Raw genomic sequence first — 62,751 nt, 5'->3', positions numbered from 1 at the left:
ATGGAAAAACTTGGAAAACATTATATTAAGTGAAGTAAGCCAGGCCCAAACAAACATAGGTCCCAAGGTTTCCCTTATTTGTAATATCTAGTATATGTATGAGTCAAGCGGAAAAGGTCAGATAATGTGATGTCAGGAAAATGAACCCTTAGATGTGTATTTTAATGTTTTTTTCTTTCATGCATGTGTTTCTAATGCATTTATAAGATTATCCCTTTGTTGGTTTGTATGTACCTCCCCCACAATATAACCCCTACTTTCACTATATTTGATGTCAGTATAACTTGTGTAGGAGATGGGGGAAAACCAGTTGTTTAAGGATACAGGTGGACCTGTTGCAACAATGAGAAGTACAAGTTGTCATGTTCAAAACGAGTTTTACAACATTGGTGCAGGGAGGTGGGGGAAGGGGGGGGGAAGGAGAAGGATTGGGATTGGGGGGAGCGGTGAGGCTGGGAAGGGATGTGAAGGGTAAACAAAGGAGGAGGCTGCAATTCTTGGTAAGAAATGTATGCATTATCCTGCCCATGTAACTGTAACTCCTCTGTACAGTATGTTCACAAATAAAATAAAATAAAATTAAAAAAAAAAAGCTAAGCGCCCAGGCCTTGAGTTCAAGCCCTAGGACCAACACAAACACACACACACACACATACACACACACACACACACACACACACACACACACACACACACACACAGAGCTGTGCTGGCATGAGCTCTTCAGTCTTTCCTCCTTATGAGATTTTTTCATTAATATTTACACAATATTTTATTATTTTCATTCAGGTGAAATCTTTCCTTAATTCTCTGAGTGGAGAAGAATTAGAGGCTCTAATATTTGAATTAGAACAACTCAGAAGCATTTTCCCTAGCAGAATTTTGTGAGGAAGAAAAAGAAGAGAAAAAAGGTAATATGAAAATTCATAATCAGAGTGGGAAGATGCAATGTATTTATTATTACTAGAGTCTTTATTATTACTGCGGTATTTATTATTATTATTAATATTATTATTATTACTAGATTATTTATTATTACTAGAGTAATTTGTGTGTTTGTGTGTGTGCATGCACAATGCCTGTGCTGGTCCTGGGGCTTGAACTCAAGGTCTGCTTGCTGTCCCTGACCTTCTTTGCTTGAAGTTAGACCTTTAAGGACTTGAGCCACACCTCTACTTCCAGTTTTTTTTGTGATTAGAGATAGGAGTCTCATGGAGTTTTCTTCCTAGGCTGGCTTCCAACTATGATCCCCAGATCTCAGCTGCCTGAGTAGCAGTCTGACAAGGATAGCCACTGGTACCCTGCATCTCTCTCTTTTTTGCAGTGAGAATTTTCATGTAGAATTCTTTTTGCAACTTTCCCCCATCTAGGTGTTCAGACACATCAGCCTCTTGCTTATGTCTTCTTTTTTTTTTCCCCTGTCAGACTCCTCTTAGCATCCCTCATACTGATATTGTTCATACCAGTGAGTACAGTTAAAGATTGCTCTTTTCAGAGTTTGTCCTCAGTTTGGCTGATGTTTCTTTATATCTCTAGATACTTCATTTGTGCCTCATGACTTGTGGGATCCTTAATCCCATCTTGAATTGAGGCAGAAAAGGTGGTAGTACCTAAAACATGAGTGACACTCTTCCCCCTCCCTGCCTCCACAATTTAAAGCCTGTATCTCTTAGAAAATATGAATGTTGAAACTGCTCATTTTTTATAGTAATAAGGTAATGTGGCAGTTAGTATAAAATGTAATTTCTGGACAAATGAATCTTAAGGGTTGTTTTATTTTAACATTTAATTAGATATATTTCTAAGACATATTCTCTGCTAATTGGCTATTTTAAGAAAGTGGAATCCAATGAATTCAGTTTTAAGCTGGTCCTAGAATTTGAACTCAGGGCTTGGATGTTGCCCTAAGCTTTTTTTCTCATGGGTAGTGCTCTACCACTTGAACCACTGCACCACTTCTGGCTTCTTCTGAGTAGTTCATTGGAGATAAGAGTCTCACAGACTTTTCTGCCTGAGCTGGCTTTGAACCATGATCCTTAGATCTTAATTTCCTGAGTAGCTTGGATTACAAGCATGAGCCACCAGTGCCTAGCCCTTTTGTAGTGTTTAAATGAACTATTTACTTTGCCATGGAATGACATTTTCACTCTGAAGTATACAAGTGGTCATAGAGACTAGAATTTTATTTGGTGAACATTTCTTAAAAGTGAATGAAATGAGCCTTTACGACAAGAAAAGCAACGATGTATGAGTCATGATACACATTCAAACTAAGTTTCAATTTTATAGAATGTATTTATTGCTCTGTTGAGCTTTGTAGCTTCCCAGTGCTGTTTACAGACTATGCTGATGAAATCTGTGTTGATAATAACAGCTATATTCATTGATTTCAGGACAGTTGGTCAGCATTTGGAAGATTTGTGTGACTCAGTGTGAGTATTTTCCCATTATTTAATGTGTGATGTTAGCAAATCATGTACAGGCAAAAGAAAAGAAAAGACTAACTGATTTTAATTTAATACATCCAAGCAGAAAATCTTATGGTATAGCTTCAGGCTCATTGCTATGTATCTCATTACAACTAAATTTTAAGAGATGACCACTAGTTGAGTTTTAGTGTAATATTAAGGAGTATGCCAGCATTAGCTTTATTGATAATCTGAGAAGGCAACTAAAATACTTCTTCCTTTCCTAACTAAGTGACTTTGTAAGGTAGATTTTCTGCATATACTTGAAACAACATAACCCAACAGACAGTATAAAAGCAGATGAGAGAATACAGGTGTCTTTCATTAGGCTAAAGGATGAAGTGATTTATTAAAGATGTAAAACAATGGGTCTATTCTGCTGAAATTTTACCTTTTTTGGAAAATACAGTTTTTTTCAATAAGCGTATATTAATAAGTAGTGTTTCTTTTCTTTCTTTTTCTTTCTTTTTGGTGAGTTGTGGGGAGTGAACTCTGGGCTTGGGTGCTGACCCTCAGCTCTTTAGCTCAGTGCTAGTGTCCTACCACTTGAGCCACAGCGCCACTTACAACTTTTTCTGCTTATGTGGTGCTCAGTAATTGAACTCAAGGCCTCATGCATACAAGACAAACACTCTACCACTGAGCCACCTTCCCATCCCCAGTGTTTTTGTTCTTAAGTTTACAAAACTACCATAAGCACTTGAGTTCTAAATTTTCTTTTGTTTGGCTTGTGAAACTAGGACTCAATACCTGATGCTTTGCTCATTAGCTGAGTTCTACTTTTTAATATATCTGTCTGTTTCTCTCGTGTGTGTGCATGCACATGCGAATGCATGTGTATACCCTATTTTTTATTTAATTTATTTATTTTTGTGCCAGTCCTGGGGCTTGAATTCAGCACTTAGGCATTGATTCTGAGCTGCACTCTACCACTTGAGTTATAGTTGTACTTCTGGGTTTGTTTTGTTTTGATTTGTTTTGTTTTCTGAGTAGTTTATTGGAGATAAGAATCTCATTGACTTTCCTGCTCCAGCTACCTTTTAATAGCAATCTATAGATCTCAGTCTCCTGAGTGTGTAGCTAGGATTACTGGTGAGAGCCACCAGTTCCTGGCTCTACTTACATTTTTTTTTGTCAGTTCTGGGGCCTAAACTCTGGGTCTGGGCACTGTCCCTCAGCTCTTCAGCTCAAGGCTAGCGCTCTATCACTTGAGCCACAGTGCCACCTCTGGCTTTTTCTACTTATGTGGTGCCGAGGAATCGAACCCAGGACCTCATGCATGCAAGGCAAGCACTCTACCACTGAGCCACCTTACCTGTTTAATTAGCTCTTTGGGAGCTCTCAAAATTTAAGAGTATTAGGAGGTCCTGAGACTAGCAAGTTTGAGAGCTGCCAAATTAAAATTTTCCACATGTCAGTGCTTTTAAAGATGGCTCTCTGTTTTACTTCTTTGAACTGTCAGTGTGCTTGCCACTAATATCTCTAAACCTCATTTGATTTTTTTCTATTTCTCATCAACTGTAAAATAACTAGTCTTCAAGTTTTCTACAAAGCGAATATTTCTCAGTGAGAAACTTTTCTTACTCCTTTAGTATGGATTTTATGCAGACTGGGACATTTTCTTTTTTGTTTGTTGTCAGACTAGACAATTGTATAACATCTTACTAATAAATGATTCCTTAGTCTATGTAAAAGCTTGATTCCTTTTTATAAAATGTTTTCTGACCAGGTACTGGTGGCTCACACCTGTAAACCTAGATACTCAGGAAACTGAGACGCCGGATCTGGGTTTAAAGCCAGCTCACCAGCAAAGTCTGTGAGACTCTGATCCCCAGGTAACTATCAAAAGCCCAAAGTGGAGCTGTAGCTCAAGTGATAGAGTGTTAGATTTGAGCTGAAGAAGCTCAGGGACAGCACCCACGCCCTGAGTTCATGCCCTAGGACTTGCACAAAAAAAGGAAAAAAGATTTTTTGAACATAGTATTGAGATGGCAGTTAACTATGATGGGCTTTGGAGTTATCCACTGAGTCAAAATGAAGATCTGTCTTTTACTAAAGCCATGTGACCTGCGATCCTGAACTCTTTTCTCATCTGTAAGGTAACCCAATCTAATTCCTTACAGGTTGTTAAAATAAGTACTAAATTAAATACTTTATTCAGAGGCTGGGAAGGTGTCTCAGTGGTAGAGTGCTTGCCTTGCATGCATGAGGCCTTGGGTTCGATTCCTCAGTACCACATAAGCAGAAAAAGCCAGAAGTGGCACTGTGGCTCAAGTGGTAGAGCACTAGCCTTGAGCTGAAGAGCTGAAGAGCTGAGAGACAGTGCCCAGGCCCAGAGTTCAGACCCCAAGACTGGCAAAAACAAAACAAAACAAAACAAAAATGAAATAATGTATTCAATAAGTGGCATAATAGTCATAAGCAAGCGATGGTAATTATTTTAATGATTCCAAAGATATAAAAGATTAAAAAATCTGCTTTTTAGAAGTCTTAACTTAGGAAACACATAAAGCCATTGTGATGTGTTTAGATAGTTGCATTCTTTCTAATTACTCCTCAATATGACAGTTGTGTTATTTATAAAATTTTTTCTGCAATTAACTGCATTTGTTCATGTAATCAGCATCTGTTTGGTGTAGGAATGGGAATCTTGAACTTTAAATACCATTCAGAGGACTCTGAGGGATTTTCTAAACAGTTGGATTTTTGTCTAATATGTTCACCAGAAATGACTCTGAAAAGAGACTCCTGCCCAACTCCTCTCACTCTTTGCCAGCCCTCCTCAGTGATATTTGTTGAGAATTCAGCAGTGATGTTGGCATTTAATGATATCTCAATGAAGTACTGAAAAAATGGAAGTAGCTGACGGGGATAAAGGTAGGAACCTGCTGTTGTGGTAGTGTTGGTCATCTTTTTCTATCAGCATTCTTGGTCCTTGCCATCCCTTTGCCTAAGAATATGTCTTCCGATTTTGGGAGAGTCCTGCCTTTCTCCAAAGTCCCTCCAAAGCCCACACTTTATTCCTTTATTTATTTATTTTGTTATTGTTGTTTTTGGTGCCAGGACCACAGCTTGAACTCAGCTGATGTCTTACTAATCTGAACCACGACACCAGTCTGTCTTTTTCTTGCTAAGTCGAGATAGATCTAAACAGAATTTTCTGCCTGGCTGGCTTTAAACGTCCATCCTCCAGGTCTCAGCCTCCTGAGTAGCTGATTATTGTCGTGAGCCACCAGCACCATCCTACATACTTTTGATGCAACTTCTCCTCATCTCAATGCCAGTCACCAAGCCTCTGGCAAGTACTCTACCATGGAGTTATACCCCTACCTAATATTGGGCCACACTCCTGCCCAATATATACTTAATTCTGTGGAAAGTATTTGGTAGTGATCTTCCACCATTGTTTTCCTTTGTTATGATGGTACTGGGGTTTGAGCTCAGCTCACTCAAACTTAGTAAGCAGACACTCTACCACAGAGCCATGCCTTGGGCCCTGCTTTCCCTTGACTGTTTTCAGGGAGAGTATGGTTTCCTGCCTGGATACATGCCTGAACTACAATTACCGATTTCAGTCTTCCTTTCATTGTTAGAATCACAGACACTTGCCACTGTGTCCAGCCTCTCTGTTGAGATGGAATCTCCTAAAATTTTCTGCCCAGGCTGGGCTGGAACTGAAATCCTCTTAATTTTGGACTCTCACATTAGTGTTGGAGGATGAGCACATACTAATGTAACAGGCTATGGCTGAGAAGGGATCTCACAAACTGTGCTGCCAAGGCTGACCTCAAATTATAATCCTCCATTCTCAACTTCCCAAATAGCTAGGTTTACAGGCATGAGCCACAGCAGTGACCTGCCTCATTTTGTTCACAACACTTACCAAAAAATAAGTTTATTAACACTCAAACATAATACATTGTATATCTGAACATTGTAAATTAAATGTATATATTGGAATATTATTTACATTTTAAGTATACACTAAATAATTTTTTAGAACAGAATGAGATAAATATAAGTGAAAAAAATTCTGCATGCTATTGGATCATTTTGTCAATATTTTGTGATATAGGTATGTCATTATGTTTTCAGATTAATTTCTTGCACCCAGTAGGATTTAGTTGGATGACCCTACGAGTCAGGTTTTAGATTTTTATTCATATTAGGATATAGTTAAATGTTGCTTAAATGAGTTACATTGGTAAGGATGGTATTAATGAGATCACCTTCACAATCCATCTTATACTTGGGATTGCTAAGTCATTTTAATTCTTTCTCTTAAATGCCAAGTGAGAGGCACAAATGAGCTATGATACATTCTTCCCGCCAATCGCGGGAAATTTTGGGGACAATGGTCAGATAAAGCAGTAACAATTTGCCCTTGAAGCTATACACTGCTGATTAAGAAATATATAGATTCTAAAGGCTAAAACCTTAGGCTGGTCTCAAAGTGAGTTAATGGATAGGATTTAGGTGTGTAAAGAGAGAAGGAATATTTCCTGACAGTATGTTTGGCTGTCTTGATTACAGTTTGCTCTTGACTTACCCATATGTTTACATGTTTCTTCAGTGAGGTGTTCTGTTTTCCCATCATCAAGATAACATTTTCCTTAGCACCCTTCCAACATTAATCCTTTCTCCCGCTGATTTAAACATCACCTTGCTCACTTGAATCATGGATTATTCCCTCAATTTTACTTCCTTTTTTGTTCCTAGATTAGTGCTGATCAGTTCTCTACTCAGCCACTAAAATGATCTTCCTTTGATTTAAATTTGATCTTACTTGTCTCTGTTCTAAACATCATTCAGTGGTTCCTCATCTCTTTGTTAGAAACTTTGAAATCTTACCAGGGTGTAAAGGCCCAGTCTTTGCTGGATCCTACTTTGTTGCTTTTTTCCTTTGTTTACATTAAATGCTGTGATCATACTAAACTTCCTGCTATGCTTTCACCACCTAATCTTGGCACTCATTTTCTCTGCCTGAAACTCTTCCCATAACTTGAATTCCATTTTTTAAATTCTTTTTCTTTTCTTTTTTTCTCGTTCTGGGGCTTGAACTCAGGGCCTGGGTTCTGTCCCTGAGCCTCTTTGTGCTGAAGGCTAGTGCTCTACCATTTGTGCCACAGGGTCACTTCTGTCTCTTTCTGTTTGTGTGGTACTGAGGAATCAAACTCAGGGCTTCATGCATGCTAGGCAAACACTCTACTACTAAGCCACATTCCCAGCCCTGAATTCCATTTACTTTATACAATATCTGCTTCATACTCTCCATTCATTCTTCTGTAATGTGACGCAAAGAGCATTGAGAGTGGAGGCCAAGGTTTAACTCCTAACCTTTGCTAAGAAATCTTGTGGAAATTCTTGACCTCTTCCAGCCTTCATTATCTTTATTGCCAAAGTGTGATAATGCCCACCTCTCTTATAAGCCCATTAAGAACATCTATCGACATACTATGCACAAAAAAATTCTATAAGCATGTCACCCAAAGATGTTTGGGGTGGCAACGTGGGTGATGACAACAAGAATGATTCACCCAAGGAAACATTTAGCTTCACTGCTCAGGTGACCTTCCTGAAGCATCCAGGCCAAATCAGTGCTAAATATGCCTCTGTCCTGGATTGTCATTCAGCGTAAATTGCTTGCAAGTTTACTGACTGGAAAGAGAAACTTGAAAAGAGATCGTGTAAGAAGTTGGAAGCTAGTCCTAAATTCCTGAAGTCTAGTGATGCTGTCATGGTTCATATGGTTCCAGCAAGCCTTGTGTATGTGGAGAGCTTCTCTGACTATCCTCCTTTGGGTCATCTTGCTGTTTGTGATAGGAGACAGTTGCTGTGTGTGGCATCAAAGATGTGGACAAGAAGTCTGCAGGAGCTGGCAAGGCCACAAAGTCTGCCCAGAAATCTCAGAAGGCCGAGTGATTATTATTATCCCTAACGCCTGTAGCTTCAGCTTAACCAGTGGTGGAAGAAAAGTCTCAGAAATGTTTGTCTTAATTGGACATTTAAGTTTAATAGTGAAAGAATGGATAATGATAACAATGCATCATAAAAACTTGAGAAGGAAAGGAAAAAATTCTATAAGCACTCATATTCCATGCTCATTAAATTGTTATGCATACTTCTGCTGCCTTCACTCCTCTTCCTTCTCACCTTTCTTGTGATCCTCAGCAGTTTTTCTGGAATGTTTTTCATGTAAAACTTTGTTTTTTTCAGGGGATGAAGATTTTTCTGAAGAGATAACAGAGATGTTTTTCCCAACACATCTCCTGCAAACCAGACAAACTGGCCAGGGTAAGTTATTACTTCTTGGTGATTGTGATTCATTTATTTGTGACACTTCAGTGAATAAAAACTGAGATAGTAACCATTTACAATATGGAAGTAAGAGCAAAAGCCTTGCTCTTTGTTGGTGACTTGTGAACTATGTGCATATCCAAGGTCAGAGTGGGCAGGGAGGTTCTATATCCAAAGAAATATTTAATACAACATATATTCCATTGCCTGCTCATGCACAGGACTTGGGATGCTTTTTCCTTTTATGCCTGTCTTTCCCAGGCTCAGGAGACATTCTGTAAACCAGTAAGCCCCAGGCACACAATGCTCTCTGGACAGAGGGAACTGATATAATCAGGATGTCCTGTTTGCTCCTAAGTCCTAGGGTAAGGACCTTAATACTTGATCTTTTTGTTTGTTGTTGTTATTAGAAAATAAATTTTGTTATGGAATGTCTTGGGTAGAAGAAAGACATTCCTCAAGCAACAAAGTAGCAGAATTGCAAGTTCCAGGCTGGCCTGTGCTAGCAGGGTTTTACCTAAAAAAAAAAAAAAACAATAAATATATGAATGTAAGAAAGAAAGAGTACAGTTTCCTGTGAGTATATAATGTCAGAGAGTTTCCTGGAAACAGTAGCCTCTAAAATGGGATGATTGTTTTTCTTTATAGGGGAATAGTAATAAATTTATTATTATAACCACAATTCAGTGACTTTCATTACATTTCCAGTATTGTAGAACCATCACCTTTATCTTGTCCCAAACATATCCATCATCCTCAACAAAAATTTTGGGCCATTAAGCCATTCATGCCTCTTGCCTTCCCTCAACCCACAGTAGTCCTGAGTTATTTTCTGTCTGTGAACTTACTCTTGGTACTTTATTGTTATAGTCTGAATGTTTGGATTTCCATAATTTTTCATATGGTAACACTTGATCTTTTATTCTTATCCCCTAATATTTGCATTCTCCATGAAACCCTCATAGAACACTCGTCGGAAACTCATCTTCTGCAGTTCAAGTGCATCTCTTCACTATTCAATCTAGTATTGTTTAAAAATGGTCAAATTGAAGAAAAGTCATAAAAAGAATATAAACAGTATTTGTGTGCTTTTTATGAAAATTCACTATAGTTAACATTTTCCTTCATTCGCTTAATCACTTATTTGTGTGTATGTTCTCTTTGTGGACATACATTTGAGATTAACTTGTATATATCATAGTCCTCTATTCCTACATATTTTAATCTTGCTCTCCTCAGGATAAAAATGTCCCGTTATTACATAGCCACAGTAATTACCGGCTTCAGTAAATTAATCACAATGCCATACTTTTGCTTAATCTTTGTCTATATTTCAGTCTTGCCAATTGGCTCAATTCTGTCCCTGTCATTTTTTTTCTCCAGTACTAATACCAGTACATAATCATGAATTATATATAGTTGTGTATACTTGATCTCCTTTAGTCTATAATAATTTCTCGGCTTTTCCTTATCTTTGTAACATTACTTTTTTTTTTTTTTTTTTTGTCGGCCGTGGGGCTTGAACTCTGGGCCTGGGCGCTGTCCCTTAGCCCTTCAGCTCAAGGCGAGCGCTCTACCACTTGAGCTACAGCGCCACTTCCAACATTACTATTTTTGAACAACACAAGCACCTGCTTCCCTTTAGTAGCTAGGATGACAGGTATGAGTGACAGCTGACTGGCAAATGTAGAGTTCTTGAGGGTTAAATGTGTTATTTGTTTTTGTTTTTTACAAAGTATGAGGCTCATTGTAAAAAATGCTCAGTGTTGATGACCCCATATAAACCAACTTATTATCCCAAATATACATGTAGATGTTCAATAAGCAGATATGTCTCTATATTTTTATTCTAGTTAATTTGCTAGGTGCTAGGGAAGTAATGATGAGAAGGACATAGAAAAATCACAAGAATAAAAGAAATCATGTTAATAAATATTTTTGAGGTCAATAATTCTCAATGTGGTCCCTATGTGGCAATTCTCGGAAGGCAGTTTTCAAATAATTGAAATTTTTGGCATTGAGATACAGGATATAGCAGGGGCATTGGCCTGGTTGTCTGCACACTAAGGATGTAGGGAAAAGTGCACTGGAGCATGTGGTTCTGGGAATAATTTTTTAATATTTTTGTTTACATTTTTTACCTTTTTTCTCCAGGTTAGCAGGCTTCATACCTTGAACCACAGCTTAATTACTCACTTTCTTTTTTTCTTTGTTCCTTTTTGCCAGCCTTTGGGCTTAAACTCTTCTGCCTGGGCTCTGTCCCTGAGCTACTTTTGCTCACCACTTCAGCCACAGCACCACTTCCAGCTTTTTCTGAGTAGTTTATTATGTTTCTTGGACTTTCCTTCCTTGCATCAAACTGTGATCCGCAGAACTCAGTCTCCTGAGTATGAGTAGCTAGGATTACTGGTGTGACCCTTTGGCACCTGGCTAGGTTTTTCTTATGTTTTGGTTCTGGACCTAGGGCTTGAACACAGGGCCTGGTCAGTGTTGTTTAGTTTTTGTTTTTGATTTAAAGCTGATAGTCTATTTGAGCCAAAGCTCACTTTCTGCCTTTCTGTTGTTGTTTTTATTCTTTGTGTTAATCCCAGGGCTTCAAAGTGGCCTGGCCAGTCTCCAGTCTCCATGCTTTCTCCCACTCCGCACCCCACCCCCTCTAAGTTAGCAGGCACTACATCTTTAGCCAGTGCACTACTCTTCCTTTTTATTTTTGGTGGTTGTATTTATTTCTTTGTATTTGGCTTTTATTTATTTATTTATTTTGGCTGGTCATGGGGCTTGAACTCAGGGCCTGGGTGCTGTCCCTCAGCATTTCAGCTCCAGGTCCTCTACCATTTGAGGCACAACACCACTTCCAGCTTTTTTTTCTGCTTATGTGATGTTGAGAAATCGAACCAGGGCCTCATGCATCCAAGGCAAGCAAACACTCTACCACTGAGCCACTTTACCAGCCCTGGTTTTTATTTTTTTATGGTCATCCTAGGGCTTGACCTGCCAGTCTTCTTGAGGTGCTGGGCTTTTCCCCCCTTCTAGGATGGAAGTTTTACAATTTGAGCCATAGCACATTTTTTTGGGGGGGGGTGGTTAATATTGTAAGGTCCGCTCCTGGATGGCAAGCAGACTCCACCCTCCTCACAGCAAAGTCTCCACCCAGTACCTGCATTACCTAGGCAACTGGGACACCTGGAAGAGGTCACATCTGCATCCACTGAGGTCACATCTGAATTTGATGTGGCCACACCTTTCTCCACCCGTACCCTAGATAAGGCCTAGCCCAGGCCCAGACGCCCTCTCTCTGCTCTCTCTGCTCTCTCTCTCTGCTCTCTCTCTGCTCTGTCTCATCTCTCTGCTCTCTCTGCTCTTTTCTATCTCTTTCCTCTCTTTCCTCTCTTTCCCAGCTCTCTCTCATTCCAAGGCCTTTCCCAGCCATGAGGAATGCCAACCTTGCCTGGTCCCAGCAGGTCTACTGAATAAACCTACCCCTTACCTGAATACCACGTGCATGGTGCTGTTCTTACTCAGCTATCTCTTTTTTAAAACCTAACAAATATGAGATAAGTGTTCTATGGCTCTAACTACTCAACAGGCTGAGATCTGAGGACCTCAGTTGGAAGCCAGCCCAGACAGAAAAGTCCTTGTGAGACTCTTATGTCCAATTAACCACTCAAAACCCAGAAGTGGCGCTATGGCACAAATGGTAGAGCACAAGGCTCTCTGAGTACAAGAGGGTCAAGGACAGCACACAAGTCCTGAGTTCAAGCCCCACAACTGTCAAAAAATACAGAAAGGAAAAAAGTACTACAGGAAGCCAAGATGACTATACAGAGTCTTGAAAGTTGAGAGCCAAGGTTCAAAGCCATCCTAGGCATGAAAATCAATGAGGCGTTTTTCACCAATTAACCAGCAACAGGTAGGAAGTAGTAGAGCTCTACCCTTGAGTAAAACTCAAGTTTAAGCCCAGGAATAGCATAAATGAAAAGAATTCTCATTTACTTTCCTGCCCAGGCTGGATTCAAACCACAAATGCTCAGATTTCAGCCATTTGAGCAGGTAGGATTATAGGTGTGAACCATATTTTTGAAATATTGAATTGGCTCTAATATTTTTGCCCTTCTTTTCACTTAATTTATTATTCTTTTTCTCTTTTTTGTAAGTTCGGGTCATCTAGCTTATTATTAGGGCTGGCCACTGTTTCTGAGGTTTTTGTTTTGAAGTTTTTTTTGTGGATTTTTGTCCCAACCTGCAGGACGTCAACGAGGGCAATGAACCTAACAGAGAAGGAATGAAGGGACAAGAGACACGAAGAATGACAGCAAGACAGGGATCCTGGTCAAGCTGCAAATTTTTATTTTTCACACAGGGGTATTTATATGCTTGGAATAAGGAAGAATTTTCATTGGCCATAGCAGCTGCAGGATTTTTGCATAGGGCAGGGTGAAAGGGTGGTCATTAGCAGCTGCAGGATGTTTGCATAAGGCAGGATGAAAGGGTCGGATTTCTGAGAGTGGTTCTGTAAACTCAGCCACAAGATGTTCTGGTGAGATAGTCAAGCCTATCTTCATGTTGAGAGACTCCTTTTGGTTCCCGACAGATTTTTTTTTTTTTTTTGAGCTTGTTATAGTACTTGAACTCCAGGCCTGGTCATTATTCCTAATTTATTCTCAAGACTAGTAGGCTTCCCACCTCAAGACAGTCCAAATTGTGGCTCTATATGTATTTTTCTTTCTTTCTGCATTTATTTTAGGTGCTGCTCTTATGGCTTGTACTCAGGACTTGGGCATTTTTGCCAAGTTTTTGTTGTTGTTGTATTTTTATTTCTTCATTGCTGGTCCTAGGTCTTGAACATAGGGCCTTCACTTTTGCTAGCCATAAAATCAGGGCAGAACCACTGTGTCTGAGGTTTTTCCCTTTTCTTTCTCAAGACTAGCAATCTCCATGGCTTGAGCCACAGATAAAGTTCTGGCTTTATTTATTTATTTATTTTCATTTTTCTTGCTAGGGCTTCACTCATGACATGGCCACTCTCCTGAGGCTTGAAGTCAGGGCAGGGCCACTGTGAATGAAGCATTTTTTGTATTGTTTTTTCTCAAGGCTAGCATACTGTAACAGCTTGAGCAACAGCTTCATGAATGGCTTTGTTTATATAATGTCCTCTACACCCCCCACCAGGCAAATGTTGTAAAGTTCATTTTTTGAAATAATTTCTTGTACATCTCATTGTTGCAATAGGTCTAACTGTATCCCTATTTAAACAATTTGTTTTTTCCCTTCACCTTCACAAATTACGCCAACATCAAATACAGTGAAAATGGGGGAGTTATTTATTTATTTGGTTCTGATCCTAGGGCTGGAACACAGGGAGTGGTGACTGTTCCTAAACCTGAAATCAGGGCAAGGTCACTGTGCTGGAGTCTCTCCCATGTCCTGAGCAAGGCTGGCAGGCTCTAAAACTTAAGCCACATTTCAACATCTGGCTTTGTAAAACAAATTTGGTAATTCATAAGGGTTAAGTGTCTCATGGCGGAGCTGGGAAGTGGCTCAGTGGTAAAGTGCTTGCCTTGAGCTGAAGAGCTAAGGGACACCATCCAGAGCTGGAGTTCAGGCCCCACAACCCACAAAAAAGGAAAAAGAAAAGAAAAAAAAAACTGAGTGCCAGTGGCTTACACCTGTAATCCTAGCTACTCAGGAGGGGGAGATCTGAGGATTGCAGTTCAAAGCCAGACTGGGAAGAAAAGTCCATGAGACAATTATCTCCACTAAATCACCAGAAAACCAGAAGTGGCCCTGTGGCTCAAGTGGTAGAGCACTAGCCTTGAGCTGAAGAGCTTAGGGACAGTGTGCAGGCCGAGTTCAAGCCCCATGACCAACCAAAAAGAAAAAAAAAAGATTCTCATGGGAAAACAGGGACATTAGCCAGGCTCTAAAATCAGAGGATGGTGGTTCAAAGCCAGCCAGGGCAGGAAAGTTGTTCAGACTCTCATCTCCAATTAATCACCAAGAGCTGGGAAGTAGAATAGTTCTAGTCTTGTGCAAAACAGCACAAGTTCAGGCCCCAGGACTAGCACACATAAAACCAAGTGTCATGGAGATTCCTGCCCAGGTTGACTATGAACCACAATCCTAAAATTTCAGCTTCCACAGTAGCTGGGATTATAGGCATGAGCCACTACTTAAAAATATTTTATTGACTTTTCTCTTCTTCTTTTGCCTTCTTATACTATTGTTCATTTCGTGTGTGTGTGTGTGTGTGTGTGTGTGTGTGTGTGTGTGTGTGTGTGTGTGTGTGTGTATGTGTGTCCTGGTGCTGGTTGTAGACCTTGAACTCTGGAGCCTAGCCACAGTCTCTGAATTTGTTTTTCTTTTATTTTTTATGCTGTTTCTAGGCCTTGTATTCAGGGCCTAGTCCCTGTCCCTGAGTCATTCTTTTGCTGCTGGTGGTGGTGGTCCTAGGACTTGAACATAGGGCCTGGTCACTTCCTGGGTTTGAAACCAGGGTAGGGCCACTGTGTATGAGGGTTTTTGTTGTTTGTTTTCCCTCAAAGCAAGCAGTCTCTGTGGCTTGAGCCACACAGATCAACTTCTGGCTTCTTTTACTTTTGGCAGTTCATGGAAGATAAAAATCTCATAGAAGATAAGAGTACTGTATCAGCACCTGAAATCTGAGGATTGGGGTTGAAAGCCCAGGCAGGTAAGTCCGTAAAACTTATCTCCATTTCATCCCCCAAAGAAAGGAAGTGGTAGAATGCTACCTTTAAGAAAAAAAAAATTCTATTTCAAGCCCTGGGTTCAAGACCCACACCTGATACATACTCACAAATTCCTAAGGGACTTTTCTGCCTCAGTTGCCTTGGAACCCAGATCTTCAAGTTCTGTCTTTTGTGTAGCTTGAGCTCCAGGTGTAAACCACCAATTCTCTTGGTTTTGTGCTCATCTTCCACTCTGATTTTTATTTGTGTATTTGTATTTAATTAATTAATTAGTAGTAGTCCTGCCCTATGTATCTGGGCCTGGTCACTGTTATTTTGCTTTTTCATTCAAGGCTGTTACTTTACCACTTGAACCACAGCTCTACTTCTGGCATTTTTGCTGGTTAGTTGGAGATCAGAGCCTCATGGAAATTCCTGCCCCGGTGGGATTTTAACCACCATCCTGAGATTTCATGCTCCTAACTGGGATTACATGTCAGCCACCAAAAAGTGCCTGGCTCACTCAATTTTAATATTCTTTTTTTTTTTTTTTGGTTGCTCATGGGGCTTGAACTCTGGGCCTGGGCGCTATCTCTCAGCTCTTCAGCTCAAGGCTAGCGCTCTACCACTTGAGCCACAGCGCCACTTCCGGCTTTTTTCCTTTTTGCTATATGGTGCTGAGGAATCAAACCCAGGGCCTCATGCATGCAAGGCAAGAGCTCTACCACTGAGCCACCTTCCAAGCCCTCAATTTTAATATTCTTAATAGGCTCTTACAGTCTTTTTATTCACATGATGATGATGATGATGATGATGATGATGATGATGATGATGATGATGATGATGATGATGATGATGATGGTGTGCTGGTCATAGGTTTGAAATCAGGGCATGGGTGCTGTCCATTATCTTCCAGTTGAGCCTCAGCTCAAGTCCTGGACTTTTCTCTATTTCTTTTAGCTTCTTTCTTGGTGGTTAATTTGAGAGAATTGTCTCATGAAAAAGCTTGGCACTACTCAGGAGGTTGAAATCTGAGGATTGTGGTTTCAAGCCAGTCCTGACAAGAAAGTCCAAAACACCCTTTTCCTTTTCTTTTTGTTGTTGTTGTTGTAATGACAAAGGTGAGGTGCAGTGGAGTTGCAGTTTCATTAGCAGGTAAAGAGGATGTTTGTTTTTGAGCAATGGCCTCTCAAAGTACACTGTCTCTTGACTAGGGATGGTCCACTGATGGTTAGAATGACTTGTCTTCCTTCTATGACCCTATTACCCTGGTAACCGATTGTTTACAAAGATGTGATCCTGACTCCTTAGCAACATGAGAAGGGACAATATCATTCCTAGGTTGGGATGAAAACCAAGTGGATCCGCCCATTTGTTGTGCTGCCTCGCTCTGGGGGGCCAGGATGATAGTGCACCCTTCTGTGAAGAAGGAAAATGACTTGAACAATTCTGTACTCTTTGTTCATTTCTGACAGATGAGGGCTGTGGATATATTCATGGACTCATCCAGGGACAAGCAGGGAATTGTCTAGGATCTCCATTGTGTCTAGGAAGGAAGGGCCTCAGGTTTTGCTGCAGAGAGATGCATCCTACAGTGCGGTTGCAGCAGCCCTGGCTTGCTCCAATGCCAGTGATTTCCCAGATCAGCAATATACCTGGACCCAGGAAATGTCACCTTGTGCAGATGAAATAGCTCTCAGGACATCTATCCTGATGACCACGAAAGCCTATGCCAGTGCAAGCGATGGTGACACAATGCTGCTCATGTGGCTGGGAGTATGGAAGTGGCACAGGTGTGGATTAGAGGTGTTGGGTAGCACACGTGGTGGATGCCTTCTGCTCTGCCCACCACATGACTAAAGGCAATGCTGGATTCTGTCTGAATTTAACTGGGGTCTGGGGGACTATGGATTTTCTGGGATGCCATAGCTCCCAGGGGACACAGATTTAGCTGGACTAGGTGAAAGGGAGTGAAGGAAACCTCCAGAAAAAAGGAAGTCTTGATTCTCTTTAAAAGTTCCTTTAATGCTTAAATTTTAATCAAAATGGAAAATAAATGGAAAAAGTGATTCTAGATCTCAGTTTCCTGAATAGCTAGCATTACAGGTGTGACACTAGTACCCAACTCACTCTTTTGTATCTATTGAGTTTATTAGGTTCTAGACACTGTAGCAAGGAAAAAAAGAAAAACTTTGTTTTGAAGGTCTATGCCTTTGTGTGTGGAGTTGGGGGAGGGTAGAGAATGTATACACATAAATATGTTTAAATATATGATGGAAAAAATATATTGAGAGATGTGCTAGGGAGGAATGTTAGCAGTTTGCGGTGATGTATGAGTTCAGAAAACCCTCATGTGGTAAATGACTTAGAAGAGATCAAGGCAGCTCATCCAGGCCCCAGAATCAGGTAGAGTCATGAGCTCGAAGTATGAGCACCTACACGCGGGCCCCCTCCCATTTCTGGAGTTCCTTCCATACAACTGGCCCCTCCCTCTCTCTGCCCAGACCCACCTGGACTCCCATCTACCTCACTTCCTTTTCCCTCAGATCCTCCTGCTACCAGGATAGTGATGGAGGTCATGTGCTCCCTATTGGGGGAAATATGGCTCCTCTAATAAACCTTGTAATAATCTTTCTCCTTTGCCTTCCTGCTTCTGCATGGTCCCCTTGCATGGATTTTTGTCTGATCCTCTTACATTGGTCGCCCTGTGGGGATAGGCTCCCCAGTGGGTTTGATCCTCCCTCCACTTCGGAAGGAAGTTCAACCAGCTTCCCTGGGACCTATCCTGAGATCCTATCCGCCAGTCACCAGAGGACCACCAAGGTAACTTTCTCCTGACTGAGCGCTCTACCAGCCCATCCAACACTGCTAATTAAGTCCCACTCCAGGGTAAGTGACCTGTTTATCTGAGGTCTGCGTTTCTGATTCTGATATCTCAGTGGTAAGGCCACCTGGGCCTCTGTGACTAACCGAGCCCCCCTTTCCCCCATCAGAGTCAAACGTGGACCAAGTGCCAGGGGCCTACCTTGGCCCAAGGACCCCTCCCGCATGTCCCAAGGAATGCGCACGGACAAACATGAAGACATTCTCCACTGGCAGGGCCACCACCCCCTTTAGGAGCCAACCTGTACTGTGGAGAACACTCTAATATAGGCCCATGGCATCAGGTCCCTTACCATGGGAAGGACACTAAATTTCTTTACATTAAGGCCACCTGGGCCTTGGAGGGCTGCTGAGCCCCTTCAATCAAATTTTGCCCCAAATTTAAAACTCCACTTCTGTGAGTGCTTGGGCAGATAGCTCTGGCTCTCTCTCTCTCCCTCTCTCCCTCTCTCCCTCTTCCTCTTTCCCTCTCCCTCTTTCCCTCTCCCTTGCAACTGAAGATAAAAGTATGGATGAGTTTAAGTTTAAACTCCTCCTCTGTGTACTGCCTTTGCAGTTTCCCCTCCTCTGCAGTCTCCCCTGTGAGGCCCTCCCCTCTTTTGCGGCCTCCCCCACAAGACACCCTCACTTCTGTGGCCTTCCCCATGAGGCACCCGCAGTTCTGCGGCCTCCCAGTGAGGTACACCCCTTTTTGCAGCCTCTTCTGTGAGGCCTCATCCCCTGAAGGACTTCATCTGTGAGGTCCCCACTGCTCTGCGGGACCCCTCCTCTGCCTTTGTAGTGGGGGTGGAAACTGAAGCTCCAGTTTTGCCAGAAACAATGCATAAAGCATAAAGTGACTCCATTTAGGGTATCATCTCTCACTCTTTTCCATGGTTTTCCATGGACAGGACTGACTTTGTCCTGGCCATTGTCTCAACATCCATTCCTGGGATAGCTTGTCCCGGTTGGCATTTACAGTTTGGACTCAAGGCCTGGGCACTGTCCCTGAGTCCTTCTGTTCCAGGCTAATGCTCTACTACTTAGAGTCACAATGCCACTTTCAGCCTTTGGCTGGATAGTCCTCGTTCTGTGCTGATTAGTAGCGAGATGGAGTTTTAGAAGGATTTTTTTTTTTTGTGCCCAGGATGGCTTTGAACTTTCTTACAAAAGCTCTTTTTATTTCCAGTTAAAGCAACAAGGAGATCAATGAGATGGAGGTTACCTATAACTTGTTCACAATTGACTAACAATTACTTGTCAGAGATTTTTAAAAGAAAGCCCAGTAGATGCTTTTAACCTGAGACTGATTGGCACTCTATGACCCACTGCCTCTGGGTAGCCTGCTTAAAGTGGCTTATAGACAACATTTAACCTATAACAAATGTACAGGCCTTTTCTTGGGCTACAGCAGCATAGCCTGTTTAACACCCTGGTTTATAAAAGCATTTTCTGTCTGGCAGAGGAATGCCTACCTATGTAGGCCTTTAGACAGATCTCAATAGGAACATAATCTCAGCTCTACAAGCTTTTCAACAGATGAATTTAACCAGCTCAAAAGTTACTGCCAATTAGGACTTTGAGGAGATACAGGGGTTTTGGGATTTACATTCTACAATCTTAGCTTTTATTACCCACTATCACAGATCTCTGGAAAGTTTTGCCCAGTTAGACCAACATGGGTGATAGGCATGTTTACAAACTTATCTTTCTATGACCTTCTGGCTTGATCAATTTTTTGGAGGACCAAGCTCAAGTAACTCAGGACCTGATACCACTTTTGTCATCCAAACATTTGTTAGTAATTGCATCTGGATGTTTTAACATTGTCAGGGTCCCTGGAGTGCCTTTCTTATGTTGGGATAAATACATCTTTGGCACTTTCCTTGGTCAGTCACTGGACTTGAACTCAGGGTTTGAGTGCTGTCCCTCAGCTCTCCAGCTCAGGACTAGCACTTGGCCACTTTAAACTCCAAAACAACTCAGCTTTGAGCACTCTGTTGGCAGATTAGAGATGACAATCTCACAGGGACTTTAGTTTGCCTGTGCCTGGACTGGCTTCGAACTGCAGATCAATGAGTTTTTTTTTTTTTTTTTACAAACAGTCACTTTTACTCCAACTAAAAGCAACAAAGATGGTCATTGGAAGTAGTTTTATAAGCATGGTTTTACTTATTAAATTACATTTGACAAACTTGCCCTATCTTTTACTGTGGGCCTTCTGGCAACTGTTACAAAAAACTTTAAGGGCAAACTAGAATACTTTTACTTTGAAATAAACCTTTAGGAAAAATTTATCTTTTAAACTTGTCTGGGAGGCCAGCCACTCCCCACAACTTCTCAAATTTTTACAAGGGGGATGTCATTTTAAATCCTTTTTGTAAAGTTATTTTAATTTGCATTTAAATGCATCATTGAAACACTGGGCTGTATATTCTTTGCCTGTAGGCTGTCCTGTGGGCAGTGAATAGAAAGAGTGGCCATTTTTTTTCTGCAGTCTGAGTTACCTTTAGGAATTTACCTCCAATTGTAAAATAGTATAGAAATCAATTTCTATCCTTTGCTCATAGACCCCGTATGGTCTAACTTCTGGCGATGAACATTTACAGATCCAAATATCTAATGTGGCTTGTGTTTTACCCTTAATTAACAGGCTTTTGGTCATGTGAGATGAAGCAAGGCCAGAGTCTGAGAGAGACTGTGGCATCTCCCAGCATGTATGGACTGTTGCACCTCCTGTTGGTAACCTGCAATATTTCTACATATACTGGTTAGAGACCTGGTTTACACTGGCTTTTGCAGGCTGGTGCCACTGGTTTAGGCAGCTGTGCCTGGGCCTAGTCACTCTGGTCCCTTGATCTTAATTGAAGTTGATCGGCACACAGGGGAGAAAACTAGAGAATCAAACCCTTAGCTTTAGTTTACTAGCCATGGTCAGTGTACAATAGTTAACTCTTAGCATAGATGGACATAGGAATGACATAATTCACAGCCAACTTAGTTACCAATTTCATTTACTTTGTAAAGGACATTGTCTTTTTTAAGTCCTTTTCCAAGGTCTTTTAAAACTGCCTGTTTTTTCTTTGGCTTAGTCAGGTCACAAAGTTTTAAAGCAATTTAGATTAATTCACAGCTTCCATTGACAAAGATTTTTAGTAGGCAGAGTAACCTTGAAACCATAATCACTTACATATAGTCAAATAAGACACAGACAGAAATGTTTGTGCACAGATAATAGAGCGTGCTTAGATTTTAAAATAGACTTTTAAAGTTTTGAAATTTTAGTGGAACTACTTTTCTAATTATGATGGAACCATGTGGTCAGTTTAAAATACAAAACTTTGCCAACAAGAAACCTAGTGAACAGGAGGCAATAGGAACATACACTTGGCCTAGCATAATGGCGCCACAGGACAGGGGAGGGGGGAGGGGTAGTACCAAGCTGAAGTACCAAGATGCCAATTTGGCACATCCACCACTTGCTCAATGCTAGAGAGAAGAGTAATACATTTTTGGTAATATCCAAACTTGTTGGCCTTTATTTCGGGGAGTTTAGACTTAAACTCACCCATTTCCTATCTAATGAGTAGAAACAAGCAATTACTGGTTACATTCTTCCAGGGCTTAACCAAAGCGTTTAGCATATGAAATACTTGTGAAAGAGGTTACAAGCAGGTAATTTTGGCAAGAGGCAGAGTTTAAGGGGAGGGGGAGAGAGAGAGAGAGCTACTTGCTCAAGCATTCTCAGAAGTGGAGTTTTAAATGTGGGGCCAAATTTAACTGATGGGGACTGAACAGCCCTCCAAGGCCAGGTGGCCTTAATGTAAAGAAATTTAGTGTCCTTCCCATGGTAAGTGACCTGAAGCCATGTGCCTAGAGTAGAGTGTCCTCTGCAGTGCAGGTTGGCTCCTAAATAGGTGGTGGCCCCACCAGTGGAGACTGTCCTTATGTTGGTCCAAGGTGGGTCCTTGGGCCATGGTAGGCCTCTAGTGGCTAATTCCAGCACTTGGCCAAGTTTTTGGTCAGATGGTGAGGGTGGGGCTCAGTTAGCCCAGAAAGGCTCAGGTGGCCTTACCACTGATATTGGAATCAGAAACCCCAACCTCAGACAAACTTGTCACTTACCCTGGAGTGGGAATTAATTAGTGGGGCTGGATGGGCTGGTAGAGCACTCAGTCAGGAGAAAGTTACCTTGATGGTCCTCTGGTGACTGGAGTGAAGGATCTCAGAATAGGTCCCAGGGCAGCTGTTTGAACTCCCTTCTGAAGTGCAGGGGGAGCAAATGCACTGGAGAACCTATCCCAGTATGGAGCCACCAGTGAAAGAGGATCAGACACATCCATCCTATGGGACCATGCAGAGGCAGGCAGGCAAAGGAGAAAGATTATTACAAGGTTTATTAGAGGAGCCATATTTCCCCCAAGAGGGAGCACATGACCTCCATCATCATCCTGGTAGCAGAAGTATCTGAGAGAAAAGGAAGTGAGGTAGATGGGAGTTCAGGTGGATCTGGGTGGAGAGAGGGAGAGACCAGTTGTATGGAGGGAACTCCAGAAATGGGAGGGGGCCCAGATGAGGGTGGAGCTGAGGACCAAAGGTGAGCGATCTACAAACTGCAGTTCAAAGCCAGTCCAGGCAGAGAAAGATTATCATCTCTAACTAGCCAGCAGAGTGCCAAAAAAGCGGGCAGAGTTGCTTTGGAGACCGAAGTGGCAAAGTGCAATCCTTGCACTGGAGAGCTGAAAAACAGCACTCAGGCACTAAGTTCAAGTCCAGTGACCAAGGGAAATGTCAAGGTTGCGTTTACCCTAACAAAGAAAGAAGCACTCCTGGGACTTTGGCAATAATGTTTGGCTCTTCTAAAATTGATCAGAGCTGAGGTCATGGCAAGCTACTTTATAAGCATGCCTAACTGGGCAAGAACTTGTCAACCATTTGTAATAGTTGGCTGTAAAAGGCTGAGGTTGTGAAATGTGGGGAATAGCTTAAATCCAAACTGCTCTGTATATGCTTAAAACCATAATTGGCAGTAAATTCTGGGCTGACACTAACCAAATAAATTTGTTTAAGAATAAAATATGAAATTGTTAGGACCAGATCAAAAGTAAACAGATAGGGTATTAATTAGAACAAGGAAGGAGAAAATTCAAATTTAACTGAGACAAATAAGTCCCAAGTAAGGAGAGAAACATTGGTATAAACACCAAAATAAAACAAAATTGTGGTCTGATAATTACTAAAAAGATCATTTATATCAAGATTTAGACCAAATGTTAAATTTTCGAAGATAAGGGCTTAAGTAGAGAGTTAAGCACCAGGAGCCACACTAAACATCTGTATTCCAAAGGATGGCCTTTCCCTCCTAGGCTATTTGAGGAGCTAAACAATGCTTTGGCGTATTTGGGGAGGTAATGTTTTCCTAGGATTTCAAGGTAAGACTTGTCCCACCTCCAGGCCTTGAAACTGGGTGCAATGCCCCCATCTCCAGCCTAGATACCAGGATGTCTACAGGCAGTTGTGTGGACTTAACCACCCTATTTGCCTTGATGCAATTTGTAATCACTAACTGTTCGTTCTGCTTTTATAACTTGTTTGTCAATTACAAAACTGCCACTGAACACCTACAAGTGGAACTTCTTATGGATCTTACCTTTAAACATCCTAGACTATTTAAATCTTTTACAAACCAAAGTACTAAACAGGCTATGCTGCTATAGCCCCCCCCCCAAAAAGGGTCCATACAGTTATGAAAAGTTAAAAAATTATGCCTAAACTCTAGTTTGGAATAAAATGTAATTAGTAAAAAGTTGTCACCTTGACAAACTACCCCACACTATATTATAAAAGCCAGTGTACAATCAGAAAAATATTAGGAGAGTTTACTAAAGTTAGTCCCTAGGTAAAACTTCTTTAATCAACCTGTGTAGACTAATGCCAACTGTTTACACACCCATAAAACATTTAAGCTTCAATTATTAAAAAAACAAAAAAGGGGAATCCCTAAGGGAAACTTTTGCCTTAACCTTATTTACTCTAAATTTTTAAAATTTCACTCAAAGTGATCCTTTCACTAAAGCTGAAAAGCATTTTATCCCTCTAGCAGCATCTCACTATCTATTCCCATATGGTTTAAAAAATTTAATCAATGAAGACTAAGACTAATGCCCCATAAGGGAAAACAGTGTTTCTATCATTCCAGATGGATCCACTGGCAACATCTGGGTCCCTTTTTGACTCATCCGACCTCCAGAGAAGCAAAAACAACACAACACAACCCTGAGGAAGAAGATCTAGTAAGCAGCTTTGCATACCTAAGGTTGAAGTCCGGAGGAAGCCATCATCCTTATCTTAAGAAAACCAGCTTGACCCCAGCAACATGGGGTCAGAATAAGGTGTTGACACAAGACCGAAGCCACCCTGGTCAGTACAAAAACCCCTAGAATACCTGAATATCTGTTTTGGCCATGATTGCACTGCTTGTGAATACTTCTGCAGTGGGTAGTGAACATGCATATTGGGCCTATATCACTCACCCACCATTGTTAAAATTAGTGGATTAGCTAGACCAAGGTCCAGTGGCGTACACAAATGACAGCACGTATTTTCCTCCACCATGGGATCATGCAGACCCTAATCATCCAGGTGAGGAAGGAATACCTTATATTATTTCCTTAGGATTTGAGTCTTTACCACTGTGTTTAGGGACATCACCTTGCTTACCAACCAGAAGACAGGTATGGGCATACATCTTGCCTGATGATAAAATCAACAATCATATGGGGCGATTCAGCACAATTTCCTTAAATTTTATTGGTAAGGATCATTCTTATACAAATAAGACTGGGCAACCACCTAACCTAGTATGACAGGACATTAATTATTGAATTTTGTTTATGTTTCTATTCAGTGGTCTCAGTGTCAAAACCCTAGAGGAAAGATTATACAGCATAATGATAACATCTCATTTATAGATTGAGGTCCTCATGGATGTTTCATTGCCAATTATTCTGAAAAGCATGTTGGTGATTGGTATACTAATAATTCTTCTGATGGTGACGTCTATACAATGGAGTTATAAATCATGTAGAACCCATTGGCTTGCTCACCTGACATGATGGAGGCCTTGTGCCTCATAGGCCACATATAAATTTCAGGGGACACTTAGGGCCTGAGCAGTGGCATTTATAAAACTTGCCACGCAATTTTATACAACTCAGAATTGGGTTGGTCACTTTACTAGGGCCCATGAGGCAAATTATACATTTTACAGGAACCATTCTTTTACTGTACAGGGTTGTATTAAACTTTCCTATGTACTAGCCCACAGGGACAGTGTCAATCAATGAGAACCCACGCAGCCTGGACTCTTTACATGCTTAAATCATACTATTTCTTTTAAAATGCCTTCTCAGTCTCTCCTGATATTAAGATCTCGCTTAGGGGTCTGGGTGCCTGTTAATCTCACCCGACCTTGGCAGGAGAGCCCCACTGTTGGTTTGTTGACAGGAGTCTTCCAGCAACTGCTGAAGAGAACTAGGAGATTCCTGGGTCTGAGTGTAGCTGTGATCCTTGAAATGACTGCTATCACCATGACTGCTGCGACTGCCGGAGTGGCCCTGCATTCCTCCATCCAAACCAAGGACTTTGTAGAGAAGTGGCTGGACTGTCACCAGCTATAGACTCATCAGCACAATATTAAACAGGACATTGATTCCCGTCTGAACACCCTGCAACACACGGTGCAGTGGATGGGAGACCAGATAATTGATCTGCAGAAACAGCTAACCTTCAAGTGTGATTAGAGCTCAATAAACTGTGCATCACTCCTACTTGATTCAACACTTCTAACATTACTTGGCAGGGACTTCACTACCACCTGCCGGTCTTGCAAGGAAATTTGACTTGGGACATCCACTAGTTACAGCAGGAAGTCATTGAGACTTTCTTGGCACAACTCCCTGGCGTGGGATATGAAGGTCTGGCTGAGGGAATTGCATCTGTGCTAAACCAATTGGACCCTCATACCTGGTGGCACAGTTTTACCCATAGTGTTTCTACAGGATTGATTGCATTATGTCTTGTCAAGATATTGCTGTCTACATTCCAAAATAGTTTCTGCAAATCCCTTCTGCAAAGGATCTCTTGCTTACGGTTGTACTTAAAAAACAAAAAAGGGGGGAGATGTCAGAGGCATCAACCGGCATAACCCCATCTGTTGCTGTTTCCACAACGGGATCTGGGAACACGATGTGTGGTATAGGCAAGAAGGGACTACACCATGTGAGTATAGACAAAATTTATTGGAACATCACATGTTTATATACAGCACACAAGCAGGAGAAGTAAATCTTCAGTCAGGGGCAGAGAGTTAAACAGTTTTATGGGAGCACAGACAATGAGAGTTTAAACAGAAAAAGCTAATCCTTGTCAACAAAAGTGGAGCAGTTCCACTAATCAAGGTTGTAAAAGCAGGTAAAGCACAGTTGATTACACATAGGGGGGGTCTCCAGGTGCTGTTCTACATGATTAAGAAGATGAAGCACGAATGGTACTTTTTGCAAACCATTACCTGAGCCTTGCACCGGGGGCAGAACCTTTGGCCAGCATGGAGGAAAGGGTGACCCTTCCTCCCCGAGAAGAATTGGAAGTGGTCCTGTGGCTCAGGTGGTAGGGCACTTGCTTTCAGCTGAAGAGCTGAGGGACAGCGTCCAGGCCCAGAGTTCAAGCCCCACGACCAACAAAAATAAATAAATTGGAAGGAAGGAATGCATGCCTGCATGCACCCTCAGAGCACACAGGTGCTCAGATGGGGTTTTGCAGGCCTATGCCTCCAACACCCATATGAACCCCTCTCCTTTTGCTCCCGATCCAGCTCCCAGATCTTAGGCAGATTGGGTGGAAGGAGGCTGTGTCAGTCCTGGAGTTTTTCTCTGCCTCTGGCTGTGCCTGAGCAGCTGCAGGAGCCCTGGCCCATGCTGCAAGAGGCAGCAACAACTGCTGCAGTCGCTGCTGCAAGTTTGGCCATTTGGCTCCACTCCTGCCTGGTTGCCCTGACACTGGAGGAGTCTCGCTGGCTCCTTTGCTGTTTCACACTGCACCTCCAGCCTAGGGATGAGCCCAGGAAGCTCGGCGCTGGAGCCTTTGAGACCTGGGGGATTTGGAGGGGCTGCCCTGCCTGCAGGGTCTGGCCTGAGGAGCCTGTGCCCCAGCCATGGCTGCTTGCTGCTTCTCACTGCTGCTCAGAAGAAGCGGCGGCGGCGCTGGCCTGTAGCCGGCTTGTTTGCTCCCTCCGAGGCTCTTAGAGTTGTGTTACTGGCAGAACACTATCCCAACTGCTCTAGTACTATTTTATTGTATTTTAAAAATAAAAGACTTCATGGGCCCCATAAGTGCTTTATAAAATATGACTGGCAGCCGTTATTTAAATAAATGTGAGAATTCGGGAGTTTTTTTTTTTTTATCTTTCTAAGTGATTTTTTTTTGTCTGTCTTTGGACTTGAACTCTGGACCTGGGTGCTGCTGTCCCTTAGCTCTTCAGCTAAAGACTAGCACTCTACCACTTGAGCCACAGGACCACTTAGGTTTTCTGGTGGTTTATTGGAGATAAGAGTCTCATGGTCTTTCCTGCACTGGTTGGCTTTGAATCTCGATCCTCAGATCTCAGCTTCCTGAGTGGCTAGGATTACAGGCAGGAGCCACTTGCGCCCAGTTCTAAGTGATCATTTTAAAGGCTAAGCATGATAGTACCATCTACTTGGGAGGCATAGATTGAGAGGACGGCAATCCAAGACCAACCCATGCAAAAAGTGAGATCTGATCACAATCATCAAGCTGGGCTGATTCCAATAATCTCAGCTAGATGGGAGGCTGGTCCTGGGATGGGAAGAAAACAGGATGCCCTAACTTAAAAACTAAAGTACAAAAAGGCCGTGGTGTGGATTAAGAGTTAAACACCTGCCTAAGCATGAAATCCTTTGTATAAACTCTAGTACTGAGAAAAGGAGGGAGGGAGGAAAGCAGGAAGGGATATAGGGGAGGGAGAGAGATGCTATTTCATTAATTTTACATTTTTCCTAACACCATTCACTTTGAGTTTCTTTTGCTCAAGACTAGCACTCTACCACTCAAGCCTCAGTACAACTTCCAGCCTTTTCTCTTTATGTGGTACTGAGGAACCAAACCCAGGGCTTCATGTATGTGCTAGGCCAGCACTCTATTACTAAGCCACATTCCCAGTCCTTCTTTTATTTTGTAAGATGAGGTTTGGTTTTGTGTTCTTCTCTTGGCATGGAACTTAGGCTAGTCTCAACCTAACTTCTGACTCAGCCTCCTAAATTCAGAGATTGCAAACATAGACCACCATACTCAGCTCAGGATTCCTTTGAGAGAATCATCTTTTCAGAGACAGAGTTATTCTGTCTTCCTTGGATTGGATGGCCTTTTGCTTTTGGCATTGTGTTAATCCCATTTCTTGTCCTGATATATTTCTCCTTCTAGATCAATAGAAAATTTTCAGCTTCCCAACTTGAAGCCTATTGGTCTCATCCAATAATATAACAAAACTTGTGAATATCATTACCTGGCATCATGGGCATGCCAGCCAGCTAAAACTCAGCTATCAGGTGGGTTTGGGCTTCAACAATGCAGGCAATTCTCTGCATAACCTGAAAACTGTCATAGATAATGTTGGTTTATTCCATCCTGTTTTCAGCTGCTTGCCATTCTGAGCTTTGTATGTTTTTGCTTTCTTTTATTTATTTATTTATTTATTTTTGAGTCATAGGCCTTGATCTCTGGGCTTGGCTTGGGTGATGTCCCTGAGCTTTTCAACTCAAGGCTAGCACTCTACGACTTGAGCCACAGAGCCACTTCTGGTTTTCTGGTGGTTTATTGGAGATAGGAGTCTCACGGACTTTCCTCCCTGAGCTGGCTTTGAACCACGATCCGCAGATCTCAGACTTCTAAGTAGCTAGGATTACAGGTGTGAGCCACCTGTACCCGGCCCTGACTGAATCTTGAAAAGAGAAGACAGGAATAGGTCAAGAGACACACAGTATCAAAATGGGGATGGGAGGGATCGAGAGTTCTGACTGAGCAGTGGATCCATATAAAGTCTGATCAGACTTACTCCAAACATGAAGGAACATCTTCAGTCTGGATGTGGGATGCCTATAAACATTGTCAGGGACATGAAAGGAGCAGGGTTGGGATGAAGGTTTTAGGGAGCACTGTGGGATGAAGTGTCATTAAAAACTCTCAGCTCTGGGGCTGGGAAGTTGGCTCAGTGGTAGAGCGCTTGCCTTGCATGCCTGAGGCCCTGGGTTCGATTCTTCAGCACCATATAAGCAAAATGGAAAGCCAGAAGTGGCGCTCTGGCTCAAGTGGTAGAGCACTATCCTTGAGCTGAAGAGCTGAGGGACAGGGCACAGGCCCAGAGTTCAGGCCCCACAACCGGACCCTCCCCCCCAAAAAAAACCTCTCAGTTCTGACAGCACAGATCAAGTGTTTGTCTTGAGAGTCCCCTGTTGTGCTGTGGCAATGCTCTTCCTGTGTATGTCTGTCTAGAGGGGGAGGTGTTTGCTCCTCATTTGTCATTAATTCTAGAGGACAGAGGAGCCCCATGAGTCCAGTAAACAGATGCTTTCTGGCAGCTTCTCACAGTGTTTCCTCCAGGCAGCACCAGGCTCTTTACTTGCTCTGATGAGGCAGCTGCATATGGGTCTGCAGGAATTTCTTGTCAAGAAATTAGAGAGTCATTCATTCATTACTCTAGAACAAAGAGTGGCAATGCCTAACTATAGGTTGCTTTGTTATTCCAATGTGTGTGCTACTGGCACTGGCTTGTCTCTTCAGTCTGCACAGGCTCAGGACAATACTATAGTCAGCTCGGACACACCAGCTTACACCCAGTCACTACTCAGAATGTGATGTCAAAGCTACTCCTGGTAATAGATGACAAGGCTGTTTAAGTCAGAATAAGATCACAGCAGAATGCACTACGATATCTTTTTGCTCCTCTGATTTAACAGCTTCTAAGCTAGTGTTTCCTGGCTTCCTATCCTTGTGGCGTAGTATGAGAGCCATCTAGGTTGTTGCAATGCATCAGCCAGGAGAAGGGTGTCTATAGTCAGAGTATGACACAAAAAATAGCATCTGTGGTGAGGTTAGACTTGGTGTTGGATTATAATTAAGCTATTTCTGCAAAGCTGGGAAGCATGGAAATGGACTGCCATTGTGAAATGGACATGGGATAATTTAGGAGACAACAAGGATCTGAGTAGCTCTCACCTGTAATCCTAGCTACTCAGGATGCTGTGATCTGAGTACTGAGGTTCAGAGACAACCTAGGCACAAATATCAGATAGTTTCTTTCTTCCAATTAACTAGCAAAAACGAACTAGAGCTGTGGCTGAAGTACTAGCCATAAGAAAAAGAGCTAAGGGTCAGCACTGAGCACATGCTAGCATGAAAAAAATGAGAAAGACATAAGAAGGGAAATTACAAGAAACTTACTGTGAACAATTAGACCTCTAATTATCTTTCTTTTTATTAGCAAGTATTGGTTGTACAAGAAGGAGGTTGTGACGTTCCCATACATGGATACAATGTATCACAGTCATACCCACTCCATCACCTACCCAGTCTTATTTCCAGTTAACACTAAAAAGCCAGAAGCAGTGAGGTAGCTCAAGTGGAAGAGTCCCAGCCTTGAGCAAAAAACTGAAGTGACATTACCAGGTTCTGAGTTGAAGCCCTAGTACAAGGACCACCACACCCAACAAAAATAAAATATTCCATGGGAATGAATGTAGATCTTGTAACATACAACTACAGAAAATAGTAATGTCTGGCATTGAGCTCCCTTAAATTATAAATAACATGAGGAAACAAAGGTCCAAAGTCTTTTTGAATAGCATTTTATTTTCTGAGGATAACAGAATAACAAGACATTGTTATTGTCTGTTCTGTCACATGGTGTTAGATATAAGTATGAGATACTCTGCAGGAAGAACCTCTGTGCAACTTCTGAGGAAACAGAAGTTGGCTGTTCTTTTAAGGGTGAAGGAAATACTTTGTATCTTTTGATGGCGGTGAATCTATGGGAAATCATCAACCTATTAAAAACTAGATATAGTTATAGAATTATATCATCTTATATTAAGAAAGGTCATTAAAGGCACTTTAAAACTAAACAAAGAGGGGCTGGGAAGGTGTCTGAATGGTAGAGTGCTTGCCTCACATGCATGAGGCCCTGGGTTCAATTCCTCAGAACCACATAAGCAGAAAAGCAGAAAGTGGTACTGTGGCTCAAGTGGTAGAGCACTAGCCTTGAGCTGAAAAGCTGAGGGACAGCTCCCAGGCCCTTTGTTCAGACCCCATGGCCAACAAAATACATACATGCATACATACATACATACTTACATAAACTAAGAATAAGAACTTTAAAAGAGTATATTAATAGAAATTGAATATAACTTAAATAGCAATCTACAAATTTATACTGTTAAATTCATTGAGTACTTAAAAAATGGGGAAATTCAATTCTTTCCCATAATAGATTGTTAACTGAAAAATATAATTTGAGTGAGGGAATTTTGTGTACATGCCTATTACATATCATCTAATAGAAATGCCATGTAAGCCAGAACACAGAAGCCTCCCACAGAACATAGTGCTGTCTGAAAATGAACTCATGGAAAAATGGTACAAAACCTTGTTCAGAAGTCATACTAAAATTTTTCTGTGTATATGCTGATCCTGGGGTTAGAACTGAGGGCTTGGATGCTGTCTTTGAGCTAATTTTGCTCAAGACTAGTGCTGTGCCACTTGAGTCACAGCACCACTTCCAGGAGTGTTTTAGTAGTTTTTTGGAGATGAGTCTCATGGACTTTCTTTCATGGGCTGGCTTCAAACATTGGTCTTCAGATCTCCACCTCCTGAGCAGCTAAGGCTATAGGCATGATCCAGCAGTGCTGGGCTCCAAACTGACAATTTTCTCTCAAGAAATATCATTTCACACTGAAATAGTGAATCCAAATAGCTCATAATGGAACAAGGAATAATATTTCCACAGCAACCTATAGTGGATCTATTCGCATATACTGTGACAGATACCAAATGTTCCCAAATCAAATCTACCCTAACCATTTTTCTCTCATAGACCCTTCTTAAAGCAATTTCAGCAGGTTTTGTTAGTTTGTTTTGTGCTTATTCTAGGTCTTGAACTCGGGGCCTGAGTACCATATCTATGCTCCTTTTGCTTAATCTTAGCATGCTACCACATGAGCTACAACCCATTTCCTTTCTTTTGGTAGTTTTTTGGAGATGAAACTCACTGATTTTTCCTGCTGACAAGCTTCTGAATAGATGGGATTAAAGTTGTGAGCCACTTTCCCCCACCTTCATTGTTTACTTTTGTAGGAGCACATAAAGTACTTCCACCACATTTGTCCATTTGCCCTTCCCCTCACAATGCTACCCCCACCAAAAACCTTATAATAGCTTTCTTAATCCCTTGATTAAAGTAAACTAAGCAAAGAGACAATTAAAAATGATATGCTATGTCTTAGGTTGCCTTGATCTTAGCAGAGTATCACTTCAAGTTAAAAACTGATTAACAAAAATTAAAGAAAAATACCGAGGAGACTCAAAATTGAACAAAGTAAATCCTAATCTTCAAGTTTCAGGTCTCCAAGTAAAAGGAAAGCAGAAAATGTTGTTGCGAGTTCCAGGTAACCAGTGAGGCTTGATAGTCAAATGTGATGTGTGATCCTGAAGTCTGAGGGGAGGATGAGCAGTACTAATGTATAAGTGTTTAAAATCCCTCACTTCAATGGTTATGCTGGGGTGAAGTTGAGAATGTCCTTGTTCAAGGTTTTGGGTATCATCATATTTATGACTTCATGAAATCCCATAACATCATGATGCCTCTTCCTGAAAATTCATTGAGTAATCCTAGCTACTCAGAAGGCTGAGATCTGAGCATCATGGTTTAGTTATCTCCAATTAATCACCAAAAAGATGGAAGTGGAACTGCAGCTCAAGTGGAAAATCACTAACCTTGAGGGGGAAAAAAAGCAAACAAGAACAGATTCTAAGCCCTGAGTTCAAGCCCTAGGAGTGGGAGTGGGGGGAGTTTGATTGAGAAGGAAGACAAAAGACAGTCAAAGCCAAGAGTAAAGTAGGTCCTAAAAGTTCAGAGATTACAACCTAGAATGCCTTTAACCAAGGATGCTTGTCTTAGTTGGGTTTTTCTTATTGTGATTTTTATAGGCAAACAGCATTGAATTGGAGAAAAAAATAGCTTTCTCAACCTAAACCAAATGTCAAAATGAAGAAAAAGCCTATCTTGTGCAAGCCTATAAAGCAGGAGTTACTGGAGGGGAATGAAGAAAGCCTAAAGAAGAGCTCAGCATCCCAGAGAATGGTGTGTCAGACCAGGAAGGCAAAGAGGAGGACCAGGAGCCAGAATCATCATGTGACTTCAACTCTGTGGATATGTGCAGAGTCATGTGTTCACTCACTAACTCTTAGGATTTTGTCATGGCTAGGACACTAAACTCGCTCCTTACTCAAATTTTCCCTTTCATCTGCTTGATCTCAAAACTTCTTAACTTGGGTGGCATTTTTTGTGCTTTTGAAATTTTTATTATTTCTCAAAAACAGCCTTTGAAGTGTTAAAAAGACATCTGGGTGAATAAAGTGGAAATTTTCGAGTTTTGTAAAAAAAAAAATTAATGAACTGAGGCAGTTGGAAGACCATGGGAAGAGGTGTAATAAGAATAGTCTCTTCCGTGGGAAAAGTCTCAACAGTTTTACCTTCAGCTCCATCTATAAGAAACCATTAACATTCTCTATTAGTAGAGTTATTATTTGTATAATTAAATTTGGAATTGGCACTTGATGATCCAAATATTAAGTACCAAGTCCACTGAGCAAAGTTTAGGTTGTCTGATATAAAGTTGAAGAGCCTACAAGTTTAAATTTTTCTTTAATATAATAAGTAACAGACTATTTTTCAAAATCTACTTGGTATGGCGAACTTGAATTGCTAGGCCTGGTAATACTTTTCATTGTAGGAACAACTAGTTTTTCTACATAGCTCTTACCCTATACCCTGATGCCCTACTCTGTTTTGTTAGCCTTGTCCAATACTTTGGGATGTAATCCTTTGGTTTATTTTTATCATTCTAAAGCTAGTCTCTATCATCATAGATATATCAGAATTGGCATGTTGGTCTAAATATCTGGGAATAAATCTATTTCTTCCACTGTTCTCCCCACAGACATCTTTAGGTAGAAAAATGTTGTTTCCTGCTCTTTGCCTTAGCACCATCTTCCTAGAAAAAACAGCACCATGAGAGCCAAGTAGAGGAAGCGAATGCGCAGGCTGAAGGGCAAAAGAAGAAAGAGGAGGCAGAGGTCTAAGTAAACCAGTTTGTGCATCCATCGAGGCCAGAGGAGCAGGAGGAATAAGGAATGCCATAGGCTGGGATGCTGAGATGTTGGACTGCATGCCGCTGTGATTTCCCAGTGGATCCAGAACTTTCATTGCCAAGATCATCTCTGAAAGACACACCTTGCTCATAACCAAGCATCCCCTGATGGTCCTGTGCCCCGGACCTGTGACATTCTGGACTAGTTCTGTTCATAGTTGTGGCCAAGTGTGACACATGTACAATAAACCATCTCTTTTGCTGTTGCAAGAAAAAAAAAGGAAAGAAAAATGTTGTTTCCTTATTGAAAATTCACCCATTTCAAATATTTTGTGAAAGTTTCTTTTTTGTTTATTGTTTTTTGGATTTTGTTTTGTGTTTTGTCAGTCATGGGACTTTAATTCTGGGCCTAAGCACCGTCCCTCGTTCTTCAGCTCAAGGCTAGCACTCTACCACTTGAGCCACAGTGCCACTTCTGGTTTTCTGAGTAGTTTATTGAGATAAGAGTCTCAGGGACTTTCCTGCCTGGGCTGGCTTTGAACCATGATCCTCAGATCTCAACCTCTTGAGTAGCTAGGATTGCAGGCTTGAGCCACCGGTATCTGGCTGGAAGATTTTTATATGTGGATTTATGGAGGGTTGTATTTGTTTTCTACTTTTCAAACCCTTATTTAATGACCATTATTTTGGTTTTGAGCAATTTTATTATTTTAATTTGGGACATTGCTTTATTTTGTTTTGTTTTTGCCCATAATGGTATTTGAAATCAGGGTCTCATACTCACCTTACTTGAACCACTGCTCAAGTCCAGCTCTTTGCTTGTTGAAGATGGAGTTGCAGACTTTTCTGCCTGGCCTGGCTTTGAATCACCATTCTCCAGATCTTAGCCTCCTAATTGAATTTTATGTGTTCAATAGTGTGGAATGTAAGCCAGGCATGGGAAGCTAACAACTATAATCCTAGCTACTCAGGAGACTGAGATGTGAAGCCAATCCCAAACATAAAAGTACGTAAGTCTCTCAACTCTAACAAACTTCTCAGAAAAGGCTAGAAGTGGTGCCATGGCTCAGGTGGTAGAATGCTAGCTTTGAGCAGAAGAAGCTCAAGACAGCACCTAATCCCTGAGTTCAAGCCTCTGCCTGTTGGGGTAGGGAGCAGAAGATTGGGTTTCAAACAGTCAATTGGAAACTCTTCTTCCCAACATTTCATGATCAGTCTTCCCTCTCTTCCTTCATAAAGGCCACAGTACTACATGTTTTCTACCAGAGTCATAGAAACTGGTAATATTAAGTGCTTTTTGTTTTACATTCAATTCACTTTGGAACTTTAAAAAACTTCTATAACTTATAATAAAGATTTATACTACTGAAAATTAACTGATTTTTTGAAAAGCATACAAAAAAATCTTTGTCAAGGGTCCCAGTGAATACTAAGGAACATTATTGGGAAATTTTTACTTGGTTGCTTGTCTGTTGCATCATTTAAACACATGTGGAATTTGGGGTTTTTCAACATTTTACCACCAAATCTTCAACAAACTACGTTGCCTCATTGGATTTTGCTTCAAAAGTTATAAAATATTTTGACATGTTTTTGGTTTGGTCTTTTGGGGATTTTGGCTTTTGGAGTGGTAGTTGGCAAGTACGTAGGCTTGAACGGAGGTCTGGTATCTTGCTTAGATTATTGTGCTCAATGCAGTCACTGTGTCATTTAAGTCACATTTCCACTTCTGGCTTTTTGCTACTTAATTGAAATAAGAATCTTGAGGATTTGTTTCCTTGGGTTGGCATCAAACTGTGATCTTCAGATCCCACCTTCATGAGCAGCTGAAATTACAAGAATGAGCCAAACCCTGGATATATTGTACTACCTATAAAACCAAAAGATGGACAAAATTCTGAAGCAAGTGTGTATGATATGTATTTTACATAATTATATAGACAAATATAATCATGTAAGTGTGTGTGTGTGTGTGTGTGTGGGTGGGTGTGGGTGTGGGTGTGTGTGTGTGTGATTTTAAATGTGTAGAGGGAAATGAAGATGTATTGAGGAAAGATTTCACCTAGCGTTTTTCACAGACTGGGCTACAATACATTCATCATCCCATCCATCTGCATCCTTCCCTAAGATATGCACATCCTCTGGTGGTATCATGGTTATTTTTTGTGTGTGAGAGCCACTACCGAGGCTTGGATTCAGGGCCTGGATGGTGTCCCTTAACTTTTGTTGTTGTTGCAAGGCTGGTAGTCTGCCTTTTGAACCACAGCTCAGCTTTCTGTCTTTTGCTGGTTAATTGGAGGTAAGGGTCTTTTTGCATGGGTTGGCTTTGAACTGGGATCCTAAGATCTCAGCCTTCTGAGTAGCTAGGATTACAGGCCTGAGCCTCCAGTGTCTAGCTTTTCATTATTACTTTTACAACCTACATACTCATACACATCCCTTGCATCCAAAAATCTGACAGTTCAGGCTAACTGACAAGATGTGAGGAAAGATGGCTGAGTGGATAAGTTTCCAAATGGGCATCTAGCCATATTAATATCATTTTGGTAGGTAACTTACCCTTTAGTGAGCACATATTTCCTCTTTCACTCTTTCTTTAGAAGTCAGTGAAATGTTTTTGATATATCTTTCAAATATTATCTCCCAAACAGGAGATAATATTTTAATATATTTGACAATATTTCAGATGAGGGGTCTTGGTTGTCTGGAGCTCTGTGGGAAGAAGGCATCCAGCTGGGCTGTAGGCACAGAGTTGATGTTTTCTATCTGCTGGTTGCAGAGAAAAAGGTTTTCTTCCTGGGAAGGCTTTGAATCCAAACCCTCTGCTTTCAGGCTTCTGAGGATTACAAGCATAAAGCACCACCAACTGGCTCATTTTAGAAGCCTTAGTTGCTTTTCATTCATCCCTTTTTTCCTGCAAGGTTGATCTAGGCAACCTGGTTGTACCTCATGATAAAGTGATTTTTATAATACTTTGCCTCTGCCATTTCTGAAACTTATTTCCTCAGTACTGGGTATATGAAGTTGATCTAAACCCAGTAACATTTTCCTTCTGAGATGTTAGGTAGCTTATTTAAATCATTTATCCTTTGCTTTGGCAAAGCAATCAAGATGTTTCTGTAAAACCCAATTTCATGAGAGTATTATAGTTAGAAATTATCATATGCACTCTTCAGTATAGTCTATGCTTTATTTTATTGATTTATTGATTTATTTATTTAGGTCAGTCGTGGCGCTTGAACTCTGGGCCTAAGCCCTTTCCTTCAGCTCTTCAGCTCAAGGCTAGTGCTCCACCACTTGAGCTACAGCACCACTTCCAGTTTTCTGATGGTTTACTGGAGATTAGAGTTTCACGGAGTTTCCTGCCCAGGCTGGTTTTAAACCATGAGCCTCAGATCTCAGCCTCCTAAATAGCTAGGATTACAGGCGTGAGCCACAAGTGCCCGGCAGTCTCTGCTTTTATAAACTTATAAGACTGGTTGGAAGAATGATGATTGTTGAATTAATTTAGTAACTATTCTATAGATTTTATTCCTTAAGGCTTATTAACTCAAAAAGGGATTAAATACATTCAGAATAGTGGAATGTGGCAACTACTGATTTGATGTATGTGGACAAATGATCAGATTTCTTATGATTACTAAAAAGATTTCTTCAAATTTCCAGTGGTAGGCTGCTGTGCTAACTTGGAGGAGACAGTGGTGATGCTGGAGCTCTGAAAACTGGCTATGAAGCAGAATTTCAGAGGAGAGCATTTGCTAAGGATATAATTTCCAAGGCTCATACCAAATATATTGAACTAGATTGCCCAATGATGAACAACGGGTCATATTTTGTTTGTTGGTTTGTCTTGTGAAAATTTAAATTTTGAGCCTGGGTACTGTCCCTTAGGTTTTTTTTTTGTTCTGAGCTAATGTTCTACCTCTTGAACCACAGCGTCACTTCCAGATTTTTGGTGGTTAATTGAAAGTCAGTCTTACCAAATTTCCTCTTTGGGCTTGTTTCAAACCTCATCCTCAGATATTGGCCTTGGGGGTAGTTAGGATTCCAGGTATGAGCCACCAGTACCCGGCTAGCATCACATTTTAAAAGTATTCTCTAGGTTAGTCTGGTGTGTCTGGTTACAATTTGAGAACATTGGTTCCGGTGGGTCATGTCAGATTTAGAGTAAAATCAGAACTTTTCTTCCTGTAACAAGTAGCACACAATATCTAATTTATTCCTGTCTTCATCTCTGATCTCTTTCTTCTTCATTGTACCAGTCCTTCCTTGTTCCATGAACCTCAGCATGTCAGTGCTGTCTTCCTTTTCTTAAACAAGTCAGGTCCGTTCCCACCATGGGGGATGTACTTGCTGTTCTTGCTACCTGGAACATCTGCTCCTAGAAAATTGCATGGATGATGGCCTTGCTTTCAGATCAAATGTCCCCTCCTCGGGGATGTCTCTGCCTATCCCCACTGTGAAGTTGTACCCACAATACCACCAATGTCATGCCTCTGATTTATAGAAATTGTCATTATGATTTCTGGTTTTCTTCTCAGCATGAAATAGGCATGGAGGCAGCCACATTCACTTCTGTTTCTCCAACCCCTAGTGCCTGGTCTTTAGTGCTCAGGAGCCTTAGCATGGGAATAAGCCTGTTCCAGCTCAAGTAATCCTAGCTACCAGTCAGGACAGCTCATCAAGCTGTAGCCTGGTGTCTAGCAGTCATTTCCTCTCATCCTTTGTGCTCTCTGTGTAGCTGAGTCCACCTGATGGCCAGATCAGTGCCTGAAACCTATCTGCTGCCATGGCAAAAGTATCTGTGATGTCATAGAAGTTATGGCCATTGTTTTGTGAAGCTGTGAGGACACCCACCCCCACAAAAGGTCACCCAGACAGGGATCTCCCATGCCCAGAAGTACATTAAAAAGTTCAGCAACCAAACCATCCCTCACCCCCTGATGCACTCAGTGTGTTTCCATTTCTTTAAAAAAAAAAAAAAGAAAAAGAAAAGAAAAAATCAAGACATGCCTTTGATGATTTGTCACAGAATTATTGAAACATAATATATAATTTTATATGAGTATTTGTTAGACTTTGTCCATCTCTGGAGCCATTGGAATATTTATATGTGTTTGCAGCTTGGGAACAATAATAATCTTTAATTCAGTATAGTCAGAGACTATAGTTCAGAAGGCTCTTTTGAGACTCTTTTGGAGAGAATGCTAACTTTCCATCTACAGGTGGCCATCTTGGTACAGGAATTGAGTAGATTATCATAGGATAAGAAGCTTGTCCTTATTTCTACTGACTTTTCTCTGGGGTCAGGGAGGGTGATCCAACGGCATATGTGTCTTTGCTATCCTGGAGGGGCCCAGACTTCCTCTCAAAGTCTAATGCCATGATGGTAAAAGAGGCTAAAACTCAGAACCCACCTTCCTATACAACTAGGATTATAGGCCTGAACCTTGTACATACAACTCATAGCCCTTTTTTGGGACATAATGTGGTCAACTTAATTATATTCACTTCATACATAGATGCACAAATGTATATACACATGTATTTATTCATCTATTAATAAACAGTATTATATCCACACACAAATATATATTTATATAATTATAATCAAAGTTATATCACCACTTTCTCCAATAATTTTTACATTGGTTTGTGAAAAAATACCCTTGAGACTAAAAATGTTAAATGCTCTCATAGTTTGAAAAAATCATATTCAGTCTTATATAATATATTATATATAATATAGTGTAAAGAATATAACATGTATTTACATATAACTAATTTAATTATGGATTTCCTTCCCAATTAATTACAGAACCATTTAGACAATGATAATTGTCTAAATCTAAATCTATTTTACTGTTGTCAGGAAATACATTATTATAATAAGGCTTGCAAAATTCACAGTGGTGAGTTACAAAGCCTCAATAATTAAAATATACAACTAGGATGATAGAAATAAAATAATAGAAAAAGGAAGAATGGGAAATTGTGGGAAGGAAAAAACCTCCACAACCCAAACCTCCACAACCCATGCATTTTTTTTCCCAAAATCTTTAGAGACTTAATATATTGGAATCAACACTTACAGGCACTACCCAAACAGAAAACAATCACAAATTTAGAATTCAGCTATTCTAGTCTCAATCCATGCCTTCTCTCAGACAAGCAAGTATTCATCATCAATCTCCTTTTTAAAACAATTCATGTGTATGAGTCTTCTCCATTAACAATTTGATATACCAGAATTTGTTCAGAGTAGGTACTTGTGGCTCACACCTGTACTCCTAGCTACTCAAGACTGACATGGAAGGAAAACATTTGGCTTGTCATTCTTTAATGACAGCAGGGAAGCTCAGATGTGTTTAGTATGTAAAAGACCCTTAGGTCATTACTCAGAAGCATAATAAAGAAATGGAAAGGAAGAAAAAGGGAAGAAATATATGTATATGTTACATTGGGTAGGTTTGTGTACATATGTGTCTGTCTATATGTACATAGGCATACATAACCTTTAAAATGTGTATTGTATTGAATGTTTCCATTTTAATCCCCCTTTCTATCCTCTCCCTGCCCTGTACCTGCCATTACTTCTGATTTCACTGTTAGTTCCCTACTTTTGTCCATCTGGAGTCTGTCCATACTGCTTTTCTGGTGGACTTCTTGACATCAATCATTCATTTTCCTAAATTTTACAGATCTGACATGCAATGTAACTATTTTAGAAATGATAGTGAGGGACAACTTCAAAAAATCAATTTCAGAGAGTTCCGGGAAGATGGCGGAGGAGAAGCTGGAATCTGAACAAGCTCTCGCATAGAAAGCAGCTTTAGAGTTCCAGTGAACAGTCCTAAGCCAGAGAATCACACCAAGTGTGCCATCACAGGACAGAGAGTTAGACAAGAGAGGGGAAGCCAAGGCAAAAAGAAGCACCCGAGTGGTCGCCAGCAGCCGCCACGGCGGCGGCGGCGGCGGCAGGGTCGCAAGCGGCAGAGACCACAGCCGGGGGCCATACCTGAGCGCTCACACAGAGAGTCCGGGACGAAGGAGCCAGACGCAGCGGCCGAGCGGATTCTACTCAACACCAGCAAGAACCAACAAAGAGCGGACATCTTCACCCTGCAGCTTGCAGACCAGAGACGTCCCAGGATCCAAGACTCGGCACCAGAGACGACCCAGGATCCAAGACTCGGCGTGAGTACAAGCCCGACATCCTCACTCCTCAGGGAGCAGAGGAAGGAAGGCCACCCCTCCCCCCCCAGCACCGGTGATCTCCATCTTGGATACCGACAAAGCTCGGAGGAGCTGCTAGCTCCAGCTCAGGCCTTGGAATAAAATGAGTCATTTAGCAAGCAGGTCACAAGAACTTAACTGCGAAGTGACCTGCCAGACTCAGCTCCATCCAGGGAAAAGTCACCCAGCTCAGGCGCCAGCCATCAGAGTGCCTAGCGTCACTGGGTAACCAGAGCCAGAGGCTGCCCCTCCCTCTAGCAGCCACCACAATCAATTGAAAAACAGAAACCCTGAGAATGGCTCCAGGCTGGGCACTGTGAGCTTTATCACAAAATAGCCCCAGGGAAAAGCTATTGTTTGTTGAAAGGCCTCAACTCTACCCAGAACCTAGCCTCATCACCACATCCCCCTCTTTTGTGACTCTCAAAGCAGACCACCCTCCCAGAAAACTAACCTGGGAGGGGGATCTCAAAATCTTGGGTAAAGCAGAGCATTTTTCTGCCTCTTCCAACCAACCGACTTAAGAAACCAATCAAGCCACAGGACCTCAAGCTGACCAGAGACTCCAACAAGAGACTGGTTGCAGACAAAAGGGAGATACAGGATTCTTCCCACTCCTCCCCCCCCCAAAAAAAAATCAAAAGACTTTTTTTTATTCTTCTTCTTCTTCTTTTCTTTTTTTTGCTTGTTTTTTGTTTTTTGTTACCTTATATATATATATATATATGTATATAAATTTTTTTCCCTTCTAAAACTTTTATTAATCTTTAATTTTTGCCTCTTCTGAAAAAATAATTGTTTTCCAGTAACTTTTTTTTTCTCATCTTATAATTTTTATTTCAGAATTACGTGAATGAGAGTTTTCCTTTCTTTTCTTGTCTTCTTTCTCTTTTTCTTTCTTTCTTAATTATCTTTTAGTTTTTTGTCTAGCTCTACTGAACTTCTGATCTTTTCTTCTCCCTTAAAGCTTTTCACATCTCCTCTATGTCCCTCCCCTTCTCTGAACATATTCACATTCCTCTCTAAATAGACGGTCTTTTAACCTCTATAATAACATTAATTTTTACGTTTCTATTCTTTTTCTGGTCTCTCTTTATTCCCCTTTCCATCTCTTCTTTTTCTCTCTCTCTCTACTTGCATCCTACCCAACCCATTTCCTGCATTGTGATTAGGACATAGTTAACTCTCCCTGTGCCTCCCCACACCAATCTATTCCTATTTTTTACCCACATCTCTCCCTAATCCTAATAATTTCTGGTTTTCCAAATTCTTTTCTGCTGTTCGAAGTCCTTTAACATATAGTCGTTTGATGTTGAATAGATGTATCTGTTGAACTAGATTGTATCTGTAGACTATTGACTGTACAAATGCAAACTTTGGTTGATAGTTGCCTTAAGATAGTGTTCTAGCACAAAACTGGTGCAATCTTTATCTCAAATGGGCCGAGTAAGCCGGAAAAACACAAGAAAAATGGCAAACTCGGGTATCTCAATTCCCAACCTTGATAATCAGGGATTAGAACAGATAAAGAATAATCCAGAGGAGAGTTCCCAAATAGCTCTACAAACACTAATAGCAAACATGATAAATGAGAAGTTTGACAATGTACAAAGGACTCTGTATGAGCGTGATAGGGAGAGAGAGGAGGCATCCCAGAAGTTTATACAGGAATATCATAAGCGTGAGGAAGCTTCTCAAAAACTGATACAGGATTTGCGTGAACAACTTGAGAATACTCAAAGAGAAAGGGAGGAATGGCGTGAGCAGGCAGAGAACACTCAAAGAGAACTGCAGGAATCCCACAGAAGGGAGGAAACTAATCAAAGAGTAATTCACGAATTAAGAGACCAGGTAGAGAATACGCAAAGATCACTAAAGACATTCATGGAATCCATTAACAAAGAGCTGAAGGAAGTCAGGGAGACCACAAAGGGAATGCTGAATGGAACCCAACAGAAGGAATGGGAGTCCAAAGAAACCATAACCAATCAACTAAGTGATTTGAGAACAAACACTGAACACCAAATTAAGGAAGTAAAGAAATTCATACAAGACCTAAAACAGAGCTTCAACAAAGAACTTGAAGCCATCAAAGCTGACCAATTAGAAGGAAAAGAGATTAAAAACAAAGTAGAGAGTCTTGACAGCAGGTTAGACCATGCAGAAGATCGAATCTCAGGGATTGAAGACAGCCTAGATATTATAGAGAAAGAACATACAACCATCCAAGACAAGTCCAAGAAATATGATAGGTCTATCCAACACCTGGAGGACACCATCAGAAGGCCCAATCTAAGGATAATGGGTGTAGAGGAGCACCTAGAAACAGAAGTTAATGGTCTAGGAAATTTGTTTAACAGGATCCTAGCAGAGAACTTCCCAAACATACAAAAAGATAGGCCTATTCAGATACAAGAAGCTTTTAGAACCCCAAATAGACCAGACCAGAATAGGACATCCCACCGTCACATTATAATCCACACAGGATCAACCCAGACCAAGGAAAAGATCCTTAAAGCTGTCAAGGAGAAAAGGTTAATCACCTATAAAGGGAAACCAATTAGAATTACCTCAGATTTCTCAGCAGAGACAATCAAAGCAAGAAGAGCCTGGAATGACGTATGCCATGCCCTAAAAACAAACAACTATCAACCAAGAATACTGTACCCAGCTAAACTCTCCTTCATAACTGAAGGCCAAATAAAAACCTTCCATAGCAAAGAAAAATGGAAACAATACATCTCCACCAAACCAGCCCTGCAAAAGATTCTTAAAGATGTCCTACACATAGAAAACCAACAAGAACGCAACAAAGGCCAAGAAACTGCACCCAAACTGAGAATCCAAGAACCTTAGGAAGAACGCAGTTTTCACAGCCCCCAAGAAGGTGGATAACATGGCAGGAACTCCCAAATACCTCTCAGTCCTATCTCTTAACGTTAACGGACTGAACTCTCCAATTAAGCGACATAGACTGTCTAGTTGGATTAAAAAACAAGACCCTTCTATCTGCTGCCTGCAGGAGTCACATCTTGCCCGTAAAAACAAACATATTTTCAAGGTTAAAGGCTGGAACAAAATCTACCAAGCAAACGGCCCTCATAAACAGGCGGGAGTTGCAATCCTAATATCAGATAAAATAGACTTCAAATTAAAATTCCTGAGAAGAGATAGAGAAGGTCGCTACATACTAATTAAAGGATTTCTCCTTCAGGAGGATATTACAATTCTCAATATCTATTCGCCAAACAATGGAGCACCCAAATTTATCAAAGAAACACTACTTTCCCTCAAATCCCAGATAGATCCAAAGACATTAATCGTTGGGGATTTTAACACACCACTCTCCCCACTAGATAGATCAACTCGGCAAAAACTCAACAGAGAAACCGCAGATCTAAACAGCTGCATAGATCAACTAGACTTAACAGACATTTACCGAACATTTCACCCAGCAGCATCAGAATACACGTTCTTCTCAGCAGCACATGGAACGTTTTCTAAAATAGACCACATTTTAGGCCACAAAGCAAACTTGTCTAAATTCAGAAACATTGAAGTTATACCTTGCATTCTCTCTGACCACAAGGGAATAAAATTAGAACTCAACACCAAAAGCCACCAAAGAAAGTCCGGTATCACATGGAGGCTGAACAACACACTGCTGAATCATGAGTGGGTCATGGAAGAGATTAGAAAGGAAATTCAAATGTTCATGCTATTCAACAAAAATGAACACACAAATTACCAGCTCCTCTGGGACACAGCAAAGGCAGTACTCAGAGGCAAGTTTATAGCTCTGAGCTCCTACATCAACAAATTGGAGAGATCGGAAACTAACAATTTAATGACACATCTAAACCTCCTTGAAAAAGAGCAGCAAGATAAACCCCAATCCAGTAGACGGAAAGAAATAATCAAAATTAAATCAGAATTAAATGAATTAGAATCCAAAAAAACTATAGAAAGAATCAAGAAAACAAAGAGTTGGTTCTTCGAAAAACTTAACAAAATTGACAGACCCTTAGCAAACCTTATCAGAAAAAGGAGAGAGCACACCCAAATTAATAAACTCAGAGATGAGAATGGAAACATCACCACGGAAACAACCAAGATTCAGAACATTATAAGGGAATACTTCTCAAAACTTTATGCTAATAAGTTTGAGAACTTGACAGAAATGGACCTTTTCCTAGCAAATATTGACATGCCAAAACTAAACCAAGATGAGTTAAACCAGCTTAACAGGCCCATATCAAGCATTTAAATAGAAACAGCAATAAGAGACCTCCCAGCTAAGAAAAGTCCAGGACCAGATGGTTTTACAGCGGAATTTTACAAGGCCTTCAAAGCAGAGCTCACACCAATACTCCTCCAACTCTTCAATGAAATTGAAAGAGAAAGCTCACTACCAAACACATTCTATGAAGCCATCATAACCCTCATCCCAAAACCAGGCAGGGACTCATCAAAGAAAGAAAACTATAGACCCATTTCTTTGATGAACATTGATGCAAAACTTCTCAACAAAATTTTGGCCAATCGACTTCAACAATTCATCCAAAAAATCATACACCATGATCAAACAGGATTCATTTCAGGGATGCAAAGCTGGTTCAATATACGCAAATCAATTAATATTATTCATCACATCAACAGGAGCAAGACTAAGAACCACATGGTTGTCTCAATAGATGCAGAAAAAGCATTTGACAAGATCCAACACCCCTTTATGATGAAGGTTCTGGAAAAATTAGGAATCCATGGAACATTCCTCAATACAATAAAGGCTGTATATGACAAACCTACAGCCAGCATTATACTCAATGGTGAAAAACTAAAGCCATTTCCTCTTAACTCAGGAACAAGACAAGGATGCCCACTCTCTCCACTTCTCTTCAATCTAGTATTAGAATGCCTAGCTACAGCAATAAGACAAGATGCAGACATAAAGGGGATCCAAATAGGGAAAGAAGAAATAAAACTCTCCCTCTTTGCAGATGACATGATCTTGTATTTAAAGAATCCCATAGACTCCACTCCCAAATTACTCAAGCTGATTCAAAACTTTGGCAAAGTAGCAGGTTATAAAATTAACCCCCAAAAATCAATGGCTTTTCTATATGCCAACAATGAGAAAAGTGTGGCTGAAATTAGGAAAGCAACTCCATTTGTAATAGCCCCACAAAAAATAAAATACCTAGGAATTAACTTAACCAAAGAAGTGAAGGACCTCTATGATGAAAACTTTAAAATCTTGAAAAAGGAAATCAACACAGAACTTAAAAAATGGCAAAACCTCCCATGCTCCTGGATTGGCAAGATTAACATCGTGAAAATGGCAATACTTCCCAAGGCTATCTACAAATTCAACGTGATACCTATCAAAATTCCACCCTCATTCTTCAAGGAAATAGAGGAGGCAATCCAAAAATTCATATGGAACAATAAAAGACCCCGAATAGCAAAAACGCTCCTCAACGGAAAGAACACTGCTGGAGGAATATCAATACCAAATTTCAAACTCTACTATAAAGCCATAGTAATCAAAACAGCTTGGTATTGGCATAAGAACAGACCTCAGGACCAATGGAATAGAATTGAAAACCCAGAAATGAACCTACAGACCTATAGCCATCTAATCTTCGATAAGGAAGCTAAAACAATAGAATGGAAGAAAGACAGCCTCTTCAGTAAATGGTGCTGGCAAAATTGGTTAACTACATGTAGAAAACTAAAGCTAGATCCTTATATATCACCCTGCACCAGAATCAACTCCAAATGGATCAAAGACCTTGAACTCAAAGCAGACACTCTGAAAACATTACAGGATGGAATAGGAGAAACCCTAGGTCTCCTTGGCTCAGGTCGAAATTTTCTGAATAGAGACCCGGAAGCACAACAAATCAAAGAAAGGTTGGACAAATGGGATTGCATAAGATTGCAGAGCTTCTGCAGGGCAAATGACATAGCTGGCAAGATCAATAGAAAGCCCACCGATTGGGAGAAGATCTTTACTAGCCATACAACGGACAAGGGTCTCATATCTAAAATATACTTGGAACTCAAAAAATTAAACCACCCAACAACAAATCCTCAAAGAAACAACTGCCCAATAAATAAGTGGGCGAAAGACTTAAAGAGAAGCTTCTCTGAAGAAGAAAGAAGAATGGCCAATAGACACATGAAGAAATGTTCAACATCCCTAGCCATAAAAGAAATGCAAATCAAAACAACATTGAGATATCACCTCACTCCAGTTAGAACAGCAAAAATCAAGAACTCTAATAACAACAGATGCTGGAGGGGATGTGGACAGAAAGGAACCTTACTTCATTGTTGGTGGGAATGTAAACTTGTTCAACCACTTTGGAAAGCAGTATGGAGGTTCCTCAAAAGACTTCACATAGATCTCCCCTATGATCCAGCAATCCCACTTTTGGGCATTTACCCAAATGTTTACAAACAAGACCACACTAAAGCTACCAGCACAACTATGTTTATTGCAGCATTATTTACCATAGCTAAGATATGGAACCAACCCAGATGCCCCTCAGTAGATGAATGGATCAAGAAAATGTGGTATATATACACAATGGAATTCTATGCCTCCATCAGAAAGAATGACATTTCCCCATTTGTTAGGAAATGGAAAGGTTTGGAAAAAATTATATTAAGTGAAGTAAGCCAGGCCCAAAGAAGCATAGGTCCCATGGTTTCCCTTATTTGCAATATCTAGTATAGGTATGAGTCAAGCGGAAAAGGCCAGATAATGTGAGGTTAGGAAAATGAACCCTTAAATATGTATTTTAATGTTTTCGTTTCTTTCATGCATGTGTTTCTAATGCATTTATAAGATTATTTCTTTGTTGCTTTGTATGTCCCTCCCCCACAGTGTAACCCCCGCTTTCACTATATTTGATGTCAGTATAACATGTGGAGGAGATGGGGACAAACAAGTCGTTTAAGGATTCAGGTGGACCTGTTGCAACAATGAGAAGTACAAAATGTCATGTCAAAACCAGCTTTACAATTTCGGTGTGGGGGGGGAGGGGGGTATAATTGGGTGGGGGGAGGGGGGTAAAATTGGGTGGGGGGAGGGGGGAGGCGGGGAAGGGAAGTGAAGGGTAAACAAAGGAGGAGGCTGCAATGCTTGGTAAGAAATGTATGCATTATCCTGCCCATGTAATTGTAGCCCCTCTGTACAGTATGTTCTCAAATAAAATAAAATACAATTAAAAAAAAAATCAATTTCATGTATGCTGGAGACTCACCTGTAATCTAAGTTCTGAGGATGCTAGGATTCAGTCACCCAGGGCAGGAAAGCCTGTATAACTCCATCATATTCACTTAATTAGTTAAAAAAACAGGAAATGGAGCCATAGCCAAATTGTAAAAAAAAATACTGTAAACCTAAGAAGAATTTTATAAGAAAAGCAATATATGCTGACCTCTGCAATTATGGAGTTGGGAGCATTTTGTGAGCATCCAAGACTTGAGTTCTAATCCCAGTACCATAGCAACAACAGCAACAAAAACCATTTTCTATTACTAAACTAGTCCTGACAATTAATAACCTAAGTTGGTAATGTGTATTTAGTCCAGACGATGCGTATCCAGACTCAAGGGTAAACAGACTGAATTAGGAAAATTGAGACAGAACTGGAGCTAAGGAAATAATACAAAAATAAAAGACTAAAACCTGAAATTAAAATTTAAACAAAATTATAGCAGTTTGAACAAGAAAAGGATATTTTTATGAATAATGGGGTTTTGTGTTTTCTTCTGGCCAAGGACTTGTACTCAATGCCTGTGTGCCGTCCATTAGCTTTTTTGCTCAAGACAAGCACTCTAGTGCTAAAACCACAGCTCCACTTCCAGCTTTTTTTTTGGATGGTTAGAGCAGATTATTTCTGCCCAGGCTGGCTTTCAATTGTAATCTTCAGATCTCATCCTGGTATCTACGACTTCAGGTGTGAACCACAAGCACCTGGCTGGAATAATAGTTTGAAAGATGCAGTTTTAGAAGAGTTGGAAGACTAAGCCGAGTGAGCAGGTATGCTGAAGCCAAGAAGCTAGAGGCTAGAGGTGTGTAATACTTTTATTATTTGTTCTGATGTAGGAGAAATTATCTTCAGACGGTTTTGATCCTGGACAAAAACACTGTGGAAAAAAATGCAATGATGTAAGGAATTTTGTGTTCTCAATTTGGGAATCACTGAGAGAGAGAAAAAAATAATAAGCTGTCCTGGCATAGAGCTCAGAAGTTTAAGTTGACTAGGGAGGTATTCTATTACTTGACCCCTGCCCTAGGCAGTTGGTTTTGTTTATTTTCAGATGAGGTGTTCAGTTTTTGCCCTGGGATGGCATTCAGATTTGCCTTTCCAAAAGCTGTGATTGATTATAAGTATGCAGCTCTACTACCAGATTTACAAACCAACAATTATATAAATGGAACAGTTGTGGAAACAGAAGAAGAAATGTAGAAGTCCTGTAAAACTTTGTGTTCCTTGGAAATGGAGGTATAGATGATGGAGAGCTAATAGGTTATAGAAATCTTGCCCATGTAATTGTAACCCCTCTGTACAGTATTTTCACAATAAATTAAAAAAAAGAAATTTGAATCTCTGGACTCAGAGCCTATAGCACAATTGAACAGTACTTTAGTAGGCCATAAATGTCTGATTTCTACTCCCAAAATGACAATAAATACCACCCAGGATATTAAATTGCCTCAAACTGGCCAATTTCTTTGCTTGTCACATTTAAGTCAGGCTTCAAAGCTTTTCTAGGACCTCATTATATGATTTTGTAGAAACTCAGATTTTTCCAGATATCACTGGCTGGGAACTTATTGATTCTCCTGAACATAGACTGGGGGCATTTTCCATTAGCCCCATGGGTAATACTTTATCCTGCACAACAAAACAAGTGCTGATTTGACTAGTTTAGAGCAGATCTAGGTGGATTCTAAACGTCAATGGAAGTCATTCTGGATCATGTTCTTCCTTGCTGGTTCATGCAGGTACACCTGCATCACATGTGGGGTTCAGAACCACTGGAATATGCACAGGACTCAAAACCTGTTTGGGCTTTGCTACCAATGGAATAAACCCCTCTATGTTCACATGCTTTCTGGAGTGCAGGGATGGCTCCTGATCTCCATTGGTTACCAACACCAACATCACTAATAGATTCCTTATCTGGAGTTCAGGAGAAGCTGCTGTACAGTAATGCTAACCTGAGAATGGAAATAGGCACAGGATTTTAGAGTGGAATCTAGAAGGTAAGGTGCAACTAAACTTCCATGAGGATCTAATGGGGGATCTCTATAGTTTGAACTTGGACTGAACACTGATGAGTGGCTATGTTCATGTATTTTCAAAAAGAAAAATTACCTGGCAGAGAATATCCATAAAAGAACATTTTGCCAAGCCGGGTAGTACTAGGGGCTCTTGGCCATTCAGGCCTATCCCTAGACACCCAGGCTCCAACCCTATTCATAGGCTATGAGGCATCTAAACAAGGACTTCTTCCTCTTTTTCTTGGACTCACTGGTCACACACTCCTCCAGCTTGTCAAGAAGAATATGTAAGGGGAAGACCAGTCCGAAGACAGCAAGTTGAATTTGACATACTGTGTAAGTTCTTTCAGGGTGTCATGGTCCTTACGCTCATAAAAGTCATCATTGTACAAGTCCATCCACAGAGTGAAGATGAAACAAATGATGCTGTGGGCAGTTTGGTGACAAGGAAAGTTAGAGCCTGACCTCCCAATCCTGAGCCTTCTACCACAGCCCCTTTCTGCCAGGACTCATGCTGTGGCTGTCCATCATATATGCAGACTTGCATGTTGAGAAAGGGAGGAGACTCCTGGGAGCAGAATGATCATCACAACATACTTCCAGGAGCTTCTGAAAGACAATTCTCCAAAACTCACCCTGTGATAGCCAGTGAGAATGTTGTTTCCCCACAGGATCTGATTTTCTGCACACTGCTTTCCCTGTCATCCACGAGAATCCACAATTGCAACCACATTCACAACTGTGTTATTTGGCATTCACTGAAGTGCCAAGCCTCAACCCTCATAAGTGGTAGGCAAACAAACTTGCACTTTGGTTCAGAAGCCTCAAAGATACCCAGTTTTCAGGAACAGAACTTCTTTTTGTACCAACATCCACTTACTGGTTTACTTGTTCATCTTCCTCCCAGTTATGGTGAAGGGATCTGTACCAATAGGAAGAGAGAAGGAAGTCAACTCTATGGTTCTCCTTTTCTGAACTAAGAGGACACTATGGGACTGGCTAAGTCCTACATGGTAGTATAAAAGTGACAGAGAAACAGATGAGGTATGTCTCTACAATTCTGTGAAAATTCTGTGAAGAGGCTTGTATGCGTCTGTCCAAAGTAAATGCCTGTAATCCTAGCTAATCAGGAGGCTGAGATCTGAGGATCACAGTTGGAAGCCAGTCTAGTCAGTAAACTCTAAAGCCACTCATCTTCAATTAATCAGCAAAAGGACAGAATTGGACCTGTGGCTCAAAGGGTAGAGTGCTAGCACTGAGCATCAAAAGGACAGCACTAAGGCCTTGAATTCAAGTTCAAGTTGCAGCCTTTCCTCTACCTACATTACTTCACAGGCCTGCAAGATGGCTACTGAACCCTTATTTATTAATTTCATAGGGCCTCACTTAGGTGAGGGTCCTTGTTAGGTGCCACTGGCTCATGCCTGTAATCCTAGCCTCTCAGTAAGCAAACTGCTGAGGCTCCAGTATCTTTTAAGGAAAATGAAATGTCCTGGTGACCCAGTCCTAAGAAACTAGCCAGAGTGTACACTTCTTTGTCTTATGCCAACCTCCCATGAGAATACCCCAAGAAAACAGGAAGTGGAACTGTGACTCAATGTGGTAGAGTGCTACCCTTGAGCAAAAAAGCTCAGGGACATGACCCAGAGCCTGAGTTAAAACCCCATGACTGACAAAAAATAAAGATTACATTTGTAGAAAGTAGCAGAGCCACAAGTCAAACACTAGATGGTTGAGTGCTGGAGTTGAAATTCTATAATGTTTTGGGGCATATTGTAAGATGTTATTAATAAGAAGATCAAAACCCCATGGAGATAAACAAAAAATCATCAAGTAGATGCTTATCATTTTTGGGTCAACTCCAGCTTTGCCGTGGGTGGTGTGCAGTTCCCCAGAAAAGGAGAAGAAAATACACCATAGAGGATTCCACAGCACAAGCAAGAAGCTATGGCTGGCATATGTGAAGCATGGAGAGCAGAATTTCCATGACTTGAGACAAACAGGACACAGGATACATACTACAGGTGCTCAAAGAAGTCCCAAATTTCATTCCCTAAGAAGGCTCTAGGGGGTGATGAGATTTGAGCTGCACCTTGAGAGACAGACTACAACTGTGTATAAAGAGAATAATAAAACCAGGCACCAGTGGCTCACTCTTATAATCCTACCTACTTAGGAGCTAAGATCTAAGGATCAAGGTTCAAAACCAGCCTGAACAGGAAAGCCTATGAGACTCTTATCTCCAATAAACGACTAAATAAAAAAGTCAGAAGTGCAGCTCAAGTTTTAGAGGACTAGCCTTGCCCCAGAAAGCTCGAGAACAGCACCATGGCCCTAAGTTTAAGCCCCAGGATTGGTACAAAAGGAGGAAGAGGAGGAGGAGGAGAAAGAGAAGATTCTAGTAGACTGGAAGGAAATACAAAGTTGAAATTTTCCAGGTATACACACTGTATAATTGGCCTTTCAAAAACTTAGATTAGCCACCTAAGACTCAGCAGGAAGCAGGCGGTCAGTCACTGCACTACATGTGTAGACGCTGGAAGTGAAAAGCAGAGATGCTATACCCTGGACTCTCAGAAAAGAGAAAACTCAGAAAGAAACTGGAATCTACCTATCCCCCATCTCTGTAGCAACAAGATGAATAAAAACCTGGAAAAGGAGTGTGTGTGTGACTGTGACCCACACACCACTGTTTTGTTTTGGGCAGAGAAGGTAGGATTCCTGAGGTCTGGACACTCATCCACGAAATGGGACTAAATGTATTTTCCCCCCTAGGGAGATCAAATTAGATAATCCATTTAGAAAGCATTCTAGCCTATGAAACAGAATAACATGAACATTCCCAGGACTGGACAACCTCCTTCTATACAAGTGTATGCATTCTATTTGGGACCAACCTAAATTAAGCTAAAAGCTGTTTCTTGATCTTTTTTTCTTTAATTGTGCATTGATCTTTTTTAAAAAATTGTGTCTATATGCATGTGTGTGTGCACGCACGCGCACAGCACACCACACACACACACACACACACACACACACACACACACACACACACACACACACACACACAGCACATGCACATGCATACTGGAATTATGCTAGAACTCAGGGCCTGGACACTGTCCCCTAGCTTTTGATTTTTTAAATTTTTTTCTCAATGTTGGTGCTCAACCACTTGAGCCACAGCACTACTTCTAGCTTTTTGTTGGTTAATTGGAGATGAGTCTCACAGACTTTCCTACCTGGGCTGTCTACAAACCACTCTCTTCAGATATCAGCCTACTGAGTAGCTGGGATTATAGGTGTGAGTCACCAGTTCCCAGTTTTGCACTGGTTCTGGTTTTATCTTCTCTGCTGCACATAAAAGTATCTATTCTATTTTCATATCTTAGTTCTCCACGTATTTGCAGCCAATAATTACCACCATTTCCCCTCTCCCAACCAAAGTTCTAGACTATTCAAAACAATCCTTTGCCAGCTGCCAGCGGCTCACAACTGTCACCCAAGCTACTCAGGAGGCTGAGTAGTGGTAGGATTGTGGTTCAAAGTCAGCCCAAGCAGGAAAGCCTCTGAGATTCTCATCTCCAAATAACTACCAAGAAAAAAAGGCAGAAATGGAGCTGTGGCTCAAGTGGTAGAGTGCTAGTCTTGAGCAAAAAAATAAATAAATAAAAAGAAAAGAAAAGAAAAAAAAGCTCAGACGCTGCATCCAGACCCAGAGTTCAAACCCTAGGTCTGTTCATATATGCGCACGTGTGCACATGCGTGCACGCGCGCGCGCACATACACACACACTATAGTATTCCATCTCCTTCTGAGGCTCTTCAGGGTTTTACACAAAGACAGAACACCATCTTCTGTCTGACACTTTCTAGAATTTTCCATATGATGACCAGTAAGAAACATGAGTTCTAAATGTAGCTGTACCTAAAAGCTAGTTGATCCTCCTACCTTTCATGGTTCTGAACTACCTTACTTTCCTTCTGGAGCCAATCTAATTCTTGCTGGCTAGCTCAACATTCAGCCCACATCCTTGAATAAATAAAGCCATTTCTGATGAAAGGTAGTGCTCTACCTCTTGAGCTACAGAACCATTTCTGGCAATTTCTGAGTAGTTTATTGGAAATCAGAGTCTCATGGACTTTTCTGCTCTGAACTTTTCTGACTTTTCTGTTTTGAACTGCAATCTTCAAATCTCAGCCTCCTGAGTAGCTAAGATTACAGGGATGAACCACTGGTACCTGGCTTCAGTCTTTTTTCTTTGCTCCAGAATTCCTCTCATGTTGATCCTCATGCACTAAAAGACAATTCAATGTTACTGTCAACATGATGGCTTTTAAAATCAAATTTCTCTGCATACAGTCTAGACCCTTCTGTATCACAAGCCACTAACAAGTTATCTGAGATCTGATCATCAACACAAGGCAGGTGACACTAGTAATATTTAGAAGAATTGTCAATCTGCAAAACTGAGGATTAAAGAAGTAGTAAGGTGGGCACTAATGGCTTGTGTCTGAAATCCTAGCTATTCAAGAGACTAAGACTTAGAGGATTGTAGTTTGAGGCCTGACTGGGCAAAAATGTCTGCAAAAACCCATCACCAAAATAACCAACAAAAAGCAAGGCTGGAGAAATGGTTCATACAGTAGTGCACCTAGCCATAAGCAGCAAATTCAAGCCCAGTTACTGGTTAAAAAAATAATAATTTTTACGTTTCACTGTACACTTGAACCACTCAAATGCATATCACCAGACAGCCCAATTTTAAATGGTTTTCCTAGATAATTAATATATAGACAGGGATGAGAAGCTCTGAAGTAATGACTTTGATACTTAAAAGTTATTTTTAATACATCATTGTTGTTCTATATTTTTATTTTATTTTATTTTATTTTATTTTATTTGAGAACATACTGTACAGAGGGGTTACAATTACATGGGCAGGATAATGCATATATTTCTTACCAAGCATTGCAGACTCCTCCTTTGTTTACCCTTCACCTCCCTTCCCAGCCTCCCCCCTCCCCCCCCACCCAATCATACCCCCCTCCCCCCCACACACCGACATTGTAAAGCTGGTTTTGACATGACATTTTGTACTTCTCATTGTTGCAACAGGTCCACCTGAATCCTTAAACGACTTGTTTGTCCCCATCTCCTCCACATGTTATACTGACATCAAATATAGTGAAAGCGGGGGTTACACTGTGGGGGAGGGACATACAAAGCAACAAAGAAATAATCTTATAAATGCGTTAGAAACACATGCATGAAAGAAACGAAAACATTAAAATACACATTTAAAGGTTCGTTTTCCTAACCTCACATTATCTGGCCTTTTCCGCTTGACTCATACCTATACTAGATATTGCAAATAAGGGAAACCATGGGACCTATGTTTCTTTGGGCCTGGCTTACTTCACTTAATATAATTTTTTCCAAGCCTTTCCAATTCCTAACAAATGGGGAAATGTCATTCTTTCTGATGGAGGCATAGAATTCCATTGTGTATATATACCACATTTTCTTGATCCATTCATCTACTGAGGGGCATCTGGGTTGGTTCCATATCTTAGCTATGGTAAATAATGCTGCAATAAACATAGTTGTGCTGGTAGCTTTAGTGTGGTCTTGTTTGTAAACATTTGGGTAAATGCCCAAAAGTGGGATTGCTGGATCATAGGGGAGATCTATGTGAAGTCTTTTGAGGAACCTCCATACTGCTTTCCAAAGTGGTTGAACAAGTTTACATTCCCACGAACAATGAAGTAAGGTTCCTTTCTGTCCACATCCCCTCCAGCATCTGTTGTTGTTAGAGTTCTTGATTTTTGCCGTTCTAATGGGGGTGAGGTGATATCTCAATGTTGTTTTGATTTGCATTTCTTTTATGGCTTTTAAATAAGAGTAGATTAAATAAGAGTAGATTATCAAAACCAGTTAATCAGTGAGGTCTAGCTTTCACTGTCAACTATGTTTAATTATTTCGTTTATCATAATCCATGAGCTGGACAGTGTTTGGCAGTGTCTTTATATTTACATTTAAATCACTTTCAGTATTTAGCTGTTCTGAGAAACATTATGTATGGGCTTAAGTATGTAAATATCTTCATAGCCACTCAACTGTTTACCTAGGATAAATTCTGAGACGAGGAAGTACTGGCTTGGAGGGTAATACACACTTTTAAGACTTTTGAACATGTCAAATTGCTATCCTTAATGGAATGGTCAATAGCATTTGGGGTGCATTAGAGCTAGAAATAAGAAAAAAGTACAGTTCAAATTGATTTAAACAATAAAGGGGATTTATAGGATCATAGAACTGGTAAGTATAGCATTTAAATGAATTTCAAGGCTAGCAGGATTCTGCATTTTAATAATATCATCAAGGATCTGTCTATATCATTTCACCACTCCCCTTAGCCCTGTGAGGTACCAGACTTTTTTTGAGTTAAAATAGCTTTTTCTGTAGCCAGCAATTGCAAATGCCTATACAGGGAGAAAAGGAAGCTGCCTAGAAATGAATGGGCCTGGGGAAAATTATAGTTGGTTTTGTTTCTGTTGGATGGAGGGCTTGAACTTGGGGTCTGAATGCTGACCCTGAGCTTTTTCTGCTCAAGGCTAGCCTTTGTGCCATAGTGACACTTCCAGTTTTCTGGTCGTTTATTGGGGATAAGAGTCTCATGGACCCTCCTGCCTATGCTGGCTTTGGGCCATGATCCTCAGCTCTCAGCCTCCTAAGTAGCTAGGATTACAGGTGTAAGCCAGCGGTGTCAGGCTAAAAAATTATGTTAAAGGTAGTAACTCAGGTCCAGAAAGACAAAAGCTCACATGTTGTTTCTCATAGATGGAAGAGAGACCTCATTTATAAATATATGTAAGCACACAGTGGGTCATGTGCATATATACACACACGCACACACACACATACATAGATACATACTACAAATGTATTAACTAAATTATATGGTATATCATTAACGGAAATAACGTGGTATATGCAGGAGAGAATTCTTTGAAAAACTAATAGTCTAACAAAATGGATAACAGGAAGCTAGAAATTGAGGTGGGGGGTAGGTGGATGAGGTGGTATGATGTGGACGGATGGAGAGAGGAAGGGTGGGAGAATGCAATCATCATATTCAATGTACATATGTAAAAATGGAAGTAGGTAACTTGGGTGGGGTTGGGAGAGATGGGAAGAATGATGGAAGGAATGGCGTGGATCAAGCTGCAATGTACAGCTGATAGCTGGTGACTTTTGCCCATAATCCTAGCTACTCAGGAGGCTGAGATTTGAGAATAAAGGTTCCAAACTGACCTGAGCAGGAAATTCCATGAGTTTATCTCCAAATAACTACAAGAAAACCAGCAGGGGAGCTGTAGCTCAAAGTGGCAGAGGGCTAGCCTTGAGTAAAGAAGCTCAGGGACAGCAACTAGGCTCTGAGTTCAAACCCAAAAACCATTTTTTTTTAAAAAAAGATGCCCTGCGCTTCTAAACTGATGTGTTGAATTGAAACCTCTTAAAGATAGATAAATAAATAAATCCAGGAGGAAGGCTCTTTCTTCCACATTAGGCCTCGCCTGGAATTGACTGATCAGAGATGGGATCATTCTTATTCACTTAAGCTCAAATATAAAGGAGGAGCCAGCTGCTCCTTCCAGCCCTTATAGCTTTCAGGGGTGATGTTCAGATGTACTGGGGAAAGGAGAAGGTGACTAGAGGAGGCAACTACAAGGCCCGTACTGGATGAGCAACATGTGAGAAAATAAAAACTTGGTGCTGCTTACATATTTGAAAAAAGAAGGGAAGAAAATGGATTTGTGAGAAATGGGCCTAACATTCAATCAAAAAAGTCTACCGTAGGTCATTTCCACAGGTAGTGAATCCATTAGCAGGCCTTACGCCCAGGAATAGAAAGCACATAGACTATACTGTATGTAGTATGTTACATTCACACAAGTGCTGTGGATGTAAAGAACTGTAGTATTGGGAGCTGGTACACCTGTAATCATAGCTACTCAGGAAATTGAGATCTAAGGATCAATGCTCCAAGCCAGCTCAGTTCTGTGAGACACTTATGTCCATTTAACCACCAGAAAACTGGAAGTGGCACTGTCGCTCTAAGTGGTAGAGCACTCATATTGAACAAAAGAGCTCAAGGACAACCCTGAGGCCCTGAGTTCAAGCCCCAGGACTGACAAAAAAGAAAAAGAAAAAGAAAGAAAGAAAGAGATATCTTGGAATAGGTAGATTAGTCAGGCAGAAGAAATCAGGAATAAGCCTGCAAGATTTCTCTTAAAACATAGAAAAATAGGGCTGGGAAGGTGGCTTAGTGGTAGAGTGCTTGCCTTGCATGAATGAGACCCTGGGTTTGATTCCTCAACACCCATAAGCAGAAAAGGCCAGAAGTGGTGCTGTGGCTCAAGTGGTAGGGTGCTACTCTTGAGCTGTAGAGCTGAGAGATAGCACCCAGGCCCAGAGTTAGGCCCCACAACCAACAAAATAATAAATAAATATAAAGGAGAGAGAGAGAGAGAGAGAGAGAGAGAGAGAGAGAGAGAGAGAGAGAGAGAGAGAGAGAGAGAGAGAGAGAGAGAGAGAGAGAGAGAGAGAGAGAGGGAGGGAGACAGAGAGAGAGGTACAGAGAGAGAGAGAGATGCAGAGACAGAGACAGAGAGATAGTGGATGATTTGAGAAAACTTCCCAAGCATTCTAACTTCCCTTTGACCCAGATAGGTTGGATAAAATGAAGTTAGGATAGACTTAAATGTCTTTAGGTAATTCCATGCCCTAATAGCTAAAAGGGAATGACAAATTAAAAATATCACGGGTTGTGACCAATGAGCAAGTCACCTTCCAAGCATCTCATTAGCATAAAAGTTAAATGACACCTATATAGATTAAAAGAAAAGAACCCACCATAGATTAAACCAGTTAGTTGGCAAACCCCTATCATGACCCCTCTCACCCAGCAAGAACATTTTCTCTCTCCTCTTCTCACATGCATAAATTGAATACTTTTAACACTTACTCCTTGCTGTCTGTGGATTTTATTCCTTGAGTTCTCCAGGCAATAACACAGCAAGATAAGGATCTGCTGCAGCTCTAGTGGTGGCCACTGGTGGGGTGAAAGCACTAGCAGGTATTGTTTGTTGCTGGGCTGAAGGTGGTGACATAATTGGCCCTCTCTGGCTATGAAGGAAACAGCAGGTAAGAAAAGTCAGTGTTCTAGGCTGTCAATATTCACGTGGCTAGAACTGGCCTTGTAGCTTTAAGTCTAAGGTTAAAAAACTTCTATGAGAATTTCTTGATGTTTATGATACCTTGCATATTTACCTCTTGAAATAGCAATTGCTCTTACTTTGAGTTTATCATGTGTCAGAATTTTCTAGAAACATACAATTGGGCCCACCCAATTCTATCCCCTGTTCCCAGGCAAGGTTGTTTAGGATGTTATTGCCCCCCTTTGAGAAAAGTTGCCACTGTGTATGGTCTTATTTTTTCCAGTCCCGGGGCTTGAACTCAGGACCTGGGGCCTGTCCCTAAGCTTCTTTATGCTCAAGGCTAGTGCTCTGCCACTTGAGCCACAGCACAACTCCTGGATTTTTCTGAGCAGTTTATTGGAGATAAGAGTCTTAAGGACTTTCCTGTGCAAGCTGGCTTTGATCCTTAGATCTCAGCCTTCAGAGTAGGTAGGATTACAGGCATGAGCCACCAAACACCTGGCCTATAGTCCTTTTATGACCTCATAGAATAGCTATGGGTCCAGCTAGCTGCTTATCAGCTCTGAAACTACTGCAGAGAACAAAGCATTTGCTTTTCCTGTCCCATTTCAAGGGCCCTTGACCAGGTCATTATTAGGTCATTTACATGGCTCAAATACAGCAAAACTCTTTTTTTTTTTTTGGTCTGGTCGTGGGGCCTGAACTCTGTGCCTGGGTGCTGTCCCTCAGCTCTTCAGCCCAAGGCTAGCACTCTAACACTTCAGCCACAGTGCCACTTCCGGCTTTTTCTTTTTGCTTAAGTGGTGCTGGGGAATAGAACTCAGGTTTTCATGCATGCAAGGCAAGAACTCTTACACTGAGTCACTTTCCCAGTCCCACAAAACTCTTTATTACACCCCTCCCCTTTCCTTCCCTTCCTTTCTCAGGGCTACTTTCCTATCATGTGTCATTTTAGGTACATATCACTCAAACACAACAAAGCTCCTCTCTTTTTTTTTCTCCCTTCCTCCTTCCCCACTCTCCTTCTCCTTTCTCCAATCCCTCTCTCCATTTCTATTCTTTTCTTTTTTGCTGGTACTAAGATTTGAACTCAGGGCCGGGTGCTATCTCTTAGCATTTTTTATTCAAGGCTAGTACTCTGTCACTTGAATCACTTCCAGCTCTTTCCTGGTTGATTGGAGATAGGAACATTATAGATTTCCCTGCTGTAGCTGGTTTTGAACCATGATCCTTAGATCTCAGCCTCTTGTTTAGCTAGGATGACAGGAATGAGATGGCTATTTTTTGAAGAACTGTGTCTTCAGTGTCCTTGACATTGTACTAACACCTGCTTCACTTTTATCTTTAAATAAAATAACATTTAAGTAAAAAAGCAACATATGTTCTTGAATTTGATTTTCATTACAACTGTTTCTCATTTGCAATCATGCTTAAACATGTTTCTTGAAGTTAGGGAATACAGGGTTTTGCAATTGCATGTATGAAATTCACTCCCAAATGGTAACAACTCCTCTCATTGCCATGAGTATTTGAGTACAGATGCCTTCGACTCACTCACAGAGCTAACCAGTTCACTGGTTCCCACTGATGGACAGGTAGACTTAGGAAGACATTCCCAATTGAGGAACATGTGTTTCTATAGCTGTCAGATGGAAGTCAGTGTGGAGACCCCATTTAAGGAAACATGGTGGACAGAGAAATCACAATAGCCAGGAGAAAATGACCAGGTGCACCAAGAGCAAGAAATGGACTAAGTGGAAGATGCTCCCAAGATATTCCCCATGCATGGAAGTTTCCAACCATGGTCTGTAGGAGAGACAACCAATCAACAGGGTCCATGAAAAGGGAGACAGTCAATCAGCAAAATCCCCACTCCACCATACTGGCTCAGTAGCTAGAGCAACAGAACAGAACAGAACAGAAGCAGCAGCAGAGTACTAGCAAAAGCAGCTCTTTTGATTTGTTGTCCATTAGTTTTTGGTATATATATATATATATATATATATATATATATATATATATATATATGGGTATCCTGATGTGGACGCTCAGTTCTCCCATTGTCCTATCTGAGTACATGCTTTTCCCAACCTTGGACTCCAAAAAGAAACAGAAAATGCCACATGTCTGTCTCTGTTGGACGTTGGGCATAGGCATCAGGGAAAGGCCATAGACTGGTTTGCTTTGAAAAACTTGGGTGGGGTGTGACCAGTTTCTAATTGAATTCCATCCTATCA

General features: G+C 41.0%; 1 long non-coding RNA gene across 4 annotated transcripts; it reads left to right on the top strand.

Annotated features, from left to right (window-relative positions):
• The first annotated feature begins 2,322 nt into the window (after positions 1–2,322).
• On the top strand, positions 2,323–34,051 carry LOC138828940 (uncharacterized). Of its 4 annotated transcripts, XR_011372432.1 has the most exons (6): positions 2,323–2,432; positions 5,195–5,345; positions 15,369–15,453; positions 24,513–24,733; positions 25,820–26,593; positions 33,587–34,051. It is a non-coding gene; the product is annotated as an uncharacterized lncRNA (long non-coding RNA). The 4 variants fall into 4 exon arrangements; XR_011372433.1 differs by lacking the exons at positions 2,323–2,432; positions 5,195–5,345 and adding an exon at positions 12,710–13,127; XR_011372434.1 differs by lacking the exons at positions 2,323–2,432; positions 5,195–5,345 and adding an exon at positions 28,811–28,935 and having other exon boundaries at positions 15,063–15,453.
• Positions 34,052–62,751: the final 28,700 nt, after the last annotated feature.

Source organism: Dipodomys merriami, unplaced genomic scaffold, assembly GCF_024711535.1.
Source record: "Dipodomys merriami isolate MVZ:Mamm:240054 unplaced genomic scaffold, mDipMer1.0.p SCAF_1689, whole genome shotgun sequence".
In the NCBI taxonomy this organism is placed as follows: domain Eukaryota; kingdom Metazoa; phylum Chordata; class Mammalia; order Rodentia; family Heteromyidae; genus Dipodomys; species Dipodomys merriami.
Note: the sequence above shows the minus strand (reverse complement) of the source record. Positions and strands in the feature narration are given on the sequence as shown.